Genomic DNA, 71,113 nt, shown 5'->3' with positions numbered 1-71,113 from the left:
AGGTTGAAGCTCAGCTGGGGGTGGGAGTGGGGATGGCTTTCTGGGACCCTCTGTCATCTTCATAAGTGCTAGTGTTTAAAGAAAGAATTGGGCGTACCAGGGGTGGGAGTGGGGAGTCGTGCAATCGCCACGGCTTCCCCTGGTTCCAGAAACCCTGAGCCAGTGTGGTCAGAGTGTTACCAGTTTCCGGGGGAATTAGTCCACAGGTGCTACCATGAACCAACCATTACTCATGGGCTGGCTCTGCCTCTTGTGTCCCACTCAGTGGAGGTGTGGCAGGACCTTTCATAAGGCCTGGTCTCCTTGAGCAACCAGAACAAGGACAGTGAGAAGGGGAGGACCTGGGCAATTGGTTCCCCTTCCCCTTCTCATTCTTTACTTTTGAATAAAAAAGCTGCTTGAAGACACCTGAACGGCGCAGTGAAGGAGATGGGAATTATTTGGGATGCAAATCTGGATGGCTGTTATTCCAACGCTCATTTTTTCCTTTATGCAGAATGCATCTGAACAGCAGTTTCAGGCAGTGGCTTGTCTGCCTCTCTGTGCCTGTGAAGAGGGGCTGGTCAGAGGGGAAGTCTTCAGCTCTGAGCTGGCTAAGGAGCTGGCCTTCCGTCGTAACTCAGAAGTGACTCTGAGGGCCCCCAGAGAGCTTTCCAGAAGGGCAGTTGTGGACACCTAAGGAAATCACCGCAGGCTGATGTCCAGGTCCCCTCACCCTGTCTGGGCCCTTCGTCTTTTGGGCTTGGGCCTTCAGGTTGCTCCTGAGTGTCCGCAGTCCCTCCAAGACCTCCCCCTCTCTTGGGCCCTCGCCACCTGCTGTCCTCTTCTGTCCTCAGACTAAGCAGTCCTTACCAGGGTCACTCCAGCAGTCAGATCTCGAGGAAATCTTTTGCTGAACTACCTCCAGGGATTTTTTTTTTTTTTTTTTAACATTTGAGCCTTCAGTGTATGAAGTTAGGTTTCCATTTTGCCAGCAACGAAGAAATGGAGCAGGCCAGGCGGTTCAGTGTCTGCCCTTTCCCCCAGGGGTGGGCTATCTCTGTGCTCACATCAGTCCCCCGGGGCCAGCCCCCAGATTGCAGAAGTGCCCTTTGGTGGTGGCTGCCCTGCGTCATTTGGAAGGGTGGTTTGGAAGTTCTGCAATGGTGTGGGGTTCCTGACAGAAGAAGTGGCCAGAGGGGAGGGGTGGGGCATTTTTGCTGCCCAGGGGTCCCCATGGTGTGGATGCTGCTGCCCAGCTCCCCCGATCCACGCGTCTTTACCACTTCATCTCCACAACAGAGGAGTGAGTAGAATGAGGAGAAGAGGGAGCTGTGGAGAGGTAGGAGCTCAGGTGGAGAAAAAGAATTTTCTGTAAGATGAAGTTGGCCCAGACAGCGCTGTGGTTCTGTTACCAAGACCACTTCCTCCCCGACCCAGCTAGCAGCAAGTACTTGGTGTGCCTGTGGTGGTTATATAAGGGCAGAAAGACTGGGGATGCCCGCTACTTACTATGTGCCTGCAAAAGCCAGGGGCGCCTGGTCTGCTTGCACCTGCCAGGAAGCTACAGGCAAGGGGTTATGGGTTGGTATAGCAGAATTTCTTCTCCAGCAGTAGCTTGTCTAGAGACCTCCAAAAGCACCAAAGAGGGTGTGAGTTGAACCAGGGATTTGCATAAAGAAAAGAACATGTACTTAATCCCACTATCTAAAAACTAAGAAATTAAGCTTTACTCAAGTTTAATACATAGTTTGAAAGTGGACTGTGTGTGTATTATACCTGTCACAAGGTTGTGTGATCAAATCTTCTGGTTGATGGGGTGTGAGATCATAAATGTTTCCAGACCATGGCTATTGAGAAAAACTAGCATAACAGGATAAATGGTGCTGGTGGACTGAAAAGCCCGATGCTTTTCAGGCTAAAATATGACTGTTGACGGATACAGATGGTACCGGATTTGGGGGGCAGTTGGTGAACAGACATTATAGTGAGGTGTGGCCCATCAGCTCCAACTTGGCCTCGGTTAATGGCCTGTTCCATCACCCGTCACCCACCTGGGCAGAACTGAGTCAGGGTTTGAGAGACAAAAAGAATCTTAACCTTGACTCTCTGTTCAGGTGTATAAAACACACTTCAAAGCTCTGTTCCCCGAGGAGGGAGCACAGCTAGAGCAAAGTTTGATTTCAGGAAGAAAAGCTCAGTTAACAGGTCCACGATTCTTCCCTACGAGGCCAGGCAAGCACAGGCTGTGGAGAGGAGAGGGGTCCCTGGAGAAGTGTAATTTTCTGACATGTGTTCCGTAGATTACCAGTTCATGGGCTGGTATCACCTGTTACAGACAAAGAAAAAGTTCTGGACAGCAAGACTTCTGAGAACTTTTAATGTACTGAGGAACATTGCGATTCTTGTTTCTCTAAGAAAGGGAAGTCTTTTTTTTAAACTATAGATACACACACCCCCCCCCTTTTTTTTTTTTTTTTTTTTTTTTGCAATGCATTTTTTATCAAGGATTTAGTGTTTTACAAAATACATTTTCGGTAATGCCACCTTAATGTTCTTTCTCCTCTGCACCACTCAAAATCCCCCTCAGCCTCTCTTCTAAGTTGGGTGGGCTTGTAAATAATTTGAAGATGGTAGACCTGCCTTGATTATATTAATGAGTAGTGATATAATTTACAATTATTAGTGATGTTTACTTAAGTTAATCCAAACTAACAAAACACTATGTAAGTATGTCAGTATCTGATTCCCAAAGGTGAAGAAAAATAAAAGGGAAAATAAGTGTCCTTTTCTCCATGAAAACAGTGATAGTGTAATGCATCAAATTGAACGCAGCACAGGGAATTGTTGACAAATCTGGCAGGCACCTCAGAATTAGACCTCAAGAAATGAGAGCCAAGATGGGTTTGTCATTTTTGTCTTGCAGAAAAAATGGCACAAAACTCTCTACAAAAGAAAATTTAGAATAATGATAATTTGTCAGCAGGAAAGACATTTCTACCAGGGACTGTAAGAAGGAAGACATTGGAGCAGTCAATAGCTACCAATTATTGGAAGCTCATTATGAGTCAGACACTGCTTCATCTCATTTTATTTTCACAAGCCAGGGCGGTAATTGCTAATGTCTCCCCTCACCTCTCCTAGATGAGGAAAACCAAGGCTCAGTGAGGCTAGGAAACGCACCCACATTCAGTCAGTAGTTGATTAGACAACGGACCGAGGTTTCATGACTTTAAAAACCATGTGAGCATCCACTAGGCTCCATCTCCAGGGACAGCCTCGTCACTGACCAAAGCTACTTGAATTCAGCCCAGCGGCAGCCCTCTGTCAGGGATGGGCACCTTGTGTGGAGTTGTGGGTGGAAGATGTGTCAGAGATCCTGGAGCAGATAAGGACTGGTTTGAGTCAGAGTGAAACGGGACTCTGGGTATATTCTGGAAATCCAAAGGAGGAACCCGTTCTCTTAAAGTTGGGAGAGATTCATTTAAATCCAGACAGACCACTGTTACTGGAGACCAAGGTGACTTGAGATAATAGGAAGAATGATTGAATGACTAAGTCAATGTCACAATACTATACCATTCTAATGAGCAAATTCCCTAGATAATTAAGAATTTTTTAAATAAATTTTGTACCACCCAGATGAAACCAGTACTTAAAAACAAACAAAATAGAAGCATGAGAATGAGGAGGCAGGAGAGAGCTTGGTATTAATAAATTTTCAAAGGATGTGTTCCCTCTTTTTCTTGAACAAGGAAATGGATCACATTCGGAATTCCAAGGCTGTGGCTTTATGCCTCTGATATGTAGTAATAGATAAAATGCTTGTGCTCCATGCTGTATACGGGACCTGTTTATTCACTAAGTACTTCATCCCAAATAATAAATTTGTTCTGCCGCCTGAACTTCGGAGTTCCTACTGTGTCCACTAGACACAGTGAACCCCGGCACCTGGCAAGGCCAGCGGAGTTCTGCTCTCTCCCCTGTGCCTAGAGCCCAGGATAGGATACACTGCTTTCTTAACTTTAATTTCATTGACTTCTCCACTAGAGGATCTTTTGATCATCAGAAGGACATAAAGACTCCTGTGTCCAGGGACACAGCCCATCCTCTCTGGGTTGTCTGCAGGAGATGGACCAAGGGCTGTTCATTCCAGAGTTCTTGTTGGTAGTAGTGAGGCATGAGATGCTATCAGGCTGAACAAGAGTTCACAGCTGATTTAGGAGGAAAAGCATGAGAACGAGATCAAGGAGGATCCTGATGAAGGACTCTAAGGAAGGAATTCGGATAAAAGGCTGAATATATTTTGCAAATGGCATCTCTGCTTTTACCCATACGGTTTGAATTAAATTAGACCAGTGGTCTTCAAACTAGAGCATGCTTCAGAGTCTCCTGGAGGGCCTTGTTAAAACAGATTGCTGTCCCCCCCACCCCCCACCCTGGGAGGTTTTAATTCTGTGGGTCCAAGACAGACATTAACATTTGCATTTCTAGCAAGTTCCCAGGTGCTTCTGACACTGCTGAGCCTGGCACCACACCTTGGGCACCCCCCCATTAGAGCATCAACTCTTAAACTTTATGTGGGATCTTAGAGCTACTATCAGTCTCTTAGTTTTTCCAGGTAAGGAAACAAAGTCCAAAGTAATTGCTTTGCAGTTGACAAACAACTAGTGGATGTCAGGGCAGGGACCGAATCCGAGTCATGTGCCCTTTCCACCCCATTGCTCTGCCCTCGCATCCTTTCATGCTTCCACGTCTTTGAAGGTTGTTTTTCCATGGATGTGTATATCGGTGATCCTGATCTAGACTAACAGACCCGGTTTTAGAGCTGGCCAGAGCAGGATGTGAATCTTGACTCTGCCACCCTGTTGGTCGGTGATGCTGAGCAGGTTACTCAGCTTCTCCAAATCTTGGTTTCTCATGTGAAAATGAGAGTCGCTGTGGTAGGCTGAATAAAAGGCCCCCCAAAACATTCACGTCCTGACCCCGGGAGCCCACAAATAGGTTCTGTTACATGGCAAGAAGGAATTAAGGTCACTAACCAGCTGACCTTGAAATCAAGAGAGTATTCTGGATTATCTGGGAAGACCCCAATGTAATACAAAGGTTCTTTTAAATATGGAAGAAGAAGGCAGAAAAGTTGGTGTCAGGAAGATGCGAACGGCCATCACTGTCTTTGGGGTTGGCAGGGGGTCACAAGCCAAGCAATGCAGGTGATCTCTGGAAGCTGAGGAAGGCAAGGAAACAGATTCTTGGCTGGAGTCCCCGGCAGGATTGCCGCCGTGCAGATACACCTTGACTGCAGCCTGGTGAGACCCACTTTGGACTTCTGACCTCTTCACGATTTGATTGAAGCCACTGAGCTGGTTCCAGCAGCCATAGAAAACACCAGCAGTCACTCCTGTGCCCTCCAAGGATCGCAGTGAGTTTGTGGGAGATGGACCTGTAAGACAACAGCATGGTGGCTGGAGTGAGATGACAGCCCCTCCACAGGAGCCAGGATTGAGCCCCGCACGCTGCGATCGCACTGCCAGCCAGAGACCTTCCTGGGCACCAGCTTTTCTGAGTCGGCCCTTGTTTCTCTAATGCTTGTAGCTTACCTCTCGTTTCCCCAGCCCAGCCTGTGGGTCTGCGCTGACTTGTGCGGCTGACAAAGGTTTCCTGAGTTGAAGTCCTCTCCCCTGCACCCTCCCCCTAATTCTGACAGCCGCCACAGCCCTGCTGTCTGTGCTGCTCACTTTTCAATTCCAAGAAGCACTTTGGCACAGCCCGGAGCAGGAGCCCTGCCAAAATGAATCCATCAAGAAACCAAGTCTCCCGTTGGCTTCACGGAGAAAGGGAATGAACGGATTCCAAGCATGTGTTTGCTTCATCCCACTGCCCATTTCTGATGAGGCAGCCGTGTCTTACTGGTAGATGTAAGTGCGATTATGAATGGGGTTTGCGCCTCATATGTGATGGTGATCGTCAGTCTGGGGTCTCAGGTGATTTTCCGAGTATGCTGCAATAACATGTTTTCCGATTTTTCTCCTCCTTGTTTTTCTTTTTATTCTACAGTCAAAACTGCGTTGATGCGTACCCCACTTTCCTTGTTGTGCTCTGGAGTGCGGGGCTCCTGTGTAGCCAAGGTAACTGGGGCTTCTCTGTGGTGTTCCCTTTCTGAATCGTGCATCTTGAGGGGGTTCGAGTGCAGGCTTTTTGTTGAAAAGACTTTGCCTGACCTCCAGCTCCGCCTTGTGAAGCCCGGTGAGGGGAGAACCCCCTGGGGGTGGTGTTTCTGGCACGCTGTATCCCCAGCAGGAGTGGGTGCGATTATGCATGGCTAATGCCTGCTCCCGGTGGCTGGGTGAGAGAGGCTGTGCAGACAAGGGTGGTTTAAGGCTAAATGTGACTCAGAATCCTTAAGCAGCGTTCGCTCAGATACAAGGGCATTATAAATGAGAGCGCCTGAGGGATCTATTCTGAGACCGCTGTCGCTCAGCGTGTCTGCTAATAAGCTTCCAGCGTGGCGGTCCTCTGCCGGGCATGTGTCTGCCGAGCTTCGGGCTGGATTCCAGGTCTGCAGCCTTTTCCCGGGTTATCAGCAGCCCACAGTCCCGACTCCAGCAGGTTGACTCCCAGAGTTGATTTAAAATGAAATGGAAACCAGAGTCCTGGGTTTGGGTTGTCTTTGGAGCTTGGCATCGCGCCTGGCAGAGGCTTGGTGTGACCCGGCCAGCTTCCACACCATGGCCCCGCAGGGTGCACACCTAAGAAAAGGCCACTTGTGTCCTCTGAGGGGCTAGGGGATCCTTATCATCCTTGTCCACTTTATAGAGGAGGTGGAGGGGATATTATCTCCCTCTAGTGTCTGTGAGGACACTTTGGTTCGGGGAGATAAGGTAACTTGTTCAAGGTCACTCAGTAAGTGAACGTGGAGCCAGGATGAGAGCCCAGGTCTGTGGGGCTAACTCCTGGACTTCTCGTAAGTATCCTTCTGCATTATTCACGTATCTACTGCATATACATTGAACACCTTCTACATGGCAAGCCTTGGGCTTGGACACACAGTGATAAATAAAGAGATGGCCGTACAGCCCATGACACTTGGTGAGAGGAACCACAGGGAAGACGTGGATGGATAAATTATTGCCAAGAGTGAGAAGGGCCAAGAAGCAAAAGGATCAGGTACAGTGACAGGGAACGGAGGTGAGGGATGGCAGCAGAAACTCCTTCAGGGACACCATGTGGCCTCCTTCTGTGCTCCATAAGGCTGTCATTACTCACTATTTATTTACCACTATCTATCCTGAGTGAAAGAAGAAACACGTCTGGTGTAACTTGAAAAATCAAGTCAAACTATGTCTATACGAGGAGTTACGATCACTTTTATGTCTTAGATGACACTTGATAGAGATGAATCTCGAGATGTTCTAGCTCGATTAATACACAGGGGGTGGAAAGATGTTTTGGAGCCCTGAAACCACGCACTTCAGCCAAAGCAAATATTGGCATTGCTAGGGGATGAAAGCGTCAGTAAACCCTTTTCAATCATCGTCATTCTTTATGACTGTAGTAAATTCCTGAATTTTTTAGTCAAAAGGAACCTCAGCGATCCTTCCAGCCCAGATCCTTCACTTTACAGAGCAGGAGCCCAAGCCCCAGAAGGACAAGTTGCTTGCTCAAACTCAGATTTTTCGAGTCCAGATTCGAACCCAACGTGCCTTCCTGCTGTTCCGCGCAGCCTGGGTCTGCAAGGCACACTATGGCCTCTGCAGGAGGGCAGTGAGCATAGCTGTTTTCCACCCCTGAGTCCTGTCAGCCCTTGTTCAGTTTCGCGGCCCACTGAGAGAGAGACGGGCTAGTTAAGTTAGAGTGGAGCCGTCCAGATGGGCCAAACCAAGAAAGACTTCGTCCGGAGCAGCTTGTGAATTATTGCAGTTTTGTGACCTTCAGATAATAGCAGAACCTCATAAGTGGTTCCTTTTGTGCTTTACCTGGTACATGACACTAATATTTGGGGAGGCAAAGTGGAGTTGGGGCGAGAACACGGATCTGAGGAGGACAGACCGGAGATCGTTCTGAGGACACTTGTTGCTGGTGGTGTGACTCCTGGCTGTTACTCAGCTTTCCTCGGCCTCAGTTTCCCCATTTGTAAAGCAGGAATAATTGAGTTCCCCGGATGATTAAGTGAGACTGTGTGCATAAAGCCTCTGACAGGCTGCATGGCAGAGAGCAGACCGAACCATATATACCTACCAATGCCTGACTGTTTAGGATCCTCAAACATGACAATTTCCTACAGTCAGGCCTAATAGTAGGAGCCCAGTAGATATTACTATTGATGGTGCCATGCTGGTGGGGGTAATAGAGATTTGAAATCATACAAACATGGTTTAAAATCCCACCTTGTTAAAAAATAAAATTCAGGGGCGCCTGGGTGGCTCAGTGGGTTAAGCCGCTGCCTTCGGCTCAGGTCATGATCTCAGAGTCCTGGGATCGAGTCCCACATCGGGCTCTCTGCTGAGAGCCTGCTTCCCTCTCTCTCTCTCTGCCTGCCTCTCCATCTACTTGTGATTTCTCTCTGTCAAATAAATAAATAAAATCTTTAAAAAATAAAAATAAAAATAAAAATAAAATTCAACCAAGTGAATTTTGAAGATCTAATTAGCTTTATCAAAGGACTCATGAGTCTGGCAGTATCCCGTCTAGCAAAGAGAGAGGAGTTCCCAGGGGTTGTAAAAACGGAAAGCTTTTGTAGGAAAGAGGGTGAGGCAAGAAAGTTGTTAGCAAAAAAAAAAAAAAAAAAAAAAAAATAAGGGCTATTCCGGGAAGCTTTCTTTCCCTTTGAGGGAGGGAGGGAGGAGTGTGTGTGGGGTGGGGGGTGGGGGGGCGCTTATCCTGTAGATTACCTCATCTTCCTTTGAAGGAAGGAGAGAGCCCACATGGCCGATTACTTCACTGGCTCGCATCAGAACATTCGTGACTACGTGTTAAGACCGCATTTCTCAGGGAAGTTGAAACGGCAGTTAGCTGAGGAATTAAGCCCTGCTCTGGGGACATGGCTTAAGTGATGCCATTTGGGGCCTGTGGTTTTCTTTTTAACAAGCTTTTCCTCGGCTCACCTGACTTTTATGAGTTCATTTAACAGTTTTTGAAAGCCAGTATGTGCCAGGCACAGAGATGATGGTTAGCAAAAGGTGGCTGTCCTCTTTTGGTCTGGTAAGCGACTCTGGGCAAACTGACTTCCTTGGGCCTCAATTTCCTCATCTGCCCAATGGGGACAGTAATGCACATCAGGCGGCTGAGAGGATTGGAGACCCAAGGACTCAAAGAGCCTGGAGCAATGCTTGGCATGTAGAAAGTGTTCTGTCAACACAATTTGGCCTTCGAAAAATGCGGGCAGGTCTCCAGAGGGCCCATCCCATGGGCCTATCTCACCCCCACAAGTTTTCCTGCTAGGTAGGAAAGCCGCAGTCAGCCCTTTGTTCAGATGTAGGATGAGTTAAGTGTTAGCTCCTGATCATAGTAGTTCTTGTAGGGTTGGAGTTTCTAACTCTCAGCTCCAAGGTTCAGGACTCCTGCTCCTCACAGTTGTTACAGGGCTAGAAGGCAAAGGGAGCCTTCCTACGTAGAGATCTTTTTCCTCCCCAAAGATTGATTTATTTATTTGAGAGAGAGAGAGACAGAGAGAGAGTATTTGTGAGAGAGAGAGAGAGAGCACGAGGGCACACAAGCGGGAGGAGGGGCAGAGGGAGAGAGAGAATCTCAAGCAAACTCCCGGATCCCGACACAGGGCTTGATCTCATAATCCTGAGATGGCAGCCTGAGCTGAAATCAAGAGTTGGATGCTCAGCCGACTGTGTCCCCACTGCCTCTCCCATTCCCACCAGAGATCTTTTCTGAACTGGCTGCAGTTGTTCAGAAAAGGCTGAGCATTGCACTGCCTGGAGGCCCAAAGGGGAAGTGTTTGCTGTTAAGAGAGCCAGCCTAGGCTGGGCTTAGGGTTCAGGTCTGGCTCTCCCAGGCCCTGCCCAGGACCACGCAGACAGACAGACACACACACACACACACACACACACACACACACACACACCCCTTGACGATCTTACACATGCTCCTTGACCACTGGAGCCCCAGGTGTCACCTCTGGAATAGAAAAGATGATACTGGTCACGTGCAAATGATTCAAATGAGATGATGGGCAGGAAAACACTTTGTAAACTGTACCATGACGCCAATAGAAAGTAACAGTACTGTCACTTCTAGCCGTAGGCTTTTTGCTGAAGTCCCCATCAGCCCCAACTACCGGAACCTGAGGCTTCAGCTAGATTTTTCCACAAGTATTAGCTGTGGAACATGACTGTGTTAATATTATGTAAACTTAGCACGTTCTGGCACCTGTGAAACTCACACTGGCGTCTCCCTTTCTCCGCTTAGTTCCCGCCGCCTTTGCTGGACTGATGTACCTGTTCGTGAGGCAAAAGTACTTCGTCGGCTACCTGGGGGAGAGAACTCAGAGGTAGGCCACCGGGACTGCTTCAGAATCAGGGTGTGAGTCATGCTTTTTGAGCAAGAAGAGCGACCACTCACAACCATATTCTACCTAAGATTTAAGGCTCAGGTGGGATCCCTTGGGGCCAGGGGGTGGAGGGGAAGGCTCAGTAGCATCCGTCATCCTTTATCCCCTGAATTTGCGGGCTCTGCAAATGCAGCTGGGGGCCTGGACTCGTGCTCCCACTAGCCAACTCCTCCACATGGTCTTGGGCTCACAAAGGATGCTTTAACGCCACGCGCCGCACGCGCATTCTTGCAACCCCACACCCTGTATGCCCTCCCTTCAGGGTCTGGGCCTTGAATGACTTTCTGTGTCTGGCTTCCCAAGGCCTCTGGGGAGTGAAGCATTTTATTGTTTGCCTCAAGAAACGAGAGCTCAAGCTTGCACCTTGTGAGACGTTCTCTAGAGTAACAGATCTTCCAGGGACCAGCAGGAAGAATGTTGCAAAAATAGTCCGCGCTCACAGGCAAAGGATGGAGTCTGTGAATAGCGTCCCCGTTGCATTGCTTATAGACGCTGCCAGACGGAAGGCTCCGGAACAGCACTTACATACTTTGACGACACCCGCCTTGGGAAGTCGGGATTTTCATAAAATAAATGAGGATACTTACAGAAGAGATGTTCGAGTTCTAGTCTGCCATCAGTTCCTTAGAATTCCTAAGGTACCAGGAGGGCTCTGAGAGGCAGGCTGGTTCTTACCAGTTCTGGGAGGCTGCTGCCCCTACGGGGACTCCAGCCTTCCCCTCCATTTCTCTCCCTTGTCTGGTTTCACATCCCTCTCTGTCTCTCACAATAGCACCCTTCTTTCGTGGTTAATGGGCTCTCCGCTCAGATAGCATCCTTCAGCGGTGACAAAGGCTCTGACATCCCGCGAGGTCGGCAGGTGAAAGCACTGTCATCTGGGGACCTTGGGAGCCTGTGAAGTTAAATGGCTGGGGTTGGGGGGGGGGGGACAGAGAGGGAGGGTGGGTTTGATGGTGAGCTGCCGCCCAGAGGATGGCTCTCCTTCCAGCAATTCTTTCCAGTGCTCACATCTTCTTCATGCCTCTCTGGTGGCGTTCGAATGTATCCTCGAAAACCACAATTCCATTATGTCTCTTATCCTTATCAACACTGTCATAAATGATGTTCTTTCTCCTCTTCCACCCTGGAAAACCTCTATTCTGCCTTTGCCGGGGTGATCACCTGTTGTCAGGAGGTGGAGGAGAGGTGGAGTGTCCATCAGTGAAATCAGCGGGGGAGGGGGGGGAGTTCTGCTCTCTTGGGCTGGCTCCCTGGGCCTCCCTGTCTTCCTCCCCAAAGTCTCAGGGGTCTGGCCCAGGCCCTGTTCTCTTTCTCTGTCATCACTTGCCTGAGATCTTAAAGTTGCTTTAATTCTAAGACAGTCTGTGGAGCATGACAGAATGTGTTCATTTACCCACGAGCTCTTTTCATTTTCAAGGTAATCACTGCTAGGGAACGAACCGAGGTGGCTAAAATAATAAGATAGAGACTTAAAATCTTAGAACGATTCGATTTCCCTGGACCTCATAGAAATGTGAGTGGCCTAACCTCTAAAATGCTGGCCCGGTGTCCCCCGGGAGAGATAGGTGTGATGCCACCAGCCCCTGTACCCTGGGCTGTGTTTATTAGAGCCTTCTCACCTCTCCTGCATGCCTTTGTTAGTCATCCATCATGGCGCCCTTTCCTGTGGAGAACAAACATGGCTTCACACTACTTCCGAATACAGGGGCCTGAGCTATTGTCATCAATAGAAATGATAGGTACTAGATGAAATGTCTAATGCTAATCTAGACCAAAATATAGCTTGAGGTCCACCTCAAGCCTGAGAGCCTCGGTCGCTAGGTCCAAGAGGATTTTTCAATTCTGCCTTCTGGAAACTATGAACTGATACCCTTCCTCTGTGGATTCCACTGTGGATATCTACCTCTGTCCTTGGGCTGTGTCACACTTGGACTGTGCAGAGGCTTTTACCACCTAATGTCTTCGGGATCTGCTTATTTGTTAGGCTCACCAACAGAGGAAGATACTGCTCAGCGGGACCCTGGACCCTTCCAGGAATTTCTCCCTTGGGCTCACAATCATCTTTCGCTCCTCTGTAGAAGTTGCTTTGGCCCCAACCGCATCAGAAGTTCTAGTGTCCTTTTTGGTCCATTGGGTAGGCATGACATTCCTTGATATACCTCCCTCAACAAAGCTTCTTCCTCTTGGGATTTTGTAGTCCCCTCCTTTCACCCTCCCCACCCTCCCCAGAAGTTTATGGCTCCTCGTCTCCGTCCTACATCCTACTCCCCGACCCTTTCTCCCTGTCTTGATTAGGTAGTTTGTAGCATCTCTAGATGCTGTTAAGGACGAATTTTAGTTTCTTCCTCTTTCATTCTAAGCTACCATCTGGCCCAAGTTCAGTGGCTGTTTGGCATTAAAGACTACTTGCCTTTTATTATCTACCTTCCCTGGCTGGCACTAGGCTGCCCTCTCTTCCTGTCCCTCAGAGGGCAAAGACTGGCAACGCTTGAGACCAATGAACTCAGCTTAACCAACTCCACCTTCCCTGATTGCTTACTCGGTCCTCATTCACTCCCCATCCGTGTACTAAGTACTGACCACCTGCCCGCAGCGAGGTACTAAGTCATTTTGTTGAGATGATAATGAACATGACAGAAGCCCGGGGGCTGCTGGAGTCAGGGGCAGTACCCAAAAGACTAAACCTATAAAAATAATTAGGGGCACAGTTTTCAAAAGTGCTGCTCTATCGAAATCATTTTCCCCCTTAGTGTCAACATTTTAGAATCCCTGCCCTCCCTTCCTCAAATATGGACCATGGGGTTACTTCACCAGAGCTAGACTCCTGGGGTGAGTCTAGGGATGTCAAGGCTGGTGTTTCTAAAGTGAAACCCACCAACCAATGACACCAGAATTGCCTGGGATGTTTGTTAAAAGCACAGATTCCTAGGCCTCACTCTGAACTTATGGAATCAGAATCTCTGGGGTGGGAGCCCAGGGAATATGCATTTTTAACAACTTCTACACACCATTTGGTAAACACTGAAGGCTATTCATGCCTCTTTTCTAAGAGTGATTCATTTGACAAAAATGTATGGAGGGCCTGATTTATTGGAGGTATGTGGGTGAACAAAACTGTCAAACTGTAAAACTGTGGGTGAACAAGAAAAACTGTAAGGCCCATGACAGAAAGATACTGAGGCAGTATCTTTCTGTCATGGGCCTTACAGTTTTTCTTCACTTTAGAAGTTATCAGGTTTAAAGTGGCATTTCTTTATTGAAAAGAACCTAACTGTAAAGCCAGAAGGGACCATAGAGTTTTCTTCTCCTACCCACATCACGTATATATTTTTGTGTGTGAGGCAGGAAAGGTCAGCAACTTGCCCACAGCAGAGAGCTGGGGCTGGAGCTCAGGTGCCTTGAGTTTGGGCTCACCTGTCTCATACCACAGCTCCTTTTCCTCCAAGCTTTAGGCACCTTTGAGAGGGAACTGTTTGTCATAAGACCTCTTTTATGTTTTCATGTAGGTTTGTGTGTGTGTGTGGTGTGTGAGTGTGTGTTGGAAGGGGGGATATGTTTGCTTCAAAACTGACCACAAAATCGTAGTCTCTAAAAGCTGAAGGAGCCCTCAGGAAAGCAGAAGGAGCAGGGCTGTAGCCTCACACAGACAAGTGTGAATTCCCACTCTGCCTCTTCTTGGCTGTGTGACCTTTAGGCACATTGTTCAACCCATCTGCTCTGTTTTCCCACCTGGAAAATAGGTTAACCACATGCCATGGAGTAGGTCCGAGGGTTCAGTGAAGTCACAGATGGAAATGGCCTGGTCCCTCAGATGCTTAACTTCATGCTGACCTTCCCCAACCCATTTAGGGGGAACTATGTATCACCTTTTACAAACAATAAAAGAGATGCCTTCAGTTTCAAAGTCTGATTAGGCAGCAGGTGGCCGGCTCTTCCTTCTGCACTCTCCTGAGCTTCGAGCTTCGCCAGAGCCTGGGGCAGGACCTTCCGTGCGCACCTCCCAGAGTCACAGCCCGTCTCCAAGTCTGACAGACTGAAAAAGGAAGTCCATGAAGTGCCAGAGCTGGAGACCTCCGTTCACCCTTCCTAGCCCGGCAGGTGACGCGCATGCGCAGAGCTCCTGCCTCCCGCCCCCTTCCCATGGTCTGGGGATCGCTAAGGTACCACGCAGCGGTCTCTTTGGGGGCGATCTGCCCCATTTGAAAAATGCTGCCCAAAGTCAGGAACACCACAATTTCAGCAGCAGGCACTGCCATTTCATCCTTCACCACAGATTTATCTCGAGCACGTTCCGAAACAGCTTTGCAAATCACTTTCTCTTGTTTCTGTAATGAGCATATGGTGGCCTCATTCATGTGAGAAATCTGAACCACCACAATATTTGACTTTTCACAATTTAATTTCTCTGAACCCTCTGTTCTCTGGCTAGAACATATCCCTTACTTAGAGTCTGTGACTTCCTTATCAGCATTAGCAGGTAGCTGTCTGTATTTGTCTGCCGGGAACACTATGATGGAGTATCACAGACGGGGGCTTCAGAAAACAGAAACGGATTGTTTCACTGTTCCGGAGGTTTGAAATCTGAGATCAGGGTGTTGGCTGCCTCGTTTTCTCCCGAGGCCTCCCTTCTCAGCTCACAGACGGCCATCTTTGCCCCATGTCCCTACATGGTCTTCCGTCTGTGTGTCTGTGTCCAAACCTACTCTTCCTAAAAGGACACCAATCCTTTTGAGTCAGGGTCCCCCTCAGTGATCCCATTTTACCTTAATTACCTCTTTAAAGATGCTGTCTCTAAATACAATCATGTCCTGAGGTATTGGGTTAGGACTTCAACATATGAATGGGGGGGCACAATTCAGCCCATAAAACTCTCTTGAGGAGTCAAATATTCTTCCCAAATAAAGAGACAGAATGTCTCACTTCATAAGCATGGCTGTAAACAGGAAACCAAGGAAAGAAGAACACAGCTGGCCAAGGAGCAGCGGTAGGGGCAGCAAGCCATGCCGCTCAAGCTTTAATGGCCTGTGAGTCAAGGAGGGACTTGTCCAAATGCCGATTCTGGTTCAGTGACTCTAGGGAGGGACATGAGATTCTGCATGTCCAAGAAGCTCCCAGTGGATGCTGCTGGTCTGTGGACCACACTTGGAGTAGCAAGGAAATTAGACAGTCAACTGCAGAATGGTTTTCACACTCCTGGCCCAGGAAAGAGATGAGTTACAGCATGAACCTCTGGGGTCCAATTCCAAAAGATACAATTTCTCACATTGAACCTGCCGAACTGTGCTCTCTCTTGATTATGTCAAAAACCAGGCTCAGCAGCCCCAACTCACCTGTTTAGCTGAGCTGGCTGTTCTTGTTGAGCGGTCTTGATTACCAAAGGGTCCCCTCGCCGGGGTCGTTACTAACAGCCTTAACGAGCCATTTGGCTGGACTTCCCGAACATGTGAGTGCTGGCACAGATGGAACCAGCCCCAGCGGTCACAGAGGATGGAGCAGAGGGAGGCCTGGGCAGCCGCTATGTACAATTAAGCGGTCACATATCACTGGGGAAATGCTTCCTGACCCCAGCTGCTGATTTGCCTAAGCAGTTTAGGATTTAGAGCCTTTGAGAGAAGAATATGAATGCACTAAAACAGCTCTTTCCCCTCCATTCACTTACAATGTAAGAGCCCGTCTTCCATGGTGAAGGGCCCCACTCTCCTTAGCGGGGACATAATGGTACTCCCAAGCAGCCTCAGGAGCCGAGCCTGACCTCTCAGACACCCAAGCACCTTTTAGATACCTCCAGCCTTATTGGCTCACTGAAACCAGTACCCCTCCCATAGAGGTACTTAGGTCCCTCATTAGAGCCCACTGCCAGCACGGCTTCCCTGGTACTTCCTGGAGCGGAAAAGCCGCAAGTCAATGGGGTTCCAAATCCTTGGTCAGCATGCCTGATGACCAGCTGACAGAACGCTCCGCCTTCACACTGTGGGGAACTCGGGAGAGCACTGAGAAGCTGCCCAGCAGAGCTCTAACCGTGATGGGTTTTGGGGTCTAGTCTTTTTAGCTTGGTTTTGAAATATATTCAGTGACGAATAATAGTGGAGAACTCCCATTTTTCCTACGAAGCATATAGAGTAAAAGGAACTCTAATTTAAACCCCATGTATCTCAAAGATGGTAACTTTTTTTTTTTTTTTTTTTTGTGAAATTGGTGTCATTTTGCTGCTTCTACAGTTTTCTTTCTCTTCTAGCACGCCAGGCTACATATTTGGGAAACGAATCATACTGTTCCTGTTCCTCATGTCCGTTGCTGGTGTATTCAACTATTACCTCATCCTCTTTTTCGGAAGTGACTTCGAGAACTACATAAAGGCAGTAAGCACCACCATCTCCCCCCTGCTTCTCATACCCTGACTCTCCTCCGAAGGCAGGGTCGGCGCTCTCATTGGATCAATACTGAAAGTTGTCATAACTCAGCCCTTGCAAAGCTGTAGCTCCTCTTCAGACAGCTGTAAATCTAATGGCCATCTGGACTCCGCAGCTTGAGTTAACCGTGTTTTCCCTGGAAGAAAATACCTTTGTGTCCGCCCTGCCCCTTGAGAAGGGCAGTGGCCCCATTATTTCTTATTCTGACCAGTTACTGTATGTTTCTTGACTTAGCCGGCTTTCTGAAGATGTTTTGTGGCTGCACTTATGTGTTCCTAAAATAAAATGCAGAGGCATGTTTTAGGCTGCTGGGTGAGTCTTTTGTGGGTTTGTTGCTACATGTGAACAATTGATCTGCTTTCCTCACCCTCCATTTAATAATAGGAAGGACACTGTTTTTACCCACACATGGGGCTAGAAAGGCAGTCATCAAAATGTCAACTCTGATTATCTTGAGGAGAAGGGATTTGGGGTCAGTTTTACTCTGTGGTTTATATCTTCCTGTATTATTTGAAGTTTCTTAATGAGCAACTAAATAGCACTCAAAAAAGAACTGGGAGAGATGCGGTACTTGGGTGGCTCAGTGGGTTAAGCCTCTGCCTTCGGCTCAGGTCATGACCTCAGGGTCCTCAGATGGAGCCCCACATTAGGCTTTCTGCTCAGCAGGGAGCCTGCTTTCCCCTCTCTCTGCCTGCCTCTCTGCCTACCTGTGATCTTTTTGTCAAATAAATAAATAAAAATCTTATACAATTTTTTAAAAAAGATTTTTAAATTTTTATTTATTTGACAGAGAGAGAGTGAGGTCACAAGTAGGCAGAGAGACAGGCAGCGAGAGAGTCCGATACGGGGCTTGATCCCAGGACCCTGAGATCATGACCTGAGCCGAAGGCAGAAGCTTAACCCACTGAGTCACCCAGATACCCCAATAAATAAAAATCTTAAAAAAAAAAAAATAACAGGAGAGACACGGCTGAAGCCTGGCCTTTTCCAGAAAGCCTTTCCTATCTCCAGGTTGGCCTAGTGTTGCGCTCTTGAACTTACAGCACCCTCTGAACATCTCAACCGCAACAAAGCCATATTACAATATAAAGAAGTTTATTAGCGTCTGTCACCCTTCCCCACTAAATCATTTGTTCTTGAATATCTCTGATGTCCTATTTATTTTGCCTTTCCTGTGCCAAGCTCGGAGACTGTCACATAGCAGGCATCCTGTCTCAAGCTATTTTAGAACTCAAACAGACGTCCTGTAAAGTGCTATGTTGTAGAGGACAGTGGGGATGAGTTTTATGGGATTAAGATGTGTTTTCTTTCAATGCTTTAATGGGATAAATTGTGGATAAATGCAAAAAGAAAAAAAAAAAAAAGAAAAGAAATGAAAAAGAAAGAAAGAAAAAGAAAAACAACCCCAAACCAAAACAACAACAACAACAAAAAACCCATGCTTTCCTTCCTATAGGAAGGAAACAGACATCTTAAGAATCTTTTGTCGACTTCCTTAAGAATCCTCCATGTGCCGCATGAGGATTAGGTTGGTGTCTCTACATGCTAGAGTCGTGCCTAGCACCCCTCATATCAATTCAGTTTAAAATGTGCCGGAACTCAGTGCCAGAGGCTAGGATAATGTCAGGCCCGTGGTGGGGGGCCCCAGTTACCAAAAAAATGAATAAATGAATGAATGAGTTCATAAGACACTGACTGGTGATATTTAATAAAATATGTGTGTTGAGCCATTTCCCATGTTGGGGATAGATTCATGGTGGTCCGACCATGGTTACAGATGGTGTGCCTTGGCACTGAGTACAATTTAGAAGATAGCTGGGTATGATCAAGAGTCCAGGACACATGACAGGAAGAAGCCAGCTCCTACAAAGGGAGTCAGTTCATGAGGACTTAGCTTTCAGTTGAGATGAGCAGTAATAATAGAGGAGTCCTCTTGACCGCCCCCCCCCCCAAGGCTCAGGATGCTCATAATCTTAGGAAGAAGGAGACAAATCCAGAGCCAAACCTCCCCAGCTCCCTCTAAGTTGCCTGCTTGGGGAGTGGAGTGAATGGAGACATGGAACCTGTCCCGTGGGATGTCTAGACCAATGTGATTCATGTGTGATGCTCAGGGCAAGCAGATTGCTCAGTTCTAGGCAAAACCCCCCATGTGAACATGGTTTCCCAGTCCTATCTGGTGTCCAGACTAAAGTCCCATCTGGGCTTTTATGGCCAAACCCCACCCAGTAGAAACTTCTTAGTGCCAGTTGTTTCCTAAGAGTTGCTTTTGCCCTTAGCTCTCTATAGATAGCAGATTCAGATGACATGATGGGCATTGGAAAGAAAAGATCATAGCAAAGAGCAGTGTGGAAGTGGCCCCAAGGCCTACCTCAACCTGGCTGGTTTTGGAGGGGAGCAAGGTAGGGTGGTCATCCTAGTTTGCCTGGGGCTGAGGGATTTCCTGGGAGGAGGGGCTCCCAGTTTTAAAACTGGGACAGTCCTGGTCAAACCAAGATGAACTGGTTGTCCAAAGGGGGAGCTGGGCCAGAATATGCTCAGGGGAGCCTGGGGACACCCTAGCTCCCAGAGGCCACCCTGTCCAAACAGACTGGGTGATGTCCAGAGTGCAAAGATGGCCCATCAGAGGCTCTGCTGATTCTGGCCCAGGGGGAGCGGGCGTGATAGAGGGCATGGAGGCATTGACAGGCTGGTAGAGCAGGCTTCATTCTTATAAAGAAGAGAGTCTCAGGTGCAGAACTCCAGCTCGAGGGGTTCTTCTTCTGGTTGGAGACGGCACTGCCTAGTGATCAAACACTCTGTCTTCAGAGTTCTAGGGCTGGGCTCAGTCCCTCCCCCGTCACCATTCTGTGACTGCTTCCTAAGCCTCAAGTTTTGTATTTAGTAAGTTGGGATAATAATAGCGCCAAATTAATGGGGTTTTTATAAAGAATAGTGAGATAAAGCAATTGAAATTGTTTAGTATGTAATAAATGTTGAATATTATTATCTCATATTGCTATATTTATTATATTTATTGTCATTACATTTTTGGGTTAATTTTCTATTGCTGTGTAAGAAATTCCCACAAACTTAGTGGCTTAAAACCCCATATGCTTGCCCCTGCACAGGTTCGTTGGGTCAGAGGTCCTCATGCTTGAGCTGGGTCCTCTGCTCAGGGTCTCAGCAGACCATAACTAACATGCCGGCCTCTATGCAATCTCAGCTGAGGCTCAGGGGTCTTTTCGAGGCTCACTGGTTGTTCGCAGAACTCCTCTGCAGTTCTAGGACAAAGGGCCTCAGCTCCTGGAAGCCCCTTCCTGACACATGGGCTTCTCCACAACATGGCAGTTTACCTCTTTAAGTTTACCTCTTTAAGGTCACCAGCAGAGCAACACTGGTGACTTTTTCATCTCTGACCTCTAGATCCACTTTCATGGGGTTCTTCTGATTAGGTCTGCCCACCCAGGTCAGGCTCCCCTTTGATTAACTTAGAGTCAACGGATTTGAGACATTGCAAAATCCCTTCACTTTTACCTTATAATGTAATTTAGTGAAATTACAATCCAGGCCCTGCTCACACTCAAAGGGAAGGATTATATAGAGATGTAGGTGTTTTAGGATGCTGACTCCCCAGCTTGTCTTCCAGTCTCAGAAGATCCAAAGGGAGCTGGACGGATAATGAGATTGTGGGTCTTCTGGGCAGAAGCAGGGTGAAGTGCGTGTGTGTGTGCGTGTGTGTGTGTGTGTGTGAATACTTGGGTGAGAATTCTGTGAGGAAGGAGGCTGCGGTCTCCTCCAACATCTTGGAAGCAGGGAAGCTTCCTAACCTTTTGTATCCCCTGTGGGACACAGGACAGTGAAAGGGCAGATGAAGTGGAGACAAAAAATAAATAAATAAATGAACTTCCCCCTCCTTTCCCGTTTTGACCAAAATAGGCTCTTTTCATGAAGAGACTCTTCCAGATCGGAAAGAGATAATCTGCAAGTAGTCTGTTTTATTTGCCCTCCACCCATGCTTATCGCTGTCAGTAAATGTCCCACCCATCACTCAGTGGCTCGGGCCCCAAAAGAACATGCTGTTGTCCCTTCACTCCTCCCTGTCTTCCTCCCCACGGCTGATCCATTACCAAATACCGCCAGCTCTACTCAACTCACAGCCCCATCGCTGTCCGTGTCTGAGCTGACAGGATTCTCCTGGACAGTTTCCATAGCCACCTCCATCGGGGGTTATGTCACAGGCCCTTGCCTGAAACCCACCAGGGCATTTTCATTGCTCTAAGGATAAACCCCAAATGCCTTGATGTGGCTTTCCAGGGCCCATGCAGCTGGTGGCTGTGTTCCTCTTGGCGCTCTCCCCCTCGGCTCACTCAGCTCCAACCCTGCTGGCCTTCCAGCTGCTGGCTCTAATGCAGGGCTCTTGCCCCACGTGCTCTGGGACTCCCTCTTTCCTCGCATTCCAGAGTCTACCAGTGGTCACCTCCTCACAGAGCCCTCCAAGACCAGTACACTGCTTCTACCTAGAAATGCAATCCTTCCTCTGACCCACCCACTGTCTCCTAGCCTTGCTTTACTTTGTCTTCTCCATGACCTGAAATTAGACCTCTTATTTATCCCTCTACTTGCTTACTGTCTGTCTTCTGCATTAGGGCTAGAAGCTTCCAAAGGGCAGGGATTTGGTCTGTGTTTCTCATCATTCTAGCCCTATGGCATAGAACAGCGCTAGGCAGATAGTAAGTGTTCCACACACACACCGAATGAATCAATGGAAGACTAGAATGAGTTGTGTGCGCTTCTGTCTACTGTGTGGGGGGAGGTCGTGGTGGTGTTGGCTCAGGGCCTATGAGCTCCCCCTCAAGGAGTCTCGGGGATGATCTTAAATTTGAGTAAGCAAAACTCCAGCTCTGGAACCCATTAATGCCACCCCCAGAGACCTGATATGGTAGGTTAGGGATAGGGCCTAGAAATTCACATTCTGGTGAAGATTCTCTGGATTTTCCTGATGCAGAAGGTTGAAAACCACTCCTTTAGTAGCCTTTTTATAGCCGCATTACCCAATATGGTGGCTCCCAGACCTTGAAAGGTGGCTACTCTAAATTGAGATGTGCCATAAACGTACAATGCACACCACATTCTGAAGACTGAATACAGAAATCATTAAGTGTCTCATTCATAACATTTTCATCTTGATTACATATTGAAATGATACTGTCATGGATATAGGCATTAAATAAGATCTATTATAGGAATTAATTTCACCTTATTCTTTGTACTTTTCTGGATCTACTAGAAATTTTAGTGACATATATGGCTCACATTATACTTCTATTGATCTAGAAGTTCTGTGGGAGCCAGCAAGCCCTCGCAGACGAAATAAATTCTGGACCTCACCCTGAGCACTTATCTTTAGGTATGATTTCTTGCAGACAACCTTGGAAAAAAATGTGCGGATGAAAGTTACCGTAAAAAGCCTAACTGGTCCTGTCTAAATCTGGAAAGAATTCTTTGACGCTTGTTACCATAGGATCACAAGAGTGTTTCATTAAGTATTTCTGATCACAGATGTGGCACATTATTAAAATATCATTTTTATGGTCACCCTAGAGGCGAGGGTTATCTGAATATGGAGAGAGAAACAGCTTGTGGAGCTGTTGTATAAATGAAATTACTAGAAAGCAGTGCACTCGACTGCATATTGGCCTGGGGGCTTATTCTTATTAAAATGTTTAGATAGCAGTTTCTGTTCATTTTCTGCAGAATTGCTCTCCAAATTAAAAATTTGGCTTGGCACACCAATAGACCAGAGTCCCAGGAGAAGTTTATCCTCCGTTCTTCTTGTTATCCTCTCCTAAGCACTCAGATGTCATGCTGATAGGTAAAGCAGAACGTCTGTATGGAGAATATGCATTAGAATTTCCCGCTGCCCTGCAAACGGGCACATTCCTACTTGCCTAAAAGAAGTCATCACAGGCTTCAAGAATATTAGAAAGTCTATCTATAGGAAAGCAACACCTCTGTCTCTCTCATAATTTTTAGAAACAATTTTTTAACAGAAACTAGCCTTAACAGTTGAAGACTGTTGCAAAAACGGACTTGCTATTAACAGACTGGAAGCCACTACGTAAACATACTGAAATATAAGCCGTCTCAGAATTCAAACTACTATATAACTGTTCAGCCAGTAAACAAGATGGCCAAAGGCTGAACAAGTGGTGCAGGATGACTTCCTTCCCGCGTACAGGTTTGCGTCCTTGACGTCAGTACTGTGGCAACCAGAAGGAGGTCACAGCGACTATCTGGAAATGTTTGTTCTCATTGGGAGCCCAAGAGCCACGCCCACTGGGGCGCACAGCTTCCCCAGCTCCCCCAATCATATTTAAACTTATCAGCGCATCAGCTGGAACGGAAAGAGTGCTGCTTGATGCGCCTGACACCATGGAGCTGGATAGTGCCTGTAACTTCCCTCAACAAAATGCCTGATGGAGGAGGCGGTTGCTGGGGAAAGTCCGTACACATGCACCTGTGTGTGTCGTTCGTGCCTATTGAGAAGACAAAACCCACAATAACATTTTGTGTTTCAGCTGACAAATCCTTTCTCTCTCTCTTCCAATCACCTGGGTTGATGAGGACCATGGTAAACGTAGCTAATGCCTGAACCTCATCAAATTGTAACCCATTGTTTCAAAGCCCTTCCTCTCTTGAGTTCCTTGTCTTCACTCTTCCCCTGTGGTGAGACAGTTATTGAGGAATTAAATGGGAGAGGCCAGACAGGGAAAGGAAGTGGGTCTCCAGAAAGTCAAGAATTGCCTGGGTACTCTTCTGGAAAGTTCCACATTGCTTTCAGTGAGGGATTCTCAAGTAGCATGTTACCAGGAAACAAGTTAAATAAATTTCTGGCCTTGATAAGATGCTAAAAATTAAATTAAAATGTAACCATTACTTACTACTTTTATTACTTTATTTTGTTGGAAGCATTTTATTTTTTATTGTATTTTATTATTATTTATTTATTTGACAAGCAGAGGGAACAGTCGAAGGAGAGGGAGAAGAAGTTTCCCTGACAAGCAAGGAGCCTGATGCTGGACTCCATCCCGGGACCCTGGGATCATGCCCTGAGCAGCAGGCAGACGCTTAACCATCTGAGCCACCCAGGCACTCCTGTAGGAAGCATTTTAGAGCATAGCACCAGAAGAATCTTCTACCACTAAGAGATATATGCAAAATTCATATGCAAAATTAATATGGCTATAAATATAAAACACAAGACTTGAAAGTAATCTCTCCCACTATGTACTTGAGTCAACCTACTCTGTAATTTAGGGAGACTGGTGAGAAGATTTAAGAAGTGTTGGACTACGAACATAGAGATCAATAGGAGATAATGAGCAGACCATTTTGAATGGAGTGAAAGATTGCCCAAAAGAAAGGGCCATTGGGTTAGATCATGGACACTTTAGTTGCCAGCCAGCCTACGGGATTTGGATAGTTTCAGTAGAGAGTTGTTGAAAGTGTTTGTTTTTGTTTTTGAGAGAATGATAACTTGTGTGAAGCAAGATTTTAATAGAATAATCTGGCAGCTTTGTTCAAGATAGTTGAAGAAAGGAAATAGCTAGATGGGGGAGGAGGAACCAACTGGAGATAATTGGTAGGTGAAAATTTCAACGGTTTAAATGCAAGATGGAGCCCAGACTAAGATGGCGGAGGAACAGATGGAGAAGAGAGTGGAAGATATAACATCATGAATAAACAACAAAGAGGGAGCATGAGAGGTTGCATGGGAGCAGGGAAAAGGCAAGAAGAATAAAAGAGAACTGGTTTGGAGCCTGGGTGAAAAGAGAGAATCACTGTGTAATTAAATTCCTGGAGTGTCCCATACCATATCCCAGGTCTCGGGCTAGGTTCTGGGCATAGATTGTGACAAAGAGAGAAAAGATTGCTCTTGAGGAACATTTATTCTAATGAGGCAGTAAGCAGTCAGAGGGGTAGAGGAATCACCAGAGCAACATAGATTACAAGAGCGTAAGAGTGGACAGTTTTGACTTATAATTCCGTCTAAATCACCGAGGAAAATGAAAATCAAGGGACATTGAAAAGCCACTTATAATTAGGAGAAATGAGAATCCCTAAACACTTAATAATAACCATGACCATGCTTTTATTACTCTTCCACTGTGCTTTGTAGGGCTTATCTTATTTAATCCTCTAATAACCCCCTGGTGAGGACATTTGCCCAAGGTCAAAGAGCTAGGAAGGAGCACATTCTGGATCCAAACTTAAGTCTATCTTATTTTAAAGTCGTTGTGAGCTGACTTTATCCAAAAGGTCCAACCACAACTCATGGGTAGTTTGGGGCATGTGATGGGACTGGGGCATTTAAGGTGGGTAAGAATTAGCTATGTCCTCGACCTCACTATCTCTTTATTAAGAAAGTGATTCTCAGACCAAATTTGGCCACAGATACAGATCTTTTATTAAACAAACATTCCTTTAGGAACCAGGCCCAGGACAGTTCATACAACTGTGAACTTGAGGATTCCCCCTCTTGTCTAAAAGCTTCCCTGGAGTCAGAAGCAACAACATTCAATGCCATCCCTATGGACATGGCCTCAGGCCTCCCTGGATCCCTACAGCCCGTTCCATTCACGCATGGGCTGGGGAGCACCATCCCAACAATTACCCAGTCCTCAAAACTTTCATTTTAACATTGAGAGCCTATTTTGGATATTCTCCACTTACACTGGCAAGCCTTAAGCCTCTCACTTCACTGACAGAAACTCACTTCTGATACTCACTATCCTAATTTTCAAAGCCTCAGGTGGCCACTGAGATCGGCAGAGCTGATGTCTTTCTGACGTAATCCCATCTGACCACCCTTGGAGGCTGAATTTCTCTATTGCCCTTGAATTTCTAAGGGCAACTAAAATGCCCCTCGTGTTGAGGCTCCCACTAATACAAACTCATGCTCTCACGCTCAATGTCAAACTATTTTAAAGTAGATAATGAACATTGTAAAGTAAACCCAGCCTTTTAGCAGTTATTGCATAAAACCTGTAATTTGGATTTTTTTGGAAAAATGGTGTTGATAAAGTATCAAGTACCTATATTATTCTTTTTAAAAATTTTTTATCTATTTATTTAACAGAGAGATACACAGAGAGAGAAGGAGCACACAAGCAGGGGGAGCGGGAGAGGGAGAAGCAGGCTTCCCGCCGAGCAGGGAGCCCGATGCGGGGCTGGATCCCAGGATCTGGGACCTGAACTGAAGGCAGACGTTTAATGACTGAGCCACCCAGGTGCCCTATAATATTCTTTTTAACCAGAGAATCTTAACCACATGGCCCAAGCATGAAAATGACAGCTAACAATAGCCAGCTGTCATGATGGGAAAGGCACTGTGCCAAGGGGTCCAATATATCTTCCCATTTAACCTTCAGAACAAACCGATGAAGTAGATGTCATTATTACACACCCTTTTTACAAAGGGGGAAAGTGAAACTAAAAGAGAGCAAGTCATTCGACCCAGATCAAACAGCCTGAAGCTAATGGATGTGGCATACAGGTCTGCTCCTTGCCGGCGAGGAAGCTCGAAAACCCCGAAATTATCCTCAGGACTTTGCATGTGGGCATCCTTATCATTCATGTTGTTCCTGGGGCTGGAGGGTGGGGAAGGCCTTGGTAAGATTCCAAGGCTCTTACTGGATTCCCGAAGACTTTCAGCACCGTGATCTAAACCAGCACCATCAGAAGCCAGACGCCTTGCTTGACTGTTGCCTATCATAAGTCATCTACCTAATGGAAGCTCGAAGTAGATGTTTCATTTCCTCTTCCGCGGACAGACATATTGAACTGGGTCTTTTAATCTAAAAACACAGCAACATTATCCTAATTTATGGAAAATATGTCAGGTAAGAAAAATCGCGTTCATAAGAAATCAATTGATCTTATGTATTTATAATTTATTTTTCTGAATTTTCCAATTTAGAACTGGGCTCAAAGAGAACAGGATGGCTCAACTGTGAAAAATAAAAAATATGTTTTTAAAAAAAATTGTTTCTTTGTTAAAAAAAAGAAGGAGAGAGACTTTAAAGAATTTTCCAGATAACGGCTGTATAAGCCTTCCAGACGTTATAGGTAATTTCTAACTCTCTGGTCCTTTGCTACCTGAAAAAAAAATCTACTCCCATATTTATTTGGACCAGAGTAAAATGATCATGTTTCCTTTGGCTTTGGTGGGGTGTTGACAGAACAGATAACTGAAATATCTTACTGCTGCGAAAGCAAACTGACTCAAGAAAGAAGAGGAGAGGAGATAGAGGAAGTAGGTATTTTCTTGAAATAATTTTCCTTCCATCTTCTGAGCTATCTTGAATTGTAATGAAATAGTATTACAGGAATTAGCACAAAAGAGAATATGTGGTTTCTCTGATCCCTTCTATACTTAACTCATACACATTTAATCTTAAAATTATTTGAAATTTGTACAGAAAATAGGCATATGAATTTTACAGTAACTCGCACTATATTCTACTTACACATGCCCAACAGGCCACTACTTTGCCCAGACCCCACTCCAGCAATTAGACTAAAACAGGGAAATACCCGATTGTCCTTTGAGGCTCATTTGCCCCTTACACAAAGAGTTCCTGTGAGCACTGAAGCTTGGCACAGGATAATATGAGGATTTGGTTGTAGAAATACATGAACTTCCCACTGTCGTGTTTGGGTATGCAAAATTGAGAAGTATTTGGGGTTACCATATCAGACTGAGGGAGAAAATGGTGTGGAAATTGATTTTTCCAAAGCCTCAACATTTCAAATGCAAAAACTCTTTTATCTGGTTACTTCTGGGGAAGTAACAGCTGGAGGCTCATGAAAGGGAAGACACCAAGTTATCTCAGCTCCACATTGGTCCGAATTTCACTTCCACTACCCGTCCTAGGAGATGCTTAAACCTGAGGCTGAGCATCTAGAAGTCTCCTCCGACTGGCGGCGGGTGGCCTGCGTGCTTTGGGGCCATTTTCTCAGAGATTGTCATGGTCGGATGCTGATTTATTCGTATCTTCTTGCCTGATTCCCAATTTCCATGGGACCCCATCCCCCACACATGTGAACTATGGCAAAAGGGAAGCATTTCAGGTTGGAGTTCAGGAAGAGAGCCTTTGAGTATGAATGGCTTCCTCCTTCAAACACCTAGGGCATTCCCACTTCACAATGTAGTGGTACCTTTATTTCTTCTCTAAAAATTTCATTGTGTTTCCCCCAGTCTCTTGACTACTTTGTAAATTCCATGAGACAAAAGCTTTTGTCTTACATTTCTCTTGTATGTGTGTGTATATATATGTGTGTGTGTATATATATATGTATGTATATATACACACACATATATTTAATATTTATATTAATATAATTATTATACTATTATATATAATTATATACTATTATATATAATAATTAATATAAATAATATAATACAATCATATTAGTTATATATTTATATTTATAATTATATAACTAATATAATTATATTATAGTAATATAAATATGTAAATATTATATATATAGTTAAAGATTTTATTTATTTGTTTGACAGAGAGAGCGCGAGCAGGGGAGCCCGGGGGGCCAGGGAGCTCTATCCTAGAACCCTGGAATCATGACCCGAGCCGAAGACAGACACTTAACAGAGTGAGCCACCCAGGCGCCCAGACATTAAGGTTCAAAGCCAACGGCCAAGAAAGAATTCTTGAGACGTCTTTGGTGCAAGCAGGTGGTTTTATTAAAGCAGGGGGACAGGACTTGTGGGCAGAAAGAGCTGCCTCTCCTCTATATTTTTAACCACAAGAATGCTATGAGTTTAGTTGATACCCAGAGTACCAATGGATTAATTCCTTCTTTGGATGTGAAAGGAGCTTTTGTGGATGTTGTGTTTTCTCTAGTAGATAGAAACCTTCATAAGGACAGAAACTATGTATTAGTCATTTTTGCATCTTATGCAATGTCCAGTTTAAATTATTGATCAGGATACAGGCTCAGTAATTACCCTGGGGTAACTGAACAGATAAGGCAGTGACAGACAGACCAAGTTTTCTGATGGTCTCACCAGAACAATTTATAGTGTTAGAAATGGGGACGGGTGGTATTCGGATTTTCTTCCTTGCATGAGAGCACCTACCTAGCATGGTTTCACCACTCTCTTCTCTTGGAACATTTTCTTCATTTGGCTTCCAACAAGACTCCGCCCACTGGCTGTGTTCCCAGCTCACCCTCTGTTGCCAGCGCCTCCCCAGCCTCCTCATGGGAGAGAGCTTGAGTTTGGTGTGAGGATCTCTTGGGCGTGTTCTTACATTGAAACCGAATCTCTGTGTATTCTTCTTTACCTTTGCCAATTTCTAAAATTTTGTCTCTGAATATTTTTTTTAGCCTCCAGGCTTTTTTAAAAAATAAAATAAAATAAATCTCCAGACTAAAATATCCAGTTTCCCCCATATCTACTTAATATATGCAAACACAACCCCCGATTGCTCCAAACCCCAGATTTTAGTCCCCTCCAGGGGTCTGCAGCTCAGCACTAATTACTTAGGACAAAGCATTGGGGTCAACTCTGACTCTTCTTTCTGCATATCCAGTTCTGAGCAAACTGTCAGTTATGCCTTCATGAGACATTTTAAAAATCCAGCCCCCCTCACCCTGCCATCTCTCTCCACCCTCTTCTGAACGCCCACCATCATCACAGCATGAGCTCTATGAGGGCACAGACCTTGTCTTTTTTTTGTTGTTGTGGTATCTTCAGGTCCCCGTGCATTGTCTGGCACATCGTAGGAGCTTAGTCTGCATTTGATGAGTAAATCTCTTGCCTAGGTTATTGGAGTAATGTCTGAACTCGGGATTTCTCAGCCACAGCGCCAGTGACATTCTGTGCTGAGTAATTCTCTGGTGGCGGCTTTGTGTGCCCTGTAGGAGGGTCAGCAGCTTCACTGGTTTCTACCCACTGGATGCCTCTTGCATCCTCTCCTTCCATCTCAAGTTGTGACCACCCAAAGTGTCTCCAGACATTTTCAGATGTCCACTAGGGGGCAGAACCCCCACCCCAGTTGGTGTTTTGCTTTCTGCTGGTGCCTGCGTGGTCTTTGAATAGCCATGGACTTCCTAAATTTGTTAAGCCAAATCATTGCTTCCATCGACTCAGAGTAAAATCCAAAGGTCTTACAACACCTATAAGGCCTCTCTCCTCCTCTGACCTTGTCCCTCCCCACTGCTCGCTCTGTCTCAGACCCATGTCTTGCTTATCTTCCGGATGCACCAGGCATCTTCCCAAGCCTTATGGCCTCTACGCTTGCTGTCCCCATACCTGGAGTTCTCTGCTTCCTGACCCCTTCGGGAAGCCTATAAAGCAGCATTCTGGCTTTGGTGTTCCATATTCCTTCACCCTGCTTCTGTGCCACTATTATTCCTAACTGCCTTTTGAAGGACGAATGTGTCTAGAAGAGTTCCAGGCAGTGGTGAGGTGTTCAAAACAAATGCATTGAGTGAATGACAAATGGAGAGGTGGGTGGACACAGAAGAGAGTGGCTTATTGAGGTCTGCACTGGCCTCCTTCCTCTTCTGTTTTTGGCTTTCTCATAATTCTTGCTGAATCATGGTTAAAGTTCTCTTTCCTCCTAACATCTGACCAGAACTCTACAAATGGTATGAAACCAACCTCCATAGACAACAGAAAGCCTCACAGGGACTATCTTCCAGAAACTAGCTTGGACACAGTCCCATTTATGTCCCAGGATTTGGGGGTCCCAGCTTTCTTTGGGGTTCTCTAGGCAACTCCTTAGTCTTAATGTGGTCATGGGCAAATCACTTTTCCCACCTGTGCTCCAGGCCTTTGTCTGTTAAATGGGATAATGTATAATAGAATTTCTAGAGCTATCCTGCAGATTAGGAGAATCAATTACACGGGTGAACTGCTTAGGCATGTGACAAGCCCTGGATAAATATTTGCTAGTACTATTAGTCTCTGTATAGTCTGTCTTCATGAGGATTTCTTCATGATGCTGTCTTGTAAGGATTTGGTGCCTGGTGATGTGACAAAGCTTTGAAAGTTTCTGCAAGACAGATGTATTGATAGCTTACTGTATCCTACATGCTGTGCTGGGTACGGGGGATATGGGTCAAATAGGAAAAATCGGTCTCTGTCTTCTTGGAATTTACATTTTATTTTGAGGATCCAGAGACAATAAGCAGATATATGAAAAGTTATGAGCTAGTGGTAAGTGTGATGATAAAAATAAAATAGGGTGAGGGACTTGCTATAGGTCTCCTGATCTAGAAAAGCTGCTTTCCAAGGTACTTGTAAGCTGTTCCCTGGATGACAAAAAGCAACAGCCAGCCAAACACCCAGGGAAAGAGTTTTTCAAGCATAGTAACCAGTTCCTGTGGAGCCCTAAGCAGGGCTCAGGGTTGGTGTGTTTGAGGAGCAAAAGGTAGGCCAGTGTTGGTAGAGTGGAGTGAAAGCCATCAGGGAGAGTAGAAGAAAGTGAGGTCACAGGGGTCGAGTCATGTGCATTGTAGATCATATGAAGGGGTTTCGATATACTTTAAAAGGCTGAGAAATCATTGGAAGGTTTAAAATGGGACAATGACATTTTCCAAAGATCCCTCTGACTGCTGCTTGCTTGAGAATGGCTTGCGGAGAGGCAAGCCTTAAAAATAGGGACACCAGGGGGGACAGTGACAAGTAAAACACTTGGCCTGTGGGGGTGATGGTGATGGGTGGATTCTGTCACAGTGTGACGCTTCAACACAGCCCTGAATCTCGTTCTAACATGAGGCATCATCACACCAGCCAGGAGTGGGGACCAGATGTCTGACCAGTCCTCCTGACCCAGGATGGTGATTGGTTCACCCCTTCAGCCCTCTTACCTTTTTTCTCTCCCAGGAGGTTTTACTGGTAGACTTGTAATGTGATCAGTGTGTCGGGGGTGGGGGGTGAGGCTAGGTTCCTTAACTTCCAGAACTTTCTTCCATGGCTCCCAGGAATATTAAGATAAGCTAAAATTGTGTGGAATCGAAGAGGGGAGAGTAAGAGTGTCTAAATAAAGACTGAGAATTCTGGGCTGACAATGGACTATTTATTAAATATCAGCTTTTTGACAGCGATAGTAATTACACGCGAATGATGTTTAAGAATCTTGTAAAAAAACACCAAGACTTCTTCTAAAGGTTAAAAACAGAAAGGCCCCTTGTACTTCCATTCCATAATTCTGTTATGAATGAGGCTGTGTGTTCCACATTTAATAAACAGTCAATGTCTTGGAAGGATTTCTTTTCTGGATCTAGTGGATGGAAGGCCAGAGTTATTGTTGATGTTGTTGTTTCTTGCCTGTTCTGATTCACACCTACCATTTTCCATACTTTCTAGAATGCCAGAGAGAGGCCAAATGAAGATGCTCCAGGTCTTTACCTCCTGGTTATTCGAAAGAGGCAAACCACTCTGACAGGAAGGCTAAGTCCCTGAAGCAAAGGTCTTTGACCCCGGGCTTCGTCAGCTGTCTCTTCCATTTGTCCCTTCAAGATCCCTTCTCAGGTTGCCTGCTTTAGGGTTGCCAGATCAAATTACAGGACAGCTAGTTAAATTTGAATTTAAGATTTTAGAAAAATGAGTCATTTTTTAGGATCAGTATATCCCAAGCGTTATATGGACAGGTACTCGTTGTTTATTTGAAATTCAGATTGAATGGGGCATCCTGTGTTTTTTATTTGCTAAGATGGCAATGCCAGCCCTGATCGGGGATGGGTGTGAAGCTTTCCCCATGGTAGGGGCCACTAACACCACACATCAGCTGCCTCCCTGGGCCTGTCCCTCTCTGGTCACCTGCTTCCCTCAACCCAGCTGGACTGCAAGTAGGTATTGTCGCTGGAGTGAACAGCTCTGTCACTTCACCTACCTTCCTGTGTCTCAGTTAGACTCCATGGCTATATTTAGAACATTCACTCCTTCCCCTATAGTAAGAACTCTCTAGTAGAAGCTATTTTCCTTCTGTCCATCCATCTATCCATCCATCCATCCATCCATCCATCCAATACGTATTTATAGAACACCTTTTAAGGACTAGAGACCAAGCAGGAAATCCATAATCTCCCTGGGAACATGTCATGTGGACGACTCATGTTCTGTCTTGGAGCCAGCTTCTTGAAAGACCTCCAGAGCATAAGAAGCAGCTGTTACAATGAACAAAACAGCTCTGAGCCCAAGATCTCTGGATTTGTCCAGCTAAGCCTGTGTATCTCGGATGCCACTGGTCACCCTGAAATTAGTCCTGACCTGTGGTATGTGGTACAGGGAAGTTGAAAACCAGATAGGACGGTCTTGTGGTATCCGTTAGGGAAGGCTACTTGTAACAAACAGACCTCCACTTATATAATCACACTAGAAGTCTGGTACTTCTGAGTAGGTGTGAAGACTTGGGGGGCAACCCACTCACTATATTTATTTGAGGACTTGGACCAACAGAGGCTCTGCCATCTTCACCAGGTCACTAGTTACTTCCGAGTTTGCCCGGGGGTCATCAGCAGTTTAGCCAGCCATGAGAGGACCAGAGCCTGGAGACGTGTATGGGAGATTGCCTAGAAGTGGCCCACATCATTTCCTCTCAGATCCCTTGGATAGCCACGTGGTCATTCCTAGTTGCAAGGGAGGCCAGGTAGCTTGTGCCCGGAAAGAAGAAATGAACATGGATTCAGTTAACTTTCTGAGCCTCAGTTCCCTCTTCTGTGAAATATTCCACTGATTGCATTCTAAGACCAACTGGTAAAATCACTGCTGGGACCCACCACTGGCAGGTGGCAACAGTTCTTAGCTCCCCTTTCCCAGCATCAGACTTCTCACCTCCACCGTGGGGAGAAAGGAGACCTGATCCCTTTTCCATTTTCCCCATCTGCTTGCTTCTTGGTTCTTGCCCGTTTCACACCAGCTTCCTAGAGCAAAGCCACTTATCTCACAGGTTGTATTCCAAGAGTTCACTTACTGCTGGTCGCTTTGCAATTTTGAGTGCATTTCTCCAAAAATGCAGCTGTACGTGGATCACCACTGAAACCTGGCCTCCATCTTCTGGCTCAAGGCCACCCTAAGGGGGAGGGGCTGCTGAAGGGAGGCTGTGGCACCTGGACAGCATCTGAGAAGGCTCTGCAGCAGGGAGTGCGGGTGGAGTTCCATGGCCCCAGAGGCTTTGTGAGTGGCTGGTTCCCATGGCAACCAAGGGGCAGCCTCAAAGGCTGCGGGGACTGATGGTTAGAGGCTCACGGTAAGCTTAACGTTTATAAATCTGGACTTGCCTGTGGCTGCAACCTGGAGCAGAGTACCTTTCAAGTCGAGAGACTTCATTACCAGCATGCCCTACGCTGTCCATTTCATTGAAACTAACACTTACTGCTCATCTGCTTGCCAAACCCTGGGGTGGATACTGGAAACCCCGGGAATAAGACACAGTCACTGGCCCTCCTTGCATGCCCGCCTAGAGGGTGAGATGAACACAGATGAACAACAGAAACGGACAGTGACCCGGGAAGGGTGGAGGTAGTCGGGAAGGCTCTGGAAGGAGAGACGATCTGAGCCATGGCCACAGCATGTGCAGGGACGTAGAGTGAAACTAAAATACTTCAACGAGGTCATGTGCAGAGTGAGTGTGTGGATGTGTGGGGGAGGGATGCTATGGCATGGGAGTTGTTGGCAGGAACAAGATCGGGGACACCCAAAGGACCTCGGGTCATGACCTGGAGGCATGTGGACTTGGAAGCCTTCTCAGAGATGAGCATTTGAGGTGGGTGGGTCCACTGGATCCATGACTATTTTCAAAAAATTTTAGCTAGTTCTAGCTTCCTAGAATTCTTATACACAGAAGAAAAACTTGGGGATGTTTCTCCAGTGTTTGGTGTCCCTAACCTACTGACAAGTCCCTCCTCTCCCTCCAGATGATTTTGATTGTGTTCTGGTCTGGAAACTAAAGCTGCAGCCCTCTGAAACGTTGGACACATCACAATGTCTGCCCTTCAGGGGGCGTCTTTGCATACAGGGAGCGTTCTTTCCCTTGGCTCGGCTCTCCCCAGCATCTACCTTCTACACCTGGGGCCCACCACAAGGTCCAGGTGTCCACAGTCCCTGGATGGCCAGCTGTCCCGGTTTTAGCCCTAAAAAGCCCATGTCCCATGAAACTTCTCAGTCCCAGTGTTAGTTTCCAGGACAGAGAGGAAAGTCTGAGCCCAGACCTCGGGTTTACAGGGTATTGACTTGGTAGGGAAGCCACCGAAAGAAGGTTCACTTTGGGGCCAGGCCTGCCCAACTGAAGCTTGTTTGCAACTGTTCCATAGTTCTCTGTGTGATCTTGGAGAAGTTCCTTTATCTTTTGGAACACTAGTTTTCTCATCTGTTAATAGTATAAAGAATTCTTAAGGGAATGGAAATATTGTATGTTAAACATGGTCAGGTAGGAAGTGCTCGAGAAATGGTATTTTCTAGAGTGAAGGCATATCAAACAGTCTCCACAGAACGTGAAAAGGTGTAGTGAGCTTTTATTTTGAAGTTGAGGACACAAAGGAAGAGCATGTAACTGCCTCTGGGGGTCAGGGAGGTCCTACAATTACTACAAATTGTTGACAAGACTGGGGATGAGGGCTCTCCTGCCTCTCACACGTCCATGGTGGACTATGATTAAAAATTAGAGAAAATGGAAATGTACTTTAGTGAGAAAACACTGAGTAGCAAAAAAAATTTTGAGTGGTGAGGTAACAGACATGAAGTACAAGCCATCTCTGAGCTCCAGTTCAGTTCATGGTGGAGGAAGGATCTATAGGTGGGAGATTCTAAAGTCTGCAAGGGCTCTGGAGGAGAAAGCTGGGTAGGCTTAGTCAGAGAGTACAGGCATTCCAGAATTCTCAGGAAGTTCTAGAATATTCTAGTATATTCTGGAATGCACTTCCTGTGGGTGAAGCTGGAGAGCAGGGAGAAGTTCACACGGTCTGTTTGTAAGAGATTGGGTTTGTTGACTTGTCTGCTTGTGGGGTGCCCCAGAGAGGACTACAGCAGCCTTGTAGTCATATCTGGAGAGTTCTGCCCCTTTAAAGAGGCCAGGACTCCAGTTAATGAAGCAAACTTCCTCCAAGAGTATAGTCAGGTCTATATGGTACTGTGGTTTCTTTTCCAGAAAGCCTGAACAATATTAACTGTGGAAAATCGGTACCTTCCTCCACACTTGGATGGCTCCTCTTCAAGGTCGTCTTTTGTGCTGAAGCTGTGGAGAAGGCACTTTTCTATCTTGCTCAGAAATCGCAGCTCCTTGGCACTCAAGAATGTCATCGACAATGACATGAAACAAGGTAAGTGATGTGTAGGTCTCCAGTCTCTCAGGAATGCTCCACCTCTCAGGACCCATGGCTCCAATAATGGTGTTGGGGAAAGAACAGCTGGATCTGGTGCATTGCCTCTTATTCCATCCAAAATGGTGGAAAATTAATTACCAGCCTTATTCTGTCCCCAGAGCTGTGAAGAGGCAGCTTATTATAAGGGCAAGTCTGGATCTGCTGTCCTGTGGGGACCAGAACAAATGTTCTGCCCTGACGTCTCTGTTAAGCCATCTTTCTTTCTTTCTTTTTTTTTTTTTTTTTTTCCCTCCAAGTTCACGCCTGACGGGTAATGTGCTGAGGTTATAATGAGGTTGGAGGGAGGCGCGTGGCACACCATGGCATGAACACCCAATAATCACCCTTACGAACTATAAAAGGATCCGTTAAGCCATCTTTCTCCCTTCACTCTGCCCAGGACTAAACATTACCAGGACCATGTGCACTCCGTTAACTGTTGAGCCTCTACCTGGGGGACCACTAAGAGGTGACAGTGACCCATGGGCATTTAAAGTGTGAGGTCCTGGGGCATCTGGGTTGCTCAGTCGATTAAGCATCTGCCTTCAGCTCTGGTCAGGATCCCCAGGGTCTTGAGATCCAGCCCATCAGACTCTGCTCAGCGGAGAGCCTGCTTCTCCCTCTCCCTTTTCCTACTACTCCTGCTTGTGTTCTCTCTGTCAAATAGATAAAATCTTAATAAGATAAAATAAGATAAAATAAAATAAAATAAGATAAAGTAAAATGTAAGCTCCTTTAAGTAGACATGTACTTGACAGTGGCATCTCCCCAGGGCTGTCTCTCACCAAAGTGGCTGTGGCCGCAGGTGGAGAGGCCTTCTGCATGTTTGGCGTTTCTCTAGCATGATTTGGGTTACTAAAAAAATACGGTAAATTCCTAAGCAGGGCCCCCAGAATTCAGTTCCATAACATGTGGGCTTGTGTTATAATGAGGGAGGTGGAATGACTGGGGGGCAGGGAGCGATCACTCCCTGGATATCCATCCGATCTTATGTTAAGGTGAGTGCATCATCATGGGGCTACATTGTGGATCAAATAGAAACATCATTTCCACCAAGTGCAAAGGGAGCAAACTTGACCTGCATTTCCAGATGTAGCTGAGAGATTTGCAGGCAGAGAAGTCATGGTTTGAGCAGGCGAGGAGGTCTGGGAATAACTCAGTCCAGAGGCTCTGACCACAATACCACAGTCCCTCCTTGTCACTCCAGTAGGGAGTTCAGGGGTGTGATGGGGTTGACTCTGGTGCATACCTGCTGAGCCTCCTGATCTGAGCAGGGAGCCCTTTAGAACAGTGCCTAGGTGGCCCCTCCCCTGAGGACTGGCCAGTGAGCTCAGTAGGTCTTCTGGATCTCATTAGGGCTGCAGCTGTCCCAGCCTGGACACCGTGAGCAGAGCAAAGGCCTGGTTTCCATCACTGGAGTGTTGATTTGGCCTGTAATCATCATCAGAGGACACATTCCAGGCTCGTGGTTTAAGAAAACGGACTTTTGTCTGCCGTCGAGGAGCCATTTAGCCCTGAGCCTTTAATGCCCCTCCTGGCTCTGCACCTCTCTCTCTCCTCTCCAATCTGCCCGTATAGCTTTGATTTCAGAAGCAGCCCAGCACGTTGCTCAGAAAGGCACCCAGGCCCCTTTTCTGGATATTCCTAAGCACTTAAAAGTGCCAGTGTGGCCAGATAAATGTGTGCTGTGTTCCCATGCTGGGGATTCCTCAGGGAGGTGCTGGGCTCTGCATCTTTATTGGAAACACCCCATAAACTGCAGGCCTCAAGCCTCCGTTGTTTTCATGCTGGGATCACATGCTGTCCCCTCCGGGCTGCCAAGATACCTCTGACCAAATTGTTGCTTAAAGTCCCATACCATACGTGGCTCCCTGAAGCCCCAGCCTGCTCCCCGACAGCCAGCTGGTTGGCTCTCACACACAGGCATGAGTTTTCAATGCATTAACTGTGACATCTGGGGCCACTATCATCAGGCACGGGGGATGATGAGTGAGCTCTGCTCAGCCAGGCACCCATTCACCCATGGGAGACTTTCAAGGCAACTGGCTAAAGCTCCGGCTGTATCTTGAGGGCAAAGGGACAGAGTCTGTCTCTGAGGGCAATAAAACTACCTTCAACCCTTCAACATATCTTTTCTTTCTTTTTTCAGGCCCCAGTGTGGGGCCTGATCTCATGACCCCAAGATCAAGAATCAGATGCTCTCCATTGCTTTAAGTCATGACTAGCCCAGGCATAACAGCCAGCAATCTGATTATCAAGGACTGATGGGATTTCTATTGGCCAGATAAGCAGAAAAGTAAGGCTTCTCTTTTAAATAGCTTCATCGAAGAAAAAAAAATACATATTCTAGCCACAGGCAGGTCCTGTTGTTGCAGAGCCTCCAAGGACGTTGGCCTGCTGGCTGTGGGCTTGGACGACTCATGGTGAGAGGGTGGCCTTCAAGGCTGAGCTCAGGGCACACAGCAGATGACACGTGCACAGAAAGCTGGAACTGGCTTAGGGGGCCAAGGACACACAAGTCAGGGCTAGTTCCTGATGCTCAGGCATCTGGGATCAATCAGGGATCCATGGTGCCAGAGGATTTAAAACAATTGCCACCAGCAGGGCAGGCTCGGGAAGGATCAACAGTGGATGGCAGTAGTTCCAGATACAGTTGTACCATCCCTAAATGAAGTCGACCTCTTCCCCATGGCAAGGTCTTTCTCTCTAAAAGTGGGATCATCCACAGCTAAATGACCGATGACTTGATGGGTCACCTAGCCTTTGCCGTGAACATCCAATGCACAATCATTGGGGGAGGTATCTGCCAACTTCCGAGGAACAATCGAGGCCAACCTAATCTGATTTCACCCCCACCTTACATTTTTAAGCTGTAGGTTCTCGTGAGTCTTTGACGAGAATATTAGGTGTTTATATATAGTGTCTTTCATTGTTGTGCCTGCCCGACACAAGGTTAAGTTCATGGCAAAGTTGGATTTTTAACCACAGGCATCGTGGACTTCAGAAAACCAAGCGCAGAGGGGAAGTGGGGGGAGAGCCGAGGCTGACTCCAGGAGGCAGAGAGGTAAGTGAGGTCTCTTGCCTGGCAGGAATCAAGGGCACATAATCAGAGGCCAGGCGGGAAGACCTGGGAAGATAACAGAACCTTCCCAGGCCTAGCTTCCAAGCTGCTGTGCCTGGAGTTTGTTCCTGGCTCAGGATGGTTCCTTAGCATTCTTGCAGCCCAAGCCCTTCCTTGATTCCAGCCACATGGATCAAAGGTGGGGTTGTCATCCTTTTCCGTGTCTCTACCTCCCGGGTCTCAGTCCCCTTGAGGAGATGACATTGGAGACAGTCCCTCTCTGAAGTTTATTGGAGCTGCAGCTGGTCAGGGAGAGGTGTTCCTTCCTGGGACGGGGAGAAGAGCCTGGAAGCTGCTGGTGGTTACGCCCCCCACCTCCACTACCTTTTGATGAGAAGGAAGCTAACATGCCGAGAGAGGCATGTGGCAAATGTGGCTGGAAGGTTCTGTCGGAGCTTGAGTCCCTGCTCCAGTAGGTCCTGAGGCTAGGAGGCCGCCGCCGTCATCTGGTGAGATGAATCATTGTGCTCCTCATCTCGCCCAAGTTCACGTTGCGTTCCTTGCTGTGCTACGTGCTAACGGTTTCTTAGTGTTCTGCATGTCATGTCGTTACTATTATCTCTGATGCACCATTTCTGGCACGTTTTGGCAGCCAAGCCCCCGCTCCGTTCCACAACGCCCAACATGCGGGGTTGGCGTGGGCAGCATGAGCACACTGTGCTGAAGCTGAGAAGCCGGAAAAGGCTTTGCTTCTTCCCATCGGATTTTGGCACTGAAATCAGCTTCTGTTTTATAACTGAGTCGATACTCAGTTACACTCAGTTATAAATAGTCGATACTCAGGATATAAAATAGGAGCTAAAGAGTGTCCTTTCAATCTGTACTTGGTGAGACATTTAGTATACACCAGGCAAGGTCAAAGGCAATGAGGAGAGTTCCATCTGGGATGACTTAGGACCTTGTGCGGGTATGAGGGTGTGTGGTCTTTGTAGAGGTTGGCAACATTAGCTTCTACCTCCAATGAGGCGTGAGCAAGGAGGATTTAGAGCAGAAGCTAGAATTTGCCATTCTTTCCAATCCATCCTGCAAACGTCAATTCAGTTCAACAAAGAACAACAGAACACGCAGCACGTGGGAGTCGTAAAGTTAAGTTCCGGTCTCAGAGACAGACCGAGAGTAGTTCTAAGACACTGAATTCATCCCATGACTCAGAGACCCTTCAGCAGACTCCCCCGATATCCTCAGAATATAGTGTGGACTGGGGGGTGCCTGGTGGCTCAGTGGGTTAAGCCTCTGCCTTAGGCTCAGATCATGATCTCAGGGTCCTGGAATCGAGCCCCGCATCAGGCTTTCTGCTCACCAGGGAGCCTGATTCCCCCCCTCTCTCTCTGCCCTCCTCTCTGTTTACTTGCGATCTCTCAAATAAATAAAATCTTAAAAAAAAAAAAAATAAAGTGTTGGCTGGAACTAGCTCTCAGGCGACTCGCCTGTCATCCTTACCTCCTGGGTTTCTGAGGCTGCTCCCCACTCTCCCAGCGGCCTGCCTCCCCTGCCTCCGCAAGGCCCAGCCTCCACGCTGAGAAGCTTCGTCTTTCTTCACGCCCGCACCAGACGGTCCATATCCTACCCACCCGAAGGGTCCAACTCATGTTTTTCCCCTTCTTAAATCTTCCCAAGTCCAGTTCTTTTAAATCTTTCTGGTGGAATTTCCCCACCATTTATTTTTAAATTCTCTCAAATAGGGACTTCTATGGTGGTTTGAAATCAAGTCCTTATCCTGTATCCAGTTGTCCGTATCCTCCTTGCGGCCCGCCGGCAGCTAGGTCACGTGCGTGCAGGGTATGCCCAGAGCGGCAGACTGGGCGAGGGCCGACGGTCCAGGTTTGAGTCTCGGTTGTGGGATGTTGGGCCGCTGCTCCCTCTGCCTGCACTACACCTCCCCATGTTGGCCTGGTGGTCTCTGCAACCTGCAGTTCTTAGCTCAAGGCTTCCCTCCTTAGAGGGACCCTCTCCTGCCCAGTTTCCCCTGCTTCCCACCCGAGATCCTTCCACTGGACTCCCAATCCAGGGCAGACCCCCTCACTGAGTCTCGTCACCCCGAGCTGGCCTTCCTTGTTGAGACATCTGTCTCCCCGACCCGCCAGGACCCCTGGGCTCATAAAGGCCATTCGATTCGTCACAAGTTCCCAGAGTTGCCGAGGACCTGGTGTCTAACAAGGACTTAACCCAGGCTCATTCAGTGAGGAGGAAGGGGGCCTGCCTACTCCACAGGGTAGGGTCTCCCAAATAAATTACAATAAAATAATTCTGTGATCATGACGACTATCCAAACATTCATGTGCCTGGCTCTGTTCTGGACTGTTGTCACCTGTCACCTAGCAGCACAGCCCATGAGGTAAGGACTATCACCATCTCCACTGAAAGGATGCGTGTATTCGTTTCCTTATGTGGTGGTAATAAATGACCACAAACCTACAAGTCTGAACTCGAGGTGCCCGCAGGGCTGCGTTCCTTCTGGATGTTCTGGGAGAGCGTCCTTTCCTCTTTCAGCTTCTGGAAGCTGCCCACACTCCTCGGCTCCTGGCCACGTGGCTCCAACTGTTTGCTTCCCTTGTCCAGTCTACCACAGACTCTGACCCTCCTCCTTCCCTCTTAGAAGGACCCTGGTGATGACCCTGAGTCCACCCAGAGAAGCAGGATAATCTCTCCATCTCTAGACCCCGCCTTTAATCCCATCTGCAAAGTCCCTCTTACCAGGCGAGGTCACATAGTTGCAGTTGCCAGGGATTAGGGCATGGGGGAGGGGGGTCTTCCACTGCCACTATTCTACCCACCAAGTGAAGACCCCGAAAAACACAGAGGCAATTCTGTGAAATAAGCTGACGGCTGTAAAGCACTTTATACACACAAGATCATAATAATTTCCCCCCGCAGCATCAAGCACTTGGGAGGTGCTCAGTGAATGCTTCTGAGTTGTTGAAATGATTCTTTTAAAAAATGAAATGTATTGTCCTGATTTCTACTAAGATGCTCGCTTGGAAATTTGAAAATACGGATTTCCAATGTTGTTTATTGTCATTGTTTAGTTACCGGTTGGTTATTGCTTAGGAGCTCTCCACGAGGCAGTGTAACCTTGTTTACCGTCTGAAGGAACAAGGTCAGACCGACTGGCGATCTCTGAAGGAGAAAGCACTGAACTCAGGTTGACCAGGTAGAGGCTGGTGTCCCAGAATATGGACTGGAGACACAAGGGTTCTATTCCCAGGCCATGATCCATTCTTCCAGTCTGCCAGTTAGCATTTGTCACGTGCCTTCCATGTGCCAAGCCCTAGACAGCGACCCGGGGACCACATCCTCTGTAGACGGGCACAACATCCTCTGCAGAGCTCGCAGTTCGCAGAAGGGAAAGATGTATAAACATGCAATTACGATGTGGCACGGAAGGAGTAGGACCCAGGTGAGAAGAAGTAGGCTGTGCCAGGCTTCTGGTGGCATCAAGGGAGCCGGGGTACCCACCTGGGTAAGAAGGAGCTGCTGGATGTCAGTGCAGCTCCCAGGGATCCAGGGAACAAAGGGTGGAAGGGCCCGCTGTGGCTGGTGGAGGCTGAGGTCTGTGTGAGAAGCAGAGGGCAGGTGCAAATGGGCAGGGGTTGAAGGCGAGTGGGGTGGGCTCCCTCTCTCTCAGAATGGGGCTTCCTGGGTTCTGTTCACTGAGGTGGCGCCTTGATCCTGCATCTGTTTTCTTTTGTCTCTGAAGTCTTTCTATTCGCTTGAGTCTTAATATATATTTTGAGGTAAGACAAAACTAATTTACCCAGTGGGCCTCCATGAAAGCCCAGGAAGTGGGTTAATGTCGACCTGGTAGAGAAGCGTGAAGGAATCCCTTGTAAACAGGAGCCTCCTCCCTGGTCTCAGGGACACGCAGTCTCTGAGAACATGTGAGTAGCAAGGCTTCGGGGTTTGGAAGAGCACCACTGGCCCCCTTTCTCCACAATTATAGTTCCCACCCCTGGCTCTGTCCCCCCACTCTGACACCGAGTAGCTGAAGACTCTGAGGAGATAATTTAACCTCGCTGAGCCTCTGTTTCTTGGTGATGGTCCCTTCTCTGGCTGTTGTAAGGATTAGAAGATTCAATATACGTAATGTTCTGAGCCTAGCAGGTAGAGCTTAATGGGCACACAAGAAACGTGCCAAGGGAAGCTTTGCCCAAGGAAAGTTTTCATTACAGTTCCATTTCATTACAGTTGCTTTCTCTTTCTCCCAGTTCAAGAGTTTGTTCCCAAGACAATGCACAGACCCCAGAATTCTGCTACCTCTCGGCCAAGGGTAGCCAGCGGACTCCCCAGAGTGACATCAACACTGTCTTTCAAATCTGGGTCACTGAGGCAGGTGTCTGTGTTTGGCTCTTGGGGCATTCAGATCCACAAGAGCTGTACAAGACACGTGCTTAAATATTTACTCTGCTTGGAGCCACCCCAGCATGGCAGGGCTCAGAAGAGAACCCGAGCTCTAGCGTCACCCATCTCTAGCGTGGTGGCACACTGTCTGTCTTGATGGGAGGTCTCATCACCAGACTGGGCAGCCCTATTGTTTTCAAAAACCAACTGTAATTATCTCCGCTCAAACTCAGGAATATCTGGCATAACAGATCTCTTGTCAACCTGGTGCAGTTAGAATGGTTTCCTGGGCTCATTTCTCTGAGTGGCCAGGTCCATGGCTAAGTTCCTGGTGTGGACGCACAGTAAGAATGCTAGAGGTGAAATTGGAAGGGGAGGTGAACCATGAGAGACTATGGACTCTGAAAAGCAATCTGAGGGTTTTGAAGGGGCAGAGGGTGGGAGTTTGGGGGAACCAGGTGGTGGGTATTAGAGAGGGCACGGATTGCATGGAGCATTGGGTGTGGTGCAAAAACAATGAATACTGTTACGCAGAAAATAAATAAATAAATAAATAAATAAATAAATAAATAAATAAATAAGAATGCTAGAGGTGGGTGGGGGAGGAGAAGGTCTGGTTAAGCACCGGCTGGGCGCCTGGGGTGAGCTTTCATCTCACTGATGCTGCAGAAACGTTATGACTATCATTTTCTCTATTTTACAGATGAGACCGCCTGTGGCTGAGAGACAGATGGACAGGAATGTGCCCAAGGACACACAGCTATGAAAGGCGCGGCCAGGGTCTGGCTCCTGGCCCCTTGCCTCTAAAGGCATGCCACGGAGGCAAGACTAGCTCAGGGATATGTTTCCCAGCATCTCTGAAAGGCTCCCTGAGGAGGCAGGTCCCAGTGGGAGCCACAGTGACCAGCTCGTCCCAGCTTCATTTGATCATCGGAGGTTGTGAATTCCTTTCACCAAAGGCAGCCGTGATCCCTGTGCCTGTCTGTAAATTTCTTCCATCGAATATGGCTCAGGCAGTGTCTCTCTAGGAATGTGAATAGGATAGGGCCAGACCCACATGCCAAACAGGCAGCCAGGGGGACGAAGGCCATCTCCAGGGTAACTGAAATCCATGCTCTCAAGCGAGAGACTCTAATGCCCTCTTGGATTCTGCCCAGGAACACTGAGGTGAAAACACCGACGCACACAAGAGGGTTTCCGAGTCTGGAAGGCGGACAGGCCCAGTCTGCTTATCGCTCCATGGGGGACAGCACGCCTTGGGGGTCCCCTGGAGCCTCCAGGCAGTGTCCCCTCCCACTGGAGCCCAGCATTTCCACCCCTGGAGGGAAAGTCTTCTGGGGCCATCGTGGGAGACCAGGAAGGCTGTGCGGTTCAGGGACTGAGAGGCAGGGGCGGGAGGCCTTGTCTTCCCTCCATTTCCTGCCCTGCTGGAGACATTCTGAGTGTGTGGGGAGCAATGCTGGTGGCGGGTGGCATCTGCATTTTTGACAAGTCTTTGCTGGTGATTTTGATGTGGGATATCTGTGGGCCATATTTTGAAAACTGCTGCTTTCCCTGCCAACACAGTTTTCATTGGATTCTCCTCTGGCCAGAGGGACAATTCTTGGAGCCACTGGGGTCTCTAGAAAACAAATCTGTGCTGAAGTCAGTAGGAGTCTTGGGACACCTGGGTGGCTCAGTCAGTTGGGCATCTGCCTTCGGCTCGGTCATGATCTCAGGGTCCTGGGATCGAGCCCCACATTGGGCTCCCTGCTCAGCAGGGAGACCGCTTCTCCCTCTCCCCATGTGCTTGTGCTCTCTCTCTCAAATAAATACAATCTTAAAAAAAAAAAAAGGCATCTTTACAGGACTCATCATGGAGTTGTGGAGGTGCCCATTAAGGCCTCGGGGACAGGGCTGGGCAGGGAGCAGTGACCTGGGCAGGAAGAGTGTCCCCTCTTGTTCCCCCAGAGTCCAGAGTGAGTGGCCTGGGCTTGCCCAGAGGTGGACAAGCTAGGGCTCAGAGCAGCAGGGGGTACCTGCAGGGTTAAGACCCTGAAAGGGTTAATACTCTCCCAGAAGCCTGGATTTCAAGGGGTAATTTGAGCCCTGAGCCTTTCAGCCTGGACCTCTGGGCGTGTACCAGCCAGCACCTCAGTCCTGGTGTCTACCCCTGGGGCTCGAGATCCTGGGCCTCCCCCTCCCCCCTCCCCACACCCTGGGTGCTCCGCAACAGACACAGTTACCCCAACCCCTCAGGCCAAAGAAGCTTTCCTTATAGAAACACAGGCATGGAGGAAGAATGGGTCTGTGTCTACACACTTCCCAGTGTTCTGAAAAGGAGAACAAAATAAACACATGTGTGAGGTAGCGATTAAGACATTCAAAATATTTTCCTTTACTGCTGAAGAAATCTGATGGCAGAAAAAAAAGACCCGATTTTGTTGTTTCCCCTCATCCCACACCCCCTTCAATTTTGGCTCCTCTTGCTTTCTGGATCTTTCAGGGTTATAACCGCTATCTCAATGACTAATAGAAAACTCCATTAGGCCCTTTCTTTATGAAGGGAATTAATGACTTCGAAAATTTAGTGCTTTGTAAACATAGAAGGGGAAGCATTTCCCCAGGCTCGTCGATTCCTTGGCAGGGAGGGAAGCTGGTTAGAAAAGTAAATGTTTCCAGCTCGCCGAGGCCCCCTCCCCAAGAACTGTCTGCTGCTTGTAAAGCCTGGCCCCACAACACGGGGGTGTTTCAAAGTCCTAAAGAAGGAGCCAAAGTCAAAGTAAAAGAAATAGGAGCCAGAGAGAATGAGATACATCCGTGGAGCTGAAAAAAATACCAATTGGTGAAATTGTCTAATACAAATGCATTTTTTTTTCATAAAAATGTGTGTCCTCAGTAAGCCCAGCTTTTGACCTGAATTAGAGAAATCAGTTGTTTACACAGCCCAAACCCACAGACTAATTACCCTCTTTGTTCTTTTAAACTTTCAGGCCTGGCTAAAGACCCCAAATCCTCAGAAATGAAAAACCTTTTAGAAAAAAAATAAATAAAAATTAAAAAAAATTTTAAAAACCTCTCAGGACAAACATTCAGATGTAAGCTCAGAAAAGAAGGGGCTGTGGGATTAGGGGGCTGCGGTTTCATTGCTGGCATTCATGTGGCAAGTTGCTAATACTTGAGGGGGGGCCAGGTGGTGGGACAGAAGGGAAGGGGCTTGTTTTATTTAAAAAATGACACTCCAGGCATTACCCCAAAGCTTTCCTTGTCTACCAAGTCTTTCTCCTTCAAAGCTGCCTTTTCCAACCTCAACGTGAGACAGGAATCCATCAGAATCCTACAGGAGAACATAGGCAGTAACCTCTTCGATATCAGCCATAGCAACTTCTTTCAAGATATGTCTCCAAAGGCAAAGGAAACAAAAGCAAAAATGAACTTTTGGGACTTCAAGATCAAAAGCTTCTGCACAGCAAAGGAAACAGTCAACAAAACAAAGAGGCAACCCACAGAATGGGAGAAGATATTTACAAATGACAGTACAGACAAAAGGTTGATATCCAGGATCTATAAAGAACTCCTCAAACTCAACACACACAAAACAATCATATAAAAAATGGGCAGAAGATATGAACAGACACTTCTCCAATGAAGACATACAAATGGCTATCAGACACATGAAAAAATGTTCATCATCACTAGCCATCAGGGAGATTCAAATTAAAACCACATTGAGATACCACCTTACACCAGTTATAATGGCCAAAATTGGCAAGACAGGAAACAGCATGTGTTGGAGAGGATGTGGAGAAAGGGGAACCCTCTTACACTGTTGGTGGGAATGCAAGTTGGTGCAGCCACTTTGGAAAACAGTGTGGAGATTCCTCAAGAAATTAAAAATAGAGCTTCCCTATGACCCTGCAATTGCACTACTGGGTATTTACCCCAAAGATACAGATGTAGTGAAAAGAAGGGCCATCTGTACCGCAATGTTTATAGCAGAAATGGCCACGGTCTCCAAACTGTGGAAAGAACCAAGATGCCCTTCAACGGACGAATGGATAAGGAAGATGTGGTCCATATACACTATGGAGAATTATGCCTCCATCAGAAAGGATGAATACTCAACTTTTGTATCAACATGTACAGGACTGGAAGAAATTTTGCTGAGTGAAATTAGTCAAGCAGAGAGAGTCAATTATCATATGGTTTCCCTTATTTGTGGAGCATAACAAATAGCATGGAGGACAAGGGGAGATGGAGAGGAGAAGGGAGTTGAGGAAAATTGGAAGGGGAGGTGAGCCATGAGAGACTATGGACTCTGAAAAACAATCTGAGGGTTTTGAAGGGGCGGGGGGAGGGAGGTTGGGGGAGCCAGGTGAAGGGTGTTATGGAGGGCACATATTGCATGGAATACTGGGTGTGGTGCATAAACAATGAATTCTGTTAGGCTGAAAAGGAAAAAAAAAAAAAAAAAAGAGCTGCCTTTTCCAGAGACCAGCATTTTCCAGCCCTGTCCTTTCCTCCTTGAGAAAACCACAGCAACAGCATTTCAGCAAATCCTCACATCTTTGAAAGTCAGTCAGCCCCACGAGAGGACCCGAGTAATGGCACTACTGAGGCCTGGCCGAGAGGATTCATTCATTCTTCCCCGGTGTCTTGGTTGGGTTGTGCTACTCACTTACTCATTTAACAAATGGTGTTGTGCACTTTTGGTGGGGTCAAATTTGTTGTGCACTTTTGGGGTCAAATTTTTGAGATTCTGAAATTGAGTCCCTCAAAAAGTGTATCCCTATTTGTCATAGCAACAGCAGCCAAAAAACACATCGTGTTGGGGATATCTGAGTTTCTGATTCAACCCGCCATGACTTCCTCTCTGTTTCTTTAATTGGTTTCAAAGACATTGGCCAGATGGGTGAAATGATATTGGTGGTTTGTAGTACTGAGGTCTTCTGAGGAAAAAAACATTTAAATTTGTAAACTGATTTAAAACTTAAAGGAAATAAGTCTGTGGCTGACGCAGAAGTTAGAATATACTCTCCAACACCAGAAAATCAGAAAAATAAGACTTTGTTTATTATGTACAAAAGAGAAGAGTCTAGAAGACATGACTTGGAGGTGTCCAAATCAAAGATTAAGCAACATGAAGGGTGATTGGAAGTAGATAGTGCTGGCCAATGTCGCCACTCAGGCAATCTGGCAGAGAACTTAAAAATTCTCCTTGCCCTCATCTGATTAGAGGTATATGATATTCACGAACCCTTTAGCTTAACGCTGTGCCACAGAACGCATGTATCTGATGTCTGTTCTATTTTATTTGCATTTTGTTCTGTTCCACAAACGATTTAGGCAGTTTACAAAGAAAAGACAAAATATAAGCTTAGAATACACTAGAAATCAGAGCAAGAAAAAAAAGCAAAGACAAGAGTGAAGACATAACACAGAGCCAGGAGTGGGGTGAGGAAAAATGCAAAGTTTATAGTGCAGGTTGGTACACCTCCTTTCAAATGGCCACAAGCTGGGACCAGGAGTAAATCAAAAAAGGGAAACAGATGAGTGTTGAAAGAAAAGCAAGATCAACTGTTTGGGAAGATCAACTGCTTAGGAAATCACGATTTCCGGAACCAAAAAAAGATAGGCATTTGTCCTGAGGGCCTTTCCAAGGTAGCCTCTGTGTAATGTACTAAGCCACAACCTTGATAGCGCTGCGGGTCTTACCATCCCCTCCAACAGCTCAGAATTCAGAACTGTGGATTTTTTTTTTTTTTTCTGAAAGATTTTATTTATATATTTGACAGAAAGTGAGAGAGAGAGAGAGAGAGTGAGAGAGAACGAGATCAGGAACACAAACAAGGGGAGTGAGAGAGGGAAAGCAGGCTTCCCCCTTAGCGGGAGCCCAATATGGAACTCAATCCCAGGAACCTGAGCTAAAGGCAGACACTTAACCACTGGGCCACCCAATAGCCCCATAAGTGTGGATCTTGGTGTGTTGCCTGCTCCTGAAAACTGCACCCTAGGGGACAGCCTTATTCAACATGGACCTACTTTGGTCCAGACAATGGTACCTTCCAGAATCTGCCCTATGCATTAAGTAGACAGTATAGAAAATGCCACCAGTGGCCCTGTTTTTCAACTCTCATGTTATAACCAACACCCATCCAAATAAGAGGGTCCATGTGGGCTAATAAAAATTTGTATGAAGCCAGATTACCTGCCACGGAATCTGGACATCGTACCTATGCAAAACCCAACCCTCGTCCTGCCTGGGGAGGGGACAGCACTCCGAGGCATACAGGTCAACTTGAGACTTGTCCCAGGACCAACTGACACAGGACGGAGACAGGAATGGGTGGTTTGTCGTTAAATGGTAACAACTCTACATTCTATCCTTCAGATGTCTTTCCACTCTGGTCACATTAAACGTGTTTAAGTGATGCTGCATGGAAGCTTCTTTACGATACAGGATAAAGAAGCTGTTCCCCTTAGCAGAAGCCTGGAGCTTGCCCAGGAAGGAGGGCACTTCGGGAGCAGCCTGCTCATTCAAGGGCAATGAAAAGACAGGTTTCATCACCCGCGCCCTCGCCGGCTTGGGGAGTAGGGCAGGGAGGACGCGCCCTCTAGTGGCTGCTGTCAGAACGTCCCCCACGGGCGCGCTCTGCCGCTGTGGGCGCTTCGGGATGAGACGCCTGGCATTAGCGGTTAACCAGAGCTTGCGGGAGGTCGCCTTCACTCCCTCCAGCCTGGCTGAGCCTTTCCCTGAGGGTGATCACAGAGGGGCCTGGGTTGATGACAGGCAGGAAAACCGGTTAGTAAAGGGACGGCAATATCTCCTTGTACAGGGCAGGGTCCCTTTGACGCAGGGTCCCCCTGCCACAGACCCCTGGGGTCCCGCATCCCTGTGGGCAATGTTTCTGTATAGCTAAGTCTCTCTCCTTTCGCTGCGGAAGTCCTGGGTCGCCCTTGCCAGCCTGGATTCCCTCCGACTGCTTCTGCCCGCTGATGGTGACAGATTTTCCTTGTCCTCCACTGCTGCAGTGTTCCCGCACTACCTAGAGGAGCTCAGAATGGGGGTCTTCAGGCCTCCGACCTCAGGATGACCCCTCAACATTGCTGTGAATTTGATAGGTGTTTGCAAACAAGCCCTGGAACCATTTCTAGTATGATTTCCGTGAGAAAATGTATTCCAGCTTTTAAACAACCATCGTGTATACAATCCATTCATAAGATAAAGGTTTCCCTTGGCTACGTCTTGCTACTCCTGCCCAGCATCCCGCTAGCTCTCTTTCTCAGGTCAAGTTCAGGGCCCAGGTCTCTGAGAGTCCTATGTACAGGTCAAGGGTAGGGGCCCCTGGCCCGGTTTAGGCTGGGCCACTTGTAGGATTTAGATCTGCCTGGGCAGGTCTGATGGACTGTGTGCCAGCCAGGGGCTGTGTGTAGTGGCTCCCCAGGGCACCCAGCAGGCACAGAGATGCACCAACCGTCCAGAAAGCAGGGTCCCTGACATTTGGGGGATCGTAGACCTCTTTTGAGAACCTGACAATAACTATGGGAGTCTTCCCAGGAAATGCCTGTTGGTATACATCTCAGCTTCAGACGGCAGACCTCCCAGGCATCCCAGGGGCCTTTTAAATCGGGTTGAGAACCCCTGACTTGAGGGAAGTGGGGAGGGTACGGGGGCTGGCGGGCTGGGAGAGAAGGCAGAGGGAGGGGATGATGACAGAGCTTCAAGCATTTGAAGAGGACTTAATTCTAATTTCTGCCTTAGCTCTGACCCTCAGCTCAGCCTCCCATGAGCTCATGGATTCTGTGAGCAAAAAATCGGAAGCCAATTCCCTTAAGTGCTCAGCAAGGCCCTGAAGGCAGGCTGCCCGGCTTGGCCCCATATGGCTCTGGCACAATGGGGGCTCAGAGAGCAGAGCTGGCTTGGCCTCAGAGTGCCGGGGCCCAGTTGCCCATCTGGCAGGGGTGGGGGAGGGCCCCACATTATCTTGGGACACCACGGTGCCCACCGGCCCTGAGGGGGAGGATCTTAAGTCACCTTGGAAGGAGTTGGCTTGGAAATTGGGTATCACCAAACAGTGTCTGGCTAGAGAGAGAGTGAAGGCAGTGAGGAAGTGGGTCTTCCAGGACCTCCTCCAGGAAGTCCCCCGTCCCAAAATAATTCACTTGGGTTTGTAGGGGATTAGATGTCTGCCATTAACAGGCGGAGCAAGGAGCCAGGAACACAAGATTGTGCGGGTATCGGAAGTGGCATCGTGGGACTTACAACAGACACACAGCACAGGTTTACCACGAACCGTGAAGCGCTCTCACGTAGCAACGTAGTAATGGATTGAAGGTACACACAATCCTGCGTGATAGGTCCTATCATTATTTTCAACTTAAACTTAAAGCCACTGACACACAGAGAAGTTGAGCAATCTGCTAAAATCACACAGCCAAAAAGCACAGAAGTGGGATTCAAGCCCCTGTAGTGTGGACCTGTGTTTTTTTGTTTTTGTTTTTGTTTGTTTTTAATGCCAATCTGTGCTGGCTCTAGGATGACTAGTGGTCAAGAACTTAAACGGTTGTATCAAATGGCTTTGAGTACATTCCCAGCTCCTCCTCTGAGCAGTGGTGTGAGCTCAGTAGTTTTCCTACCTCTTTGTGACTCAGTTTCCTCAACAGAGTAGACAATGACATCAGTCCTACCTCCTGGGGATGCATGAGGGTTAAGTGAGCCCATCCTGGACAGGGTTTGTACTGACCTACAGAAAAGTGCTCAAGGTGAGATGACATTTATAGGAACTCTTCAGACTCACACCATCCACAGACCTCAAAGCGGATTCTTTACAGTAATTTGCGCCCAGACTCCTCCAGCAGCCCAGCCCCGCCCAGCCCAACCCCATTACGCCTTGAGGTAGGAGGCCTGAGTCCAGCCATAGAGTTATGGAAACCAGGCGTGGTGTCTTTCCCATGGATTCCATGCTGGGGACAGAGCCTTTCAGCTCTCCCAGTTGCCTGGATGCTCTGTCTTCAAAGAGCTCCGGGGCTAGATGCCTGCCCCAGCCCCTGCATGTTCCTCCCAGCGCCTGAATTAATAATGCTGTTGTTCTCCTCAGAGACCAGGCGGTGGGGGAGAAGGCTGGGGGCATGCTGTACGTCCGCCAGGCTGTCTGGCAAGCTGCAGAGAACCCAAGGAGAAAGGAAAGGCCGGCGGTTGTGTAGGTACGGCCCACCCGCCTGCCAGCAGCCTGATGCGTGCACTCGTCACCCAACAGTTACGGGGTGTGTTGTTTGCTTTGTCAAAGGATTCCCTTCCCCTGGGTTTGGAAGCATTGCATTCATACCAATTCCGTCCATAGGAAACTCTTCTCTTACGGTTTTTATGTAAAGCCATTTGCACTCACAATCGGGGACACTGACTACCAGTTCCGCAAAAATGTTCCTACAGGCGGATGAAAGCGAGAGTCTGGGTTCTGAAGCCAGCTGTGAAGGCAGGTTAGATGAAAGGTAGCGGCCCAGGGTAGGAGCTGTGTAGACAGCTCTGTGTGGTGGATGCAGGACTGTGGAGAAAGGAGATTTTTTGGATTGGGTTTTCACCGATTGAAAAACGTTATGTTTTTAAATTACGTTTTAGGTATTTGTTTTAAAACTTCCTGTGGAATATGGAGAAGCGCAATGTGATTTCCCTTCAGAAACTGAGTTCCTCAGACAGGACCCCAAATACTCGGAGGCCCGCAATGGAGGCTTTTTCTAAATGAGCTAAAAGTCTATCTTTTCCTTTTCATTTCAGAATTCATTAATCTCGCCTCCTTAGAGGCTTCCACACCTCCCCGGCATGTCATGGCATTAAGAGCAGGAGAATCCGGGCTTCTCATCTCAATGAACCCCCCAACCCCCTCTCAGCCATGCTCATGTTAGCTGGGGCAGGAGCTACTTCTAAGAACCAAAAATAGTCGTTTCATCCCAGGCTTTTCTTTCTCTGTTTGTAGAATCAGAACTCAGCTCACTTACGCTCTTTTGCGGATGCCAGCATCTTTGCACTGTGAGAGGTTTTGTCCCCCGACCCCTGCAAATACACTTGTATGCAACTATTTTTCCTGACAAATGAGGTTTTGTTAAACAAGTTAATTTATTTAATGATAAGTGCACCAGGAAAGTTTATTTTCAAAAACTGTCCTGAAGTTAATACTTTTCATCTTGCTCTTTTTCTCTCTCTCTCTCTCTCTTTCATTCATTCATTCATTCATTCATTCATTCATTCTTTTTTGTTTGCTCTTAAAAATCCACACATAGTGCTTATTATAGGCCAAGCAGTGGATGGGGAAATAGCACTAAACAAAACAGACGAGATTTCTGCTTTCCTAAAGCTTTGATTTTAGGATAATCATGTTTTTGACATGAGTGGCCTGATCGTAGTGTGTTTTGGTGAAGAGCGTCTGGTTAGAGGTGGGGGTGGGGAGTGGGGGCTACCAGGAGTGGGCCCACTGGGCAGGACTTCTGTTGAGTCCAGAGACTAGAAGGGCCACGGACGCTGGAGCAGAGTGAGGTGAAGCCACCAGAGCGGCTAGCACTCTGGGTGCCTCGGTGAGTGCAAGCTGTCCCTGTGGAGACTTTGGGAAGCTATCAGAAGTCTTGAAACTAGGAAGAGACTTGATCTGATTTGTTTTGAAAGACCTTCTGTTGTCAAGGGTTTGCTGCAAAATAGTGTAGGGAGAGGGCAGCAGTGGGTTGGAGTGTAGTTGCCACAAGACTGGCCAGGTGATGGCTGGGGCCCGGGGATATTATGGGCCCTTTTGTTTTGTGTGTGCTTGAAAATGGCTATTAAAAAATTTATGAAAGAACTCTTTAAACAGCAAAAGAAACAAAATGGAAAAAAGAACACTTGAAACTGCAAACAGATGCAACAAAACAATAGCAAAATGCCCTCGGTAGCTGTCCTGTGGAAGACATTACACAGAGGGGCTGACTGGAGAAGGACACCCAGTGAGCGGACAGTTGCAATAGTAGTTCAGGGAAGGTGCAGCAGGGCCTGGCTCCAGAGGAGGGCGGGACTGTTTTGGAGCTGGGGCCAGTGGGACTGGTTGGAGGAAGGGTTGTGGGAAAGAAGGAGAGGACAGGGGTCCAGGCAAAGTCACTACCTTCAAACGCACCTTTGCCACTAAGCAGGACTGTCATCCCCTGAACTGCATCAACTAACATATGAGTTGGAGAAAGTGTATTAATCATGACTTTTAGCTTCTGATGCTTTGGTCCTCCAGGCCTGGCTGGCCCTGGAGGATGAGCCAGTTCCTAGAAACAGTCAACAGCTTGCCCATGAGCCTGCTTTTCAAACCCAAGCAAACCCAGTCCGGAGCCCACACCCCAACCACCTCCCTGATCTGTCAGGCTCTCACACCCTGGACCACTGCTCCCCGATCCTAATCCATCACCCCAGGGCCAGTACCGGACAATTTGGGACAGACTGTGCTCCAGAGCCCACCGAAGCGATTCAAAAGAACCAGTGCTAAGCCTACTTACACTGTGTTGCTCATACCTCCCTGTTTAAAACCCACAGTTTCCCCGGGAGGCCCTCCTCTTGGAAACAAAGAGGTACAGATCATCTTTCCAATGCGGGGTCTCCTGTTCTGCTGGCCGGGAGGGTGATATCCCAGAATAGTAAGGCAACTTCCGTTTTTAAACAGAGGACCACTTCCTGTTGCTGTTGGAGGGACCTGGACGTTAGGATCTTTCAGAATAAGAAGGCTAGGATAGGCTAGGATACTGAGTGAGGGAGACCGGGTGGCACTGGGGCACTGTCACCTGCCAGGGCCTTACAGAGAAGGGCCCGGAAGAGTGAAGCAGAGGACAGGGAAAACAGAAGGAATCTGAAATGTCCTCCTGGTGCTCGTCAATAGGGCCACAACTTTTGCAGCTCTGTGGGAAGTCCCCTGGAGTTCGTCATGAACTTGGTTCTTCCAAGAGGGTGTGAGAGGGGGGTAATGTGAAGGCATGGGGGGCTATTCTTTCCTACGGCCCGTGGCCTACTGCTATGGCAGGGACCCTCATGTTCCCCTTGTAAGAGCTGTTGTCAGGAGAAGCTGCCCATTAAGGGTCCCATCTCCTGTCCACCATGCTGGACCCCGTGTCACTGTGGGGCTGTGTGACTGTCCGGTGGTTGACTGGGTATAAGCTCTGTGTGTCTCTGCTGACCAAGGGGGGTGTTCTGGTGTCTCTCCTGCTCTCCTGCCCAACCAAGTGTTGAGGATGAAGTGTCACATGGCAGAAAGATGAGGACGGTTCAATCCAGAACATTCAGATCAATTTAAGCTTCTGACATTCGGGGTTGTTCATACGGCAGTTAGCCTATTCCGACACATGCAAGTGCCTGCTCTGAGTGGACAAATGTCTCATGGGTAATCAAAATAATAAATGATCCCCAAATGATAGTTTAGTCCATAATTAGAACTCTGGTCTGACCAAGTCTTGAGTGGGATCAGTTAAAAAAAAAGCAAAGGACTCCTTGTTGGTTCCTAACCTGCTTGGTGGGGGTGGGGAGGCTTCCCAGGTGAAATCGGAAAGTGGCTTCTGAGCACAGGGGGCAGGGAGAGACTGGCTGCGGGTCAGTAAGGACAGTTTTAGTAAAGCAAAGGGAATGAACATTCGAGGCTTGTCTTGGACAGCAAGGTAAACAGATCCCTGTGGCTGCAAACCTTCAAAGTTTATCAAGAGGGTTCGCTGGGTCCAGACACCTGTCCTGTGCAGGGACGCTCATCACCACACCACTGTCTCAAGGCTGTGTCCCTGGGGCGGCCTCTGAGAGCAGGGAAGGCGGGTAGGGCCTATATTCCAAGGATGAGGCATGGGGTGAGGAACTCCCGAGCACCCAGGCCCAGCTCACAGGTCAACTGACAGTTTTGAGAACCTTCCCCACCACTCCTTCTGCCGACTCCCTACGTGTTGTTCACCAGCATCAGAATGACCCAAAGACCAAGCACAAGAAGGAGGGGGAGGAGAAATGAAAGGGCTTGGAAAACATACTTCAGTTGTTCCCTGAGAACTTCCCTTGGCCAATCCACAGAGGGAACTGAGCACAAGAAGGAAAACTGAATGCAGTGACCACCAAATCTGTCATCCATGTAGTCAGTAAACATTTCGTGAGCACCTATTCTGTCCAGACACTGTAATGGGTTTGGGCCTGTGGAAAATAAGTTAGACATAGTACTCATCCTGAAGGGAGTTAGTCTAGTTGTGACAGGCAGAAACAAAAATGAGTAAGTAAAACAATAAGTGAGACAACTGCTAAGTTGTATCGGAGGTTCTGATGGAGCAAAAAAAGAAAAACAACAACAATAACAACAACAACAACAACAACTGAGGGAGAGTATAAAGAGCAGGCAAGAGTGCTATCTCCTAGGGTCTAATGGAAGAGAAGGTGTGGGCTACACGCAGAGGCAGGATGGATGTCAGGACTGGGAGATAGCATAGCATGCAGCAGGAGACCATGAAGCACTCCAAACAGAGGGGGCAGCATGTGCAAAGGTCCTGAGGTCGTAAGGCTGTATATGCTTGAGGCTTGAACCACTGAACAAGTGAGTCTGGGACAAAAATGAGGGAAAGTGGCATGACGTGAGGTAGGAGCAAACAGGTTGGATGAAGCAGGGCCCGGGCCATGGTGAGAACTTTGCCTTTTATTTTCATTTCAGTCTCTCACTGCTTCCCGACCTGTTTGTGTGAAAGGGCCCGCCTCCCTCTTCATCCAGATATTACGAATGTGTTCTAGATAGCCTCCTTTCAGTTTTGCCCTGCATGGGTGTTGGTCTGCTCAAGGCTGAGCAAAGCCCCGCTGGACTTTGTTTTCTGCCCCTCCTCTGCTTCCCAGGGTGAGAAGCCGGCAGCAGACACAGACGATGGCTTCCGGCCACACCACGGGCAGGAGCCAGGCTTGTCAGCTAACTGGACCTGGTCGTGGCTGCTGGAGCTTTCCATTCTCATTCCCCAAGGAGCCAAGGTTGCCAGGAACCTTCACACCCCTTGCTTCTGGGCTCAGAGGAGGCACCGGCACACACTAGCGCACCCTCTCAGAGTGCAGGCATGAAGCCAGCATCCATGGGGAGGAACCTACTGGGGAAAACACCCCAGCGGTTCCCTGTGTGCACTGCAAAGAGGACATGGAACCTCCCGCCTCGGGCTGGCCGCCAGGGGAGCAGGCCCTGCCAGGAGGTGACAGAGGCCATGCCAGGACACCACCCAAGCCTGCTCTGGCATTCCCTGTGATACCAGCTGGCAGTGGCCAGCCTTTGCCCTTAGGAGCACTCACACGACGGTCCAAACCATTAGCTGCCACGAGAGCCGCATTGCTAGTGACAGGCGACCACAGCAGGGCAAGAAGTGCCAGCCACCAGGCAGGTGTGGAGGACTCCATCCTGTGGCTCTTCTCCGAAGGCACAGCATTTTTCTTCCCCTCCCAATTAACCTCCCAGGGACACATCCTGAAGGACTGGATCTGTCACGAGAAGTGACAAGACGGGATCTGTGGAGCCGGCCGCCGCCGAGCAGGGGCTGGAATCCGAGGCGGTGTTTCCTGGCAGGTCATTTGCATGGTTTGCCTGACTTCAGCAGAAATGCACGGCAGATAACCCAGAGCCGCGCGGGCACCTGCAATTGAAGAATTCAGAATCACAAGTAATGGGTCTAAATTGGCAGGCTTTCATGAGAGTCCCACCAATCTTCAAGCATACAGCTGCCATGGGTCACGTAAAATGTACGTAGCTTTAATATACAGTTTCATTTGCTCGAGTATCAGCCTGGGTGCAGATCGTCAAAGAATGGCTCGGGGTAGAGAATTTAATATGAGAATCCAGCCGGGGCTGCCAAGCCATATATGTGCTAATGTTGCAATTTTGACACCGTACTTAAGGTCAAGATTAATTCAGTGAAAAATATTATTTCACGATGTAATAGACACCTTCTGAGCTGCAGAGCAGGAGGCTTCCAGGAGGAGAGATGAGGCATGGGGTGTGTTTTGCCAAATGGCCAAAGTGGGGAATTCTTTGAGAAGGGATTCGAAGGACAGCAATATTTTCCTTTGTCTCTACAACTCAATGGTGCGGCCATCATGCACCCATTTTCTTTTCTTTTTCTTTTTCTTTTTTTTTTTTAACTTTTTAAAAAGACCTTATTTATTTATTTGAGGGAGAGTGAGGGAGAGCATGAGAGGGAAGAAGATCAGAGGGAGAAGCAGACTCCCCTTGGAGCTGGGAGCCCGATGAGGGACTCCATCCCGGGACTCTGGTATCATGACCTGAGCTGAAGGGAGTGGCTTAACCAACTGAACCACCCAGGCGCCCAACCCACCCATTTTCAGCAGAAACCAGATGCCTGATGGGCGGTCCTGTTTTATCTATCCTCCTATCCCCTTTTCTTCCCTGCTGCTGTCTTAGAAGGGAACCTCTACTCAACAAATTAATTCTATCCATATCCATACTTTAGTATTTATCTCTAAAAGAGGACTCTGATTTGAAACATGAACTCACAATGTCATTATCATCTGAAAATATAGCATTGTCATCTGAAAATACAACAATAACTCCTTAATATCACAAAATATCCAGTTAGTATTCAGTTTTTCCAGGTGTCTCATAATGTGTTTGATTACAGGGTTTGTGTTTTCTTCCCTACAGCTTGTTTGTTGGGCTGGGATCTTGATGACATCTTTAAGCAGCAACTGCTTGATCGGTCCCCTAAGCCTCTTCAGCTACGAGTTCCTTTCTATCTGTCTTGTTTTTCTTTACACGCGATTTGTTGAAGAAATGGTGCTTTGTTCTGCAGGGTTTCCTGGAGTCTATTTCTGAGGGCACCCCTGTGTCGTTGTTGGCCATATTTCTTTGTTCTCCAAATTTCCTACGATACAGTAATGTTTCCTGCTTTTGGAAGTTAGAGGTAAGAGCTTGATGAGATTCAAGTTTTCTTGTGTTTTGGGGTCTTTTGTTTGGTTGTTTTTGCTAAGGTTATTCTGTGGGTGGTCTTATGTTCTTCTATCAGGGGGTACATAACATGTGGATGTTTCTCATTTTGTGTGTTAGCAGCTATTGACGATTATTGCCTAGATCAATTCTTACTTTTTTAAAAAAGATTGTTTTTTTTAAAAAGTTTTACATTTACAGAATAATCGAGCAATTATTACAGAGTTCCTATATGCCCCCTAATTGCCCCCTACCTCCAGTTTCCCTGTTATTACCATCTTGCTTTAGTTACTATTGATGAACTAATACTGATACATTTTTATTTTGTCCACAATTCTCGCATTAAGAGTCACTCTTTATTTTGTACCATTCTATAATTCTGACAAATGGTATAATGACATGAACGCACCATAAGAAGATCATGCAGAACAGTTTCACTGCCTTAAAAATTCTCTGTGCTCTACCTGTCTGTCTACCCGTGTACCTCAAAACCCCTGGCAACCACTGATCTTTTTATTGTCTCGCTAGTTTGCCCTTTTCCAGAAGGTTACCTTGTTGCAATCATGCAGCCTGTAGTCTTTTCAGATTGGTTTCTTTCACTTAGCAGTGAAATGTGTTTTTTTTTTTTTTTCCCACGTCTCTCTGCGGTTTGATAGCTCATTCTTTTTATGGCTGCATAATATTCTGTCGTTCGGATGTACCACAGTTTGTTTACCCATTCAACTACTAAAGGTTCCAGTTGAGGGCAATTGTGAGTGAAGTTGCTATCAATATTTGTGTGCAGGTTTTTGTGTGGACGTTACGTTTTCAGCTCTCTTGGGCAAATACCAAGGAGCACGATGGCTGAAACATGTGGTAAAAATACGCTTAACTTTTAAGAAACTGCCAAGCTGTCTTCCCAAGTGGCCATCCCATTTTTGCATTTTCACCAGCAATGAATGAGAGTGCCTGATGTCCCATATGCTGGCTAGCTTTTGATCTTGTCAGTTGTTTAGATTTGGGTCATTCTAATAGATGCGGAGTGAAATCTCACGGTTGTTCCAGTTTCTGATTCTCTAATGAGATCATAAGAGCATCTTTTCATAGCCTTGTTTGACATCCCTGTCTCTTCTTTGGTTAGGAGTCTGTTCAGATCTTTTGCCCATTTTTAAAGCACGTCGTTTGTTTTCTTATTGTTGAGTTTTAAGAGTTCTTTATGTGTTTTAGATACGAGTACTTTATCAGATACATATTTTGCAAATATTTCTTCCCAGTTTATGGCTTATGTTTTCATTCCCTTAACAATGTCTTTCTTGCAGAGCAGAAGTTTTTAATTTAATAAAGGTCTGCTTATTGACTTTTCCGCCATGGATCATGCTTTCAGTGTTGTATCTAAAAGCTCATCATCAAGCCCAAGGTTATTTAGATTTTCTCCTTTGTTGTCTTCAAGGGGTTTTATAATTCCTCATTTTACACTTGGGCTTACAATGCATTTTGAGCTCATTTCTATGACAGGTGTAAGTTCTGGGCTCATTCTTTTGCATATGGATGTCCAGTTGTTTTTCAGTATAATTTGTGGAAAAGACTCCTTTCTTCACTGGCTTGTTTTTGCTCCTTTGTCAAAGATCCACTAACGGTGTCTATGTGGGTCTATTTCTGGACACTGTATTCTGTTTCATCGATCTGTTTGTCTGTTTTCTCACCGGTACCACGCCATCTTGATTACTGTGGCTTTATAGTAGCTCTTGAAACCAGGGTACATCAGTCCTCCCACTTTGCTCTTCTACAGAACTCTGTCAGCTCTTCTGGGCCTTCCACCTTTCCACACAAACTTTAGCATCAGTTTTTCGATATCCACAAAATGACTTGCTGAAATTTTGATTGGGACCACATTGAATCTATAGATCAGGCTGGAAAGAATTGACTTAATAGTATTGATTTTTCTCACCTGTGGACATAAACTATCTCTCGATTATTTAGATTTTCTTTGATTTCTTTCATCAGAGTTTTGTAGCTTTTCGTCATATGGTTCCTGTGCATATTATGTGAGATTTGTTCCTATCACATTTTCTTGGTGCTAACACAGATGGTGTCGTGTGTTTATTTCAAATTCCAATTGTTCATTCATCCATTCTTTCTTTCTTTCTTTTTTTAGGAGTTGGAGATTGGTGGTATTCTGTCATTCTCCATTTGTTAGCTGACACATTTATATATAAAAACATTCCTCTTGTTGACCCTTTTGTTATTCAGGGATATGGGTCATTTACAAAAGAAAAGATAAATGCTTAATTCTTTCACTTGATTTACTAAATTTTTCTAAAGTTTTGGATTGGTTCCCTAACACCTCTAATATTAACCAATGAGTTTTTCTTTAATCACTATTAAGAAAAAAACATCTTATGTATTTCAGTCTGTTACATTTAGTATCCTTGTTGGTGCTCAAATTGTTTCCTTCTTGGGGTGAAGGGGAGAGCTTTTCAACAGACAATCTGACGTGATACCTTGGTCTTTGATAGTTTCTCTATTTTCTTATGTGACAAGATGCTCCTCGCATATCTCATATATGTCCTTCCTCTGACATATTACCTGGGTTCCTTTGACTAGGAGGCAGTGTTTAGAAGCTACCAAGATATGTGTTCCTGCCTTTTTTCAGTGGTCAGAGCCAGGAATTACACATTTTATTTTTTTAAGATAAAATGTATCATGAGTTTATACTGATACACTCAATTTAGAACTATGAGTTTTTTGCTTAATCCCACTGGGTTTGTAGATGTCTTTCCTTTCTTCCATGCTGAAATTGACTTATATACACACTTGATCTCAGAACAACAGTGTTTATTGAATACAAGTTTTTTTTTTCTTTTCCAGTCCTTGTGCTTAGGGTATATCCCATCAGAGATCTACAAGAAAATAATGGTGGTTTAAAGTTTGCTGGTATAGCTTCTGTTTGCATGGTTATGGAGTTAAGTTTGTTTCAATGTGGTTTTGTTTTTTTAAAAATTCAGGTATTTAAAAAGTAGTTATGTGTATTTGCCTTTTCATATTTTTAAAAATATTTTGCCAGCTTATCTTTGGAATGAATTCCTAGAAGTGAGACTGTGCCTTCAAAGGGCAAATGAGTACATAATTTCACTCGATATTGCCGAACTCCCCTCTGAAGGGGCTGTACCATTTTACATTTTACTGGCAAAAAGAACTGGATTTCCCACCTTCAAGTTTCATCCTTTACATTTGGAAAGTGTGTTAGAGCAGGTTATGTGTTTCCTTATAACATAGTTTCTTTTATCCTGGCCATAGACCTTGGAGTTAGGTATTATTCTCACACTGACTTTATATATGGAGAAACTGAGGCTCAAGAGAGTTGAAGTGTTCTGCAAACCCCAAGGAATGGGCTGATGGTAGCCTTGATCATGTGCGTAGCCACAACAGACCCTTGGGCAAGACACAGGGTCCTGCCTCTAGTGCCCGAGTGGCTGGCTGCTTGCTTGCCTCCTGGAAGCCGTGGGAAGTTGCCAAGTATGTCCAGCACAGTTTAGTGGGGCGGGAGAGTTAACATGTCCTGCGGTGTGCCTCCGCCAATGTGGACAAGAGCCCCGCCTCCTTCAGAAGTACCACTGGGATACCCACCCATTATTCCTCGGGGGCCTCCTGTAGGATTGAGACGGCCGTCACAGTGGGAACCTGCTTAGAACCTCACCCTTAGTGGCTTTGCTTCCCTCCTGTCTCCCTCCCTCCTTCCTGGGACCACCTTCCAAATCAGCGAACTGGATCCAAGTCTCTGATGTAGGCTTTGTTTCTTACCAACAGTAAGGGCATCTGTCCAGCTCTGAGCCGTGCTGAGCTGTACTCCTGGCACCCAGAGTTCTTGGCATGTTGACTGTAGCTTCGGCTTCCCTGGGATGCAGCCCACCAGTCCTATGGGGCCACCCCATAGCCAATCCGTGGTCTTCTCCCCAGTAACTATGGGCATGCTATGCTCCTGGAACAGAGTTGCCAGGAAGCACAGCTCTATTAAGGCTCACCTTGCAATGTCTGCTCCAGTCCTACGCCACCCCAACTGCCCCAAAACCATTGCTTTGTATGAGTTAAAAAGCTTTGCCTGGAACTGGACCATAGGCTCTTCATCACTGGTGTGGAGAGGGCAGGGATGGGCTGTGGCTCTGGGCTGGCCTCAGTACTCCTCGGTTAAGAAGGCGTTTGCTCATAGTGCTATGGTCCTTGGTGTCTGGAAGGGAGCATTTGGACACAGGGTGCTCTAGGTACACAGTCTGGGAGAAGAGAAGGAGACCCCACTATCTCCTGGCAATGCCAATACAGTTGGGTGGCCTTCATTGTCTCGATGCCCTCCACAAAGGCTGCGTGACCCGTGATGTCTGCATTTGAAATCATCCAGCTTAAGGGAAGTTGTTGCTTAATTCAGGGAGGGGCCATTCTCAGAGGTATAGTCACAGTCTCATCTTAGATGGCCTGGCCTGCTTGACACCCTATGGGGCCATCTACCCACGGCCCTTCATACAGGTAGGATGGGTTTTGGAGATTTAATTTGTTCGTTCATGTATTTCCCAAATGGCACTATGTGAGAGGCATGTAAGAGTGACAACAAGGGTCACGTGGACCTGTGGGGGTTTGACCCAGACCTTTTGGTGTGGAGGGGATAGACTGAAGGGAGAACACATTCGCAGGGCGGTGTAAGTTAGGGTGAGGGGAGTGGAGGGTACCATGGAAACAGTGTGGGAAGAGCTTTAGAGAAAGAGGGTTCCCAAGAAAGTTTCCAGGAAGTGACGGCTAAGCTGAGGTTGAAGGAGGAACGAGTTCCAGCAAGGGGAAGGACAAGAGAAAAGAGGATAGTGGACAGAAGCAGGTAACACATCTGTAGGTAAGAGAGGAACCACAGGGCATTGAGGAAATCGAAAGGATTTCCTAAGGATGGGTCAATTGCAGTCTGTGTAAATACAGTTATCGGGATTGCAGATGGTTTCCCTGCAAGTCCGGCAGCAGCTTCTGGACTACCAGGTTTTGGAAATTCAAATCCACGACGTGATTGTAAATATCTTATGTTCTGCCACTTTCCACGTGGTGTTACCCACTGGGATGCTCTGATTTAAGGAGAAGTATCTGTCTCTTCACGTCTTTTCCTCTCCCAGCCTGGTGCGAGCCCCTACGGACCAAAATTTGGTAGTGACTGGTGCCTTGGGAAATTCGGACTGTTGGCCTGCCAGTTAAAGACATGCAGATTTCACAGTGGTTGGATTGTAGAAAATTCTGTCTGGGAAGAGAGAGGAAGGAAGAAATGCTTTTCAAGAGTGTTCAACAACCTGAATTTGCATTTGTTTGCTAGAACAAAAAGTTGGCTGGTGAGTTAATGGACTGATAATTATACTGTACCTCGATCAACATGTTCTCAGGGGGCTGATAAATAAAAATAAAGATCTTTGCCCCAAGATCATACGTATCCTGGACCTGCTTGATAGAGGTTAATAAAATTAGTGAGCAAGATAAATGAGCAGGGAGACTGGTGCACGCTTCTTTGATTTTGTCTAAGAGAGCCATGAAAATAAAACTCTGGGGCCCATTCCATCTTAATCACGGCAGACACTGAGCGGGCCTCCCACTTCGCTGCGTCAGCCTGATCGCTCGGAATGGACCGGGGCACAAGTAAGCATATTTGACGAAAACTTTGTGATAAATGACTTTCAAAAAATTGGAGTCCTGTGTGATTGGTGGTCTGCCATAACTAAGCCTTTTTCCAAAGGTTTCTCCAATGAAGAAATAGCAATGACCCTTAAATTTAGCTGTTAAAATCATAGATGGATTGCATAGAACAACGAATTGGGTGAGTATTAACTTTAGGAAGGTTGATTTGAAATTCCATGACTCATATCATTTCTACATTACAGAATCATTTTTCCCAGAAAGCCAAGGTTCCTTCTATTGTCTCTCTTGGCTGACTCGCTGGTGCCTGTGACGTCAACGACCAGCTCCATAATGAATTCCAAGTGTCCTCTGGTCTGCATCTCTCATCGGCGTGTCTCCAAATGGCTGCCCAACATCGCCCTTAGATGCCTCACTGCCACTGCATCCTGCAAGTCTGGTCCACTTCTAGCGAGGACACCCTGTCCATCACATCACGCAAGTCAAAACTGTAGAAGTTCTTACTGACCCCTCCCCCCCCTCCCTCCCAGACATCTGCTTATTTCCAATGCCTGTTCTACTTCCGGTGTAACTCTCTCATCGCTCCCCTTATTTCCAGCTGCCCTTCACCCACTTTCCTGGTTGGATACCAACCGCTCACAGCTAAGATGCCTCCCTAACTAGTCCCCCTGTCTTCCTCTGCTCTTGTACTTCTTCAGCATATACCCCACGTGGCCACCTAAACCTTTTTCCTGATCTCTCTGATCGTGTCACCCCTTCTTAAAACCTCCGATAGGTTCCAGCTACGTTTTGGATAAAGCTGGGGTTCTTGAAGGGCGGCTTCCAAGACTCCATTCCGTCAGGTACCCCCTGCCCCTGTCCTGGCAGCCCCCGCCCAGATGACACCTGTCTTCTTTGCACATCACATCAGAGGGCTGTGTCCCTGCCCCACCTGCTCTTTGCCCTGCTCTTTGCTCATCGCTTTCTGGATGCTGCCCATCCCCTGTGTCTGAGCTCAGGCACAGACCTGTCTTATTCACACCTTCCCGGACCCTCAAGCTAGGCCAGGTGTCTTGTCACCTGTCTCAGAGAACTGCTCATTTGCGCTAACACTCAGAATAGCTTCTGGTCAGACGTCTATCTGGCATTACTGGATTTGTCTCTCTTGCTAGCCTGGGCCTTCTTGGGACTAGGAACCATGTCTATTTTTAACCAGTGTACCCTCAGACACTTGCAAGGTGCCCCACACATTGCACCTGCTCAGTATGTGTTCAATGAGTGAATAAAGCCACCAAGGCACCTCCAAAAAGGGCCTCTGATGTCTGCACCAACTCATTGGAATAATCTAACCTAGGCAGCTCTGGAAAGAAGTATGTATTTGATGCCGCAAAAAGGAATTCTAACAGAAAAGAATGCTCGGAACCTTCTAAGGCCCATATATGAGGGAGATGAAGTCTAGCTTGTCAGTTTCATGATGAGTTTGATGTTTCTTCTCCTGGAGGATTGTGACTAATGTAACATGACCGCAGATATAATTAGACCTGGTGTTTGCGCCTTTCCTTTTGCACTTAATCAGTTTTGAGGGAAGTAAATCTTGAATCCTAATCTATCATCAGGGTAGATGCTACAATTGTGATGACATCATAGCAAGAACGACATGGAATATTTACAGGTGAGCTTTCCGGTGGACGCGCATGCAACATCTCCTCTGTTCCGCGTTACTTGAACTCCGTGATAATTATCAGGCTGGTTATTTGTTAAAACAAGGTAGAGACATATTCCAGGCAAGAACTGGGTGCCGTCGCATGATAAGCTGCTCTAAGCAGAAAATAATGAATACACTGAGATTTGCTCCCAGCGATTCAGAACTAATCCTGAACGAATAATAAACTAGGTCATACAGTTAGGCCTACGGAGAATAAGTACATCCTCTGAGCCATTAAGACCTCTGAAACCAGTACTGCTTCAGAATGGGAGAAACTAGTTAATTTCCACGTGCGGGGATGACCTCGGGAAACCTCAGTCAGATTTCAGAAATGTCACAAGTAAATTGAACGCCGGGGTCTTGGATTAAGCAAGGGTCAAGAACACAGTGGGAAGAGGAGGATCGTGTGTGTGCGCGCGCGCGTGTGTGTGTGCGCGTGCGTGTGTGTGCTGGCCAAGAGAAAATTTGCAGGTAGATTTTAGGCCTTCAATCTGAGCACATAACTCCTGTTGAGAGCAATAGGAATTGAACACCCAGACAGAGAGAGAAAAATGCCAACCAATCCCCAGTGCAGGGTGTCAATTAGCTACATAAAAGAAAATAGAAAATAGAACCAGGGATTGGTTAGGTGATCCAAGAGAAGGAACGCATCTCGAAACATTCACAAGCATCCCCCATTAAAAAATGGGGAGACGGAGACATGGAAGAGGGCAGATGAGGCCGGAAATCATCCTCTCAACCCTCTCAACGCCGACGATGTGACACCATTCTCCACGCGCGGTGCGTGACCGAAGAGATCTGCTGCTCCTGATTTGTATGCTTGGAACATTTTTCTGGAATTGGAGACACACCAATGGACACACCAATGGACATTTTTCTAGAATTGGAGATGCAGACTGACAGAGCTAAATAAAGAAAGTTAGTACATGAATCTAGTTTTGCTCCAATTTGCTCACAGCTTCATCTTCCTAATATTTTAAATGAGAAGAAAATCTCTCATTTTCATTCATCAGGCTGTGCCGGTGCCATTACAAGCAAAACGTAATTCATTTTAGCCAAATTTTGACCATCTTGACTCCTTTAGGAGGTCAAGGAGGTAGAACATGTTGGATTAAGTTCTTTCCCCTGTGACTTCTCCAGACAGCCTATTGCAAGGATTCACAGATGTAAGTCGTATCTCTTTCCTGGGTTATTAGACACCTTCCCTTTCATCTTGAAAGGGAATGTCTTTGAACTAAATCTAAGAGAGTAGTTCCTAAACCAAGGTGTGAATAGAATCACCTGGGGAACTTTAAAAACATACCTGGATCCCAGCCCAGAGTTACTGAAGCAGGGACCATGGGGAGGGGTAAAGGGGGGGGCAGTCAGGCAAGAGGGACCCTAGGTGGTTCTGGTGTAGTCAGTCTGGGCCAGCAATTGGAGGAGGCCCCTAGCTTCTCCCCCAGCAGAGTGGCCAGAAGGAAGTAAACATAAGGTCACGTTCTGGCATGAAGGAAGGAGAGGAAGGAAAATTAGCCTCAGTGGCAGCAACTGACTGTTATCTCCAGATCCCCTTTGAACTCTACTAAACCCTTAGGGCATGTTCTAGCTCTTTAACTGGGAGCGATTCAGGTCCAGCTCAGGTCCCTCGGATAACCAGATGTTCAAGGCTTCAGTTTCCTTGGGTGGCTCCCAGGTGGCTAGCTAGCTCCTGATAAGAACATTCCACCCATTCCACTCCAGCCGCTCTGCTCTGCTTCCTAAATCCAGAGTGTTCTTCGAGGCCCAGCCAAAGACCCACCTCTTCCATGAAAACAGCAATGACTGCATTAGCGTCTTCTTCCTCTGAGAATACCCTGGGCTAGTCAGAGGCATATAATTTAACACTTAATTGTTTTCTAATTGCTTCTGATCTGTTCCGTTCCCTCACCCTATTATAAGCAGCTCAAGGGTGGAGCCCATGGTTCTCAGTGACTTTAACAAGGCTGGCTGCCTGTCTGGCTCACCACTGTGGCCCCAGAGTCCCAGATCGGCAGGAAGCTGATTCTCCATGAATATTTGTTGAATTAATGGATTTGGTGATGGCATGATTACTGGAACATTTAGTAAGAAAACCAAGACCTATAAGCAAATTACCCCATAACATGCTCTGTTCTGTTTCATTAAATCAACTTTTAATAGATATGTACCAAATGCATCTGGGTGTGCCCCGCACTGTCCTAGGTACTGCTGGGGATACAGGAACGAACATCCTTTATCATGCCATATGTGCTACCTGTTAAAAGAGGGCAAATTAAAAGCTTTTGAAAATGGAGTTGTCCATCCAGGTCCTGGAAGCTATGAGAGACAGGGCTGAAATCAGTTCAATAATAATCATAACTCAGAGGAACCTGACCATCCAGTGCCTGTAATTGGATTTTGCAATATGATAGCCCAAAGTACTGGACAGAGCCGTGGTGAAGACTAGTTCCTTCCCTTCCAGGACCTTTCTCACTACATTTTCAGAGTGACAGAGACCTCTACAAGCCAGCTTTGTTACTCACTTTAAATCTGACGTCTTTTACGTTAGTTCTGTGGCAGCCTGAGCTGGACATGGCCAAGTCTTGCCTGTTGGCCATTGGCATCCCCTGACATCTTCTTCTCCTGTGACAAAATTCTAGAGACCAGATGTCAAGACCTCACTCGGGGCAAGTTGATCTAAACCCATCAAAGACTAGGTGATTTGGTCTTAACAAACACCGGTATTAGTTTTGCAGAAATGGATTCTCTTTTACTAGAAGTTGACCTTGGTTTTCAAACTGTGTGGAGCCTGTGGGTCCTTCCTGCTCCACATTTCACCTCTCTGTTATCTTTTTGCACACACGTGAAGTCAGCAGTAGGCATCTCAGCCTGATCGGATGCCACATTCTTCCCAGCACATGGCTTTAGCTGCTCTGGCTTGTAATTACGGGCCGAACTGATTGCAGGAGAAGCAGCCCACAGAGATTTCTACTGCCAAGTAATTAGGGCCAGAGAAGTTCCACGGACCATTAGTGTCACTTTGGGGAACAGGATCTTACAAACATTGTGGCAGGCACTTGATCCAAAGTCCCATGACTTCTCAAGGAGGAATGAATACCAAAGAAAGAGAAAAGGAAGGTGAGACATGAATGAGACAACAAAGGTAGAGAAATTAGTCTGAGCATGATGGGGAAGAGGGGTGGAGAGGAGCAGAGAAACCTTTGCATCTGGGCAGTTTTCCATTTACCAAAGAAGACAAACCAATGCAAACATTCATTTAAAGAATTGCCTCATTGTTTTGACCTTGAGGCTGTCCTTGAATAAAGCAGTGACAGTCACACAGGAAGGCACGGTTTGCTAGGTGAATTGCTATCCAAATGACAGCGCTTTGTTTCACATTGGCTTTTCTTATATCGGGAGCCGTTCTTTTTAACGCTGTCCCCGGAGTCCTGGGCACAGGATGTCATAGGACAGAGCCCCTGGTGTTGCATCTGAGTCCCCTTCTTTAGGAGCCCAATTCATTCTTCCCAGCAAAAGGTGTCTTGGCGAAGTCTGGGTAGTTATCTTGAGGCATTGGTAAAATGAATCAGTTTCAACAAGTGGTCTATCCTCTCACCCCCGCCCCCCACGGGAGACAGGGCTGGGAGAGGCAGGGAAATGACCTGTTCTCCACTCTCATACTCACAGTACCTTCAGATATATCGACTTTGTGATTTCCTTTAAACTGAGATGCCAGTGCATCCTGCCAAGGTAAGAGTCAGAGCTGTCCCCAGGTGGAGTGCAGCTTGGATTTCTGGCTGCTTCTACACCTGAGATTTCCTGATTTGATGGCACAAAATATTTTCAGTAAAAGTAATTATTATATGACAAAATGTAAAAAACTTCATTTTATTTATTTATTTTTAAAGATTTTATTTATTAATGTGACAAAGAGACAGAGAGCACAAGTAGGCAGAGGCAGACAGAGAGGGAGAAGCAGGCTCCCCGCTGAGCAGAGAACCCAATGTGGGGCTCGATCCTAGAACCCTGAGATCATGACCCAACCTAAAGGCAGATGCTTAACTGACTCAGCCACCCAGGTGCCCCCAAAAGACTTCATTTTAATACTCTTGTAAAACAAATTGGGAAAAAAAA

The 71,113-nt window shown here is 47.0% G+C and overlaps 1 protein-coding gene, 2 long non-coding RNA genes and 1 other non-coding gene across 4 annotated transcripts in view; 3 read left to right on the top strand and 1 right to left on the bottom strand.

Annotated features, from left to right (window-relative positions):
• Positions 1-17,259, top strand: part of ALOX5AP (arachidonate 5-lipoxygenase activating protein) — a 24,718-nt gene extending 7,459 nt beyond the window's left edge. Inside the window, exons 3-5 of the mRNA XM_059144301.1 lie at positions 6,037-6,107; positions 10,399-10,480; positions 16,776-17,259. Of these exons, the coding sequence (XP_059000284.1) occupies positions 6,037-6,107; positions 10,399-10,480; positions 16,776-16,938 (316 nt within the window). The 3' untranslated portion in view covers positions 16,939-17,259. The remainder of the gene's footprint in view (positions 1-6,036; positions 6,108-10,398; positions 10,481-16,775) is intronic.
• Positions 17,260-26,395: 9,136 nt separating this feature from the next.
• LOC131813831 (uncharacterized) lies at positions 26,396-45,617 on the top strand. The gene is made up of 3 exons (XR_009346993.1): positions 26,396-26,831; positions 36,111-36,282; positions 44,487-45,617. It is a non-coding gene; the product is annotated as an uncharacterized LOC131813831 (long non-coding RNA).
• LOC131814231 (small nucleolar RNA U13) lies at positions 36,586-36,689 on the bottom strand. The gene has a single exon (XR_009347220.1). It is a non-coding gene; the product is annotated as a small nucleolar RNA U13 (small nucleolar RNA).
• Positions 45,618-57,510: 11,893 nt separating the features above from the next.
• Positions 57,511-65,548, top strand: LOC131813541 (uncharacterized). Its single transcript, XR_009346867.1, has 3 exons — positions 57,511-58,484; positions 59,552-59,662; positions 64,809-65,548. It is a non-coding gene; the product is annotated as an uncharacterized LOC131813541 (long non-coding RNA).
• The last annotated feature ends 5,565 nt before the right edge of the window (positions 65,549-71,113 follow it).

This window comes from Mustela lutreola, chromosome 13 (assembly GCF_030435805.1).
Source record: "Mustela lutreola isolate mMusLut2 chromosome 13, mMusLut2.pri, whole genome shotgun sequence".
Classification (NCBI taxonomy): domain Eukaryota; kingdom Metazoa; phylum Chordata; class Mammalia; order Carnivora; family Mustelidae; genus Mustela; species Mustela lutreola.
The sequence above is the reverse complement of the archived record's forward strand: the minus strand, read 5'-3'. Positions and strand labels throughout refer to the sequence as shown.